This window comes from Falco rusticolus, chromosome 8 (assembly GCF_015220075.1).
Source record: "Falco rusticolus isolate bFalRus1 chromosome 8, bFalRus1.pri, whole genome shotgun sequence".
In the NCBI taxonomy this organism is placed as follows: Eukaryota; Metazoa; Chordata; class Aves; order Falconiformes; family Falconidae; genus Falco; species Falco rusticolus.
In genome coordinates this window covers 40,939,612-41,000,559 of record NC_051194.1, presented here as the reverse complement: position 1 = coordinate 41,000,559, position 60,948 = coordinate 40,939,612, and the positions used below count along the sequence as shown (strand labels likewise).

Genomic DNA, 60,948 nt, shown 5'->3' with positions numbered 1-60,948 from the left:
CTACTTATCAGTGGGTCTCGGAGCGGCGGTGCCCGCCGCACCCCCGGGGCGCCGCCGGGCCGGGCGGGGAGCGGGGCGGGGGGGCGGCGGCAGCCGCGGCTCTGCCTCCCTGCCTGCCTGCCGGGCCGGGGCCGGGGCCGGGGCCGGGCCGGGCCGGGCCGGGGGTGCGGATGGGTCAGCTAGGGGCGGGGGTCAGTGCGCTAGCGCGGAGGAGTTATTGTGCAAAAGGACGGCGGGGCCGGGCGGGCCGCGCCTAGCTGTGCGAGTAGAAGCCGTAGTAGCCGATGTCCTTGGCGCAGGTCTTTTCGCAGTCCCGCTGGGTGAGCACCTCGCTCTTGAGGGGCGAGGAGCTCTCGGACACTGGGGTGTCCGAGGGGGAGATTCGCCTCCTTTTGGCCTGCTCGTAAATCCCAGAATCGGTGGAGTCGATGGACTTAATGGACGACGGCGTCTCGATCCAGCTGGAGTCGGACAAATCTTTGGGCTTGGAGTCCTCGGCGCCCGGCAAGGGGGACCGCTCGGGGGCCAGGCTCTCCGCCTCCTCCCCCAGGTAGGGGTTGCCGGCGGCCATGCGCGCCGCCGCCGCGCTGTTGGGCCAGCAGGAGAGCACGGAGCCCGACTTGCTGCAGTACTGCGGGGGGCTGCGGGCTCCCCAGCCCGAGGGGTCGGCGTAGTAGCCCAGCGGCCGCCCTGCGCAGCCGGCCGCCTGCAGGGGCAGCGCCTTGACGCCGGCGGCCGCGTAGGAAAGCAGCGTGGCCGCGTTGCCGGCGAAGTCGGTGGCCGTGTCGTAGGCGGAGGCGGCGAAGTCGAGGCGGTTGTTGGCGGGGGCGACGAACCAGCGCTGCGGCGAGGGGGCCCCCGGGTCCTCGGCTTGCTGTGGGGAGAGCAGCCCGTTGGTGTGGGGCACGCTGCGGTCGGCGCCGGGCCCCGGGCCGGCTCCTGCGCCGGGGTGGAAGCGGGACTTGGCGTAGTTACTCACGAACTGGTCCTGGAGGAAGGAGCCGGCCATGGCGTAGCGGGCCCCGGGCACGATCTGCGAGCGGGGCGAGTCGTTGGGGGAAGGCGTCAGCCGGTCCATGTCGCAGCCCGTGTAGATCCTGCCCAAGAGAAGGGGAGAGAGCTGGGTGTCCGCCGCAGCCCGGCGCGGCACCCGGCCGGCCGCAGCCCCGGGGGGGTTCGGGCCGGGCCAGCGGCCGCCCCATGGCGCTGCTGCCTGCCCGGGGGCCCGCGCTCCGCTCCGGGCTCGGCCTCTGCCGAGAGCCTTAACGGGGGAGGAGGATGGGGGTCGGCACGGAGAGCGAATCTTTGGGGACCGGCTGGCCGTTCGCTGGCAGGGCCGAGCGAGGGCCTCCGCTCCGGGCCGAGCCCGGCCTCCCAACGGCACGACATCCCGCGCCGTGACACAGCGACCGGTCCCGCCATATGCGCAACAGGCAACCCGGTCATCTGCCGCGCACGGCGTGAATGGCAGACTGCGGAATTATATCGGCTGTTTAACACTTATTATTGGGAGTCACAGACGAACCATCAACATCTTACCGAGTTTAAATTAAGCTAATCTTTAAACACCTACTGTAGGAAATGTAAAACCAGACACATCCAGTGTTCCCTGCGTGGCCTATATATAATTCTCCCATGCTGGGCTGCAATTTGCGATTATAAAAACTTTAATGGATGAATAACTACTATCTGTATTTAATTCAGGCTAAAACTGTGCTTTAATTAACCCTCCACGCCTCCTGGAATTTCTTATCCAAAATAAACTTGGCCCTTAAACAAATTCAACGTGCTAGACAACATTGAAGCTTCCCCCTCCCCCCGTCTCCTTTCAAGTGACGCCCTATAAAGTTGGGGTTTTCCTATTAAAAAGAGAAAAGCACTTGCGGCTGGGGGCGAAGGCCACGTGGCCTTCCCAAAGGCCATGCATCCTCCTGGCAGAGCTACCAGGAGAGGGGGCAGGGGCGGCTGCCGCCCTCCGGGGCACCACGGGCCGCCGGCCCGGCTCCCCCGCCACGGCCGCCGCGACCTCCACCCGTCGAGGGGGACCGGGCACAGCACAACTCGCTCCCCGAGGAGGGCCGGTGCTCGGGCCCCGGCCCCTTTCGCACGATTTCAGGCCTCGGCGTCGTTTCCACCCCTGGGCCAAGATGCCGCTGCTGGGGGTGGCCGGGCCGCTGTCGGAGCCAAGGGGGGGCTTGAGCAGGGGCTGAAGCTACGCGCGAGCACAGCCGCTGCCGGCCGCAGTTTGCAGGGGAAGCAGCGGGTTTCCCCTCTGGAAACCGCAGTCCCGTCCCGCAGTCCGAAGCCCGCAGCGGGGCAGGAGGCGCTCTGAGGCCGCCCGCCCCCCCGGGCGTGGGGGCCGCCCTGTACCGCCACCCCACGCTGGTCCGGCCCGGCCCGGTCTGGGCAGGGGCAGGGGGCGCCGGGCCGGCCGTACCCCGGGCCGGGGGAAGCCGCAGCCGCCGACGCCTGCGGGCCGGTATGTCGCCGTTGGGCTCCCGAGGGCCGGTAGAGGCGGCGGGGGGTGTCGGGGGCTGTGCCCCCCACGGAGCCGCACTCGGGGCGGCACCAGCCGCAGCTTCCGCCGCCGGCCGGGTCCAACGGCCGCACCGGGGCGCAGGGGGCCAAGGCGGGGGGGGCAGCGGCCGCGCGGGGACAGACCGCGATCAAAACTTCGGAGGCTTTAAGCTCCACCCAGAAGGAAGAGCTGGGGGGGGGGAAATCCAGCCCCAGACAAGAAAGACAACGACGAAATTTTCCTGGGGACACGGGCTGCGCGGAGCCCGGGGTGACGCACACCCGGCGGGCTGCTGGGGGACCGAGCCCCGGCTGCTCGGGCGCTGCTCCGGGAGCCCTGGCGCGCAAGCAAGGGGGAAACTTGGAAAGGGGCGCAGGGGTATGGGCCAACAACAGAACGGCCGCAAGTGCCAAAGCGGGATGTGGGCTCAGGTGCGGGCAGCGCGGCCCCGGGTGCGGAGGTGGCCGCAGGCTGCGCAGAGCTGCGCGGAGCCAGCCGGAGGGCTCGGGAAAAGCCTGGCGTGCCACGGTTCGGTGTGAAATGCAGCCAGCCCGCACCCCAAGGCTTCCCTCTTTGACATGTGTGTGCAGCCGGCAGAAGGGTAACAAAAATGCTGTTTACTTACGTGTCATAATTGTCTCGGAAGCCTTTTGCGAAGGGGTTGTGGTCTATTTTCAGCTGTGTGATCTGGGGAAAGAGGACCAGAGCGCACGTTGTGAAAGCCTGGAAAACACACTCTGCTGCAGCCAACACGTTTCTAAAAGGATCAAGCTTTACTCTAGTCGATCAAATTGCCTTTAAAGCGTAAAAAATAAAGCTTTGCCATGCTCATAGACATCACGGTCTAATTTTAAGATTTACTTTATTGTTGTAAGGAGAGCGATAAGAATTAACATTTAACCCCAAGTTTTAAGGCGTGTTAGTAGTATTCCTGCTGCATGGGCATGAATACTGAAATCCAGAAATTAGGCAAATCGTACCGCAGAACGGTAGCTAAGAGTTTACATTTGCATCGAGCAAAATAATTAAAGCAGGAATGCAGAGTGAACATATGTCATTTGAAAGAGGGGGCACCAGTCTGTAGCAAAGCCAGACCACTCCGAAACGTAGCCAGGCATTAACGAGCTTTTAATTTGAGGAAGTTGCTCCGTCACCCCCGGCGCAATCAATGAGGTTGTTAATTGATCTTTGCAGACTTAAAGCTTAAGCTAACAGCTTAACGGCTAACCGAGCCGTTTCCGACTGGAAGACAAATGCCGCGGAGAAGCGCCCAGCTGCGGGCGGAGCGGCACCGCTGCCGGCGGGACTCCTGTCCGGCCCAGGGGGGCAGCGCCGCTGCGGGCGGGCGAGCGGCCGCCCGGGGGTCCCGGGGCACAGGCGCCGCGGGGAGGGCCAGGGGCACGACGGCTCAAAGCGGGGAGCCGGGGAGCCCCGTCCCCCGGCGCCGGAGAGCCGCGGGGGGCAGCGGGCCGGGCCGGCCTCGGCGGGATGCCCTGCAGGGAGCGCGGGCGGAATGAAGCGGGGAGCTCTTTACATCGGTGTTCTGGTAGGCGGTGACTGCTATGAACTGCGTCTCGGGGAAGGTGAAGGTCTGCACTCTGCCCGGCTGGTTGGTGTCCTCCGTCCCGTCTTCGTTCACCTCCACCACATGCAAGCGGGGCTGGTACTTGTGGAGGGACTGCAAAACCACCATCTGTCGGGCAGAGGAAAAGGAGGGAGGGGGCCGCGGGAAGAGGAGGAAATGAGAGCGAGAAGGACCGGTAGAGCGATGCCCGCGGGCTGCTGGGCTCGGCCGCCGGCTCCCCGGGACGGCTGCGGACGCCTCGGCCGCGGCGGGCGTCGTCGTCAGCCCGGGTAGCGCGCTCGGGGTCGGTGAGGCCCGTGGCAAAATAAACGGGAGGGCTTCCTCCACCCCCACCTCCCCTTTTATTTTCACCTAACGACACGATCTAAAAAAAAAACCAAACCAACCAACAAAAAAACCCTAAAAACGCGCCCTTTCGAAAAACGGCAGGATTTTGCCCGAAGCAATAAAAAAAAAAAGTCTGGCAGAGCGTCTGCGTCTCCCCCACTGACCTGCCCGTTGTTGTTTGATGCTCCTTTATTGTTTGTAAGTTTTAGTTTCCCAAAGGAGATTTCCTGGCGCATCCAGTGGGCTCCCGTGTTGGGGGAGTCGGGGTGCATGTACACCCGGTTGCCTAAGCAAAACAACAAAAAACACAACCACATCACAGTTCTCGCGTGTACCCCGGCTCTGCCACTGCGGCGGCACACGAGGTCGAAGGACCCCGTTAAGTCAGCGGTATGTCACTGGCGAAACTCCCCTCCTTTTAACCGAGAAACATTAAAACAGCGTTTTCCGAACGCCTTTTACTTTCTCCTTCCACCCTCCTTTTTTTTTTTTTTTTTTTTTTAAAAGCATCATTGGCCTGTTCTCCTTTAAGTCGCCAGAGCCAGTCCACAAAGGCTGTAATTAATCATTCTCACCTACATATGTGTCGGGAAAAGTGTTAATTGGAGGAACTTGCCTTGTACATTGGTGTCCGCCTTGCCGCAAGGAACCCATTTGCCTCCCTGAAATCTCCAGTGGTTGGGATCCGCCAAAATTACATCCACAAAAATATTGTAGTGAGCCGTGGGGTCGAGACCAGAAATATTAAAACTTAGGAAAGGGAACATTCGCCTATAAAAAAGGAAAGAAAAAAAAAAAGGAAAGAAGGAAAGCAAGCCACCGGCAGCGACAAGCACACGCGGGGGAACCAGCCCGTTGTGCTTCATCCTCGCGGCTCCCGGTAGCGAGAAATAAAAATCCAAAGGAACTCCCTCCCGGAACGCCGGGCTCTCCGCGGGGAAGGGACGAGGACCGCGGGCACGGGGACCCGCGGGGGGGCAGGGAGGGCTGCCCGGCGGCGACCGGCACGGCGGGGACCGGCACGGCGGGGACCGGCACCGCCGCTCCCGGTGCCCGGCGCAGGGGCCCCGGCGGCGGGCGGGCGACTCCCCCCGGGGCGGCGGAGGCTCCGGGCGGCTCCCCCGGCGGCTCAGCCCCGACCCGCGGCGCGGGTCCGCGCGGTGGCTTACCTCCCCTGCTTCGTGATGATCATCTCCGTCTGGTGCCGGTGAAATTTCAGCCAGAGTGGCCTGTTGCACAGGTAGACCTGAGCCTTGCCGGGAACTAGCCCCGGCTGGGTGGAGGAGAACTGGTAGAAAGGTGCCCCTTGGTAGGAATGGCCATACTGCTGGGGGTAAGGGTAGCCCGCCGTGGGGTAGCCTTGCGGAGAAGAGTTGGACAGGAGGCTGTTATAAGCTCCGTTGGTGATCACAGGATGGTGAGCCATGTAGCGGCTGGGGCTGGCGATGGAGAAGGCTGGGTGAGCAGGTCCATGCTGGCTGGGGTAAGGGAACATGGTACTAGGAGCAGAGGCAGCAGACTGGGGCTGGCTGGACTGAGAGAGCAGATAGCGATCTGCAGCAGATCCATCGAAACTGTGACGAAGCTCAGAGACCCCGTCCAAGACGGGAGAGAGTTTATTTCTCTGGACGTCCCCTGGTGTGTCCTTGGAGTCAGGAAAATTGTCTGTATCTGACTGATTCGTCATCCCCCTGGTAATTTTTTTCAAAGGTGAACTTCTCTCCAGGTTGTCAGTGGTCGAGATAATGGGATGATCATGCAAGGCAAGCTCAGATCCGCCTGCATGTGGGTAACTGCTGCTCACATTGAGAAATTTCTTGGAGAGCATGATAGAGGGAGAAAGACAATGCTCCAGCTGCATAGCTCTAGCACCACAGTAATAACCCTTCAGTCCCTGGATCTGAAAGGGCTCCTTAGTATCAGAAGCTAGACATCCTGGGACCCTCACTAGACAGAAAGCACTTCATCCACCAAATGCTTCCCAAACGTTTGATTTACTTTTTTTTTTTTTTTTTTTTTTTTTTCCTCCTTCCCTGGGAGAAGAGATTGGCCAATTGACACTATGCAGCAATCAGGAAAGACTCACTTTTGATCTTGCTGCTTGTGGAGAGGATGAAACGGCTTCTGCCATTGGTTAACCGCTGACAGTAATTTAATTAGATAGACATTAATTAGGATAATCACCTGGCTCCTGGTCGCGACGATCATGGCAAATTGAAGGAGATGATTTTATTGTGAGATAGAAGGAAGGCGAAGGGGGAAGGGAAGAGTGTGTTTGCTGTAAGAGCTCATTATTATGTGACCTTTCCAGCATCTTTTTTTTTGTTGTTTTTTTTTGTTTTTCCCCGACTACGGCTGGAAAATAAATCACAAACCCCGCGGTTCCCCAAATCCTGCGCGCGTGCCCCCCGCCTTTGTGTGTCAGGCTGGCGAGCGGGTGCGGGGGTCTCCGGGGCCGGGCGGCCGCTGCCCTCAGCTCACCCCCGCCAGCTGCCTCCCCCCGCACCCCCCCCTCCCCGCCCCCGGCCCCTGCGAGCGGCCCCCCCGGCGCAACGCCCCCACCTTCCCGCCCGCGCCTGCTCCGCGGGGGCAGCGCGTCCCCCGTCCCCGCTGGCAGCGCCCGCGCAGCATCTCCCTCAAGTTCTGAAATAACCATCAGCCCCGCAGCCGAGGCGCCCTAACGTACTGGCCGCGGTGCTCACGGGTTCTTCAGCAAATAAATATTTTATCCGGGACCCGAACGCCGGAGATCATCAGCCAAACGACGCGGCAGGCAGCCCCCCGCCCGGCCCCGGGCTCCCGGCCGCCCGCTGCCTTCCCCCGCGGCCCCGGTCCCGCGGGCGGCGCCGCCAGGGGACCGCGCGTTTGTCGGGCGCTCGGCACCAGCCGCGCCCGGCCCGGCGGCAGCGCTCGGCCCCGGGGCGGCGACGGGGGAGCCCCCACGGCGGAGCCGCAGCCGCAGCCCCAGCACCCTCTGCCCGCGGGCGGCTCCGCAAGAGCCGCGGCCCCGGCCGAGCCCCGGCGCAGAGCGGCGGCGGCCCGGTGCGCGCTGCCGGCGGGACCAGGCCCGCGCTCCGGGAGGGGAGGGGGCCGGGGGGGCTGCGGCCGCCGGCGGCCCGGGAGCGGGAAGGGACCGGCCGATGGACAGCGGGACCCACCGCGGCGCGAAGACGCGCCCGGGGACGCTCCTGCCGCCCCACCGCTGCCAAGCACCGGCCTCAACTCCCCTTCCCGGGCCGGCTGCTGAGTGCCTAAGAGCCCCGGGTTTCTGCCCGGGGAGAAGCCCTCCTGTCCCACCTTCCCAGCATTTCCCTGAGCAGTTCGGACTTCAGGTGTTTTACAGATCGTGTCTCTTTCCAGGCGACAGCAGCAGCCGGCTTCAAATCCCGCTGATGGCTAAGGCAGCCCGGACCAACACCTACCAAGCCCGAGACTGGCATTGCATAACCCCCTGAAGCCAGGCTGAAACTTTGCAAACTCAAATCCAGAAACGCCTAGAACCAGGGTGACTTGTCAGAAGCGTATTTCAAGGCTCCTAACTCCCATGGCCATGTATTTTGCTGTTGCTTAACCGTGGGCTAGTGCAGTTAGTTGGTGTTTCATAGAAGCCAGCATAGACAGGCTCCCTGCAAAGAAATTATTGTAGCAAAATAACCAATAAAGCAAAAAAGCAAGCACTTCATGGTTACACTCGCAGTCGGGTGGCACAGCGCACACAACTTTCCATACTACACCTTCTCCTTTCAGTGCTCAGGAAATAGTTTTGTTAGTATCGGTTCTAACTAATGTTTCCGACGCTCATTTCACGAGCGTGCTCGCCCTTACCTTTCTGTTCATTTCAAGCAGGGAAAGGGAATGGACTTATATAGGCAGGAGATGGGTTGAAATGCAGATAAACCCTGGGAAACGTTGCCCTGAATTACAGAGCTACACCCATATAGATGCAGAACTGCAATGAATTCAGTGGTACGCTGCCAATCACATGGAAGTGCTAATATATGCCAAAAATCTTCAGCGCACAACTCCTAAACTGGTATAATAGGGGGATATGCAATGGCAGGTGGTGTTACAGAATCGTTATAGAAAGGAGAGAGGTTTGCTAATACAATATGCCCGTCCTTCATGCTGACAGGTGACGAGGGGTCAAGCTGCTAATGAAGGTCTGCTCCATTGCGGCTGGAGGCTCAGAAGGTGGCTGCTTGAAAACCTCTTTCTTTCTCCAAGATGGTACAGGGGCTGCTGTTTTTCAGGTTACTGCATGCACACATTCTTCCAAATCCTCTGTGTAGCTCCTAAAGCACTGGACAAAAAAGAGGAAAGATGCCCCGAACGGCAGCCTTTTGATTATTCATGAAACATCTTAGTAAATGGAAAATTGTGCCTCCAAGTCAAACCGAGGAGTGGAGAGAAAGCAGGGTACCACAGCACAAGCTCATACTAAAGGAGATCTGCATCTCCAGCAGATTCCCTTCAGCTGCCCTCTGCAAGATGCGCATTTGTCAAAATTGATTTAGAATATGCAGGACTCACTGGTTTGTCTCCCTGTTTATCCCGGCCTTTCAGGCATGTATACACTGCAGCATTGCAATAGCTTCTCTCCTGTTCTGCAATGCCATGTTACCCACGACCTGCCAAACTATGCCTCCCTCGTGGTGTTCCACGTGTGTGTGGGAGTAGATAGCGGCAGGGATGCAGAGCCCTGCTGGCAGACGAGCCCCAGGGCAGGTTCCCCTCTGCGCTCCTGCCCCATCTCACCTGGGGGTGCACACGGACACCAGCGAGGGTGGCCCGAAGGCAGCCTTCCTCAACCACACACAGGTTTTCAGTGCCAATCGCCAGAAAGCACTTCCATTTAACTATGCGCAGGCAAATGTGGTTTGGTATGTCTCCATTTTCCCAGTATGATATTCTACTGCCTACTGTGGGGGCAGAGGGAAGGCCATAAGGAGGGCAGCTGCAAAAATCTGCATGCTTCCCTCTGAAGTAAGTGCTTGCTAAATATACTTTGAAAAAGAGTTATTCTAAAATAGTAAATTAAAAAGCCTAAATAAGAAATTCCCAACAAAAGAAAAACCTTTGAATGGTAATGAATAAGTAAACAGAAAATTACTGGGCACAAAGTGGAAAATAAGACAATTTTATGGGCTATTTCTTCACTAAGCAAGTAAGAAATAAAATAAATCTAAAAAATAATCTTCAGCAAAAAAAGATGGTGTCTAGTTTAAAATATTTGCCAGCCACAATTGTTGCCATTTAAAAAAATAAAAAACAGTAAACAAAATATTGTGACACAGAATGAGAACATTTCTGCCCAGACAAAAGAATCAAATCAGCCTAAGTACCATCCAATACTTAAAAACCAATCAAACAAAAAATTGCAACCAGCCCCCTGCTCAAAACCCAAAGTCACTCCCCAAACCCAGTTATTTGGTTTTGCCTGCTTAAAACCAAGCAGCCAACCCCCCTTGCCCTCCTGTGAGTGTTTCCCTCTCTAGTCAGTGGAAACAGTTTTAAACGTCATATTCCAGTTGGGACTCTTTCCATGTATTTATATATATGGACATCTCATGTACGTTCTCCTTCACAGGAGGGAGGGTTCATATAACCTAGAACAGCCTCTGTCACTTTAACGCTTATTCTCAGAATAGTGCTATTTATGACACCACTTGTGTGAGTTGTGTGATTCAGTTATCAGCATAACTGAATTCATTTTCTTAAGGTCAATTGTCTTCTGTGGATATTAGGGTCTGAATAGTATTGAAAGAGAGCTGGCAGAGGAATTTTCAGCATTTTGTTTTTTGTGCATCCTCAGAACTCAGCGCTACTACAATTTCTTATTTTATTTTTCATTTTTAATCTCAGTGAGAGTATCTGATAACCAATGGGAGCCATATTTCATTAGTTTTCGCTGTCCTAGCAATTAATATCTCAGTAGTTTTACAGTGGCTAGAAATAAACCTTTACCAGCACTCTTCCTGCACTGTTAATTCCCACCGTCCTTTCTCAAAAAAGACCTTCCAGAACGTAAGACATGTTTGTAAATGTATTTTTATTATGTTGCAACAATCAAAATATATATGTACTACTGATTTTTCCCCCAAATATTAAATGACAGTGTAATACATTTTTGCCCACATTGTGTTCTTGAATGCTTTGGAATCTGTAAAGACCCTGACATAAAGAAACTGAAGCAACTGCACAATTAGAGACTGAAAGGTGTTATAGTGCTGCACTTACACTGCAAATGAAGTCAGATGTCTCTGCTTAATCAAATATAGCCTCAACAGTCTCTGTATTGTGAGTATTAGAAACAATAAACAAATATACACAGAAAGCATCACAAACAGTAAATTGGTTATTTAAATACAACTGTATCCAACATAGCAGCTAAACACTGGACAATGTTTGAGGTCATCAGCACATCCACATGCTCTTCTAAATGACGTTTAGGGTCCTGAAATACAAAGGATGCCATGAGAGAAACACCTGAAACACCTCTCTGAAGGATTTAATTCACTTCTGATCTATTTAAGATGACTACAAGTTAAGGAACACAGGCCAGTAATGCTCCTAAATTTTCCATTCTAGCAAGACCTAGCAAATGAGAGAATTTTCATGAATAAGATTTTATGCTTTTTATTTTTATTGTATTTATCACTCAGTTAAGTTAAGGATAGGTTTAGGAAGTAAATTTCTGTCCAGCATCTGAACAGTAACCATGACAGCTGTGAGTTTTAAGGACAACACACAATATGTGGAATTTACTATACATCTCACTAAGGCCAATATTTTAATGTTGGTTTTGGTACATTTCAATTTGTTTTCAGATCTTTGTACAAATGTGTGTTCTAATCCTGTAAAGACTCAAGCATAATCTAAACGTCTTTGAATAGTTGTGTTGACTGCAAGAAAATTAGCATAGTTATACCCATTAAAAAAATGAAAAGAAAAAAAATGCACAATGCTGTGTTCAAATGTTCTGAAAAACTCAGTGTTCTGAAAATACACATCCCCACACACTATTACTCAATTAATATGAGCATTTGCATAGAACGATAAGATTATTTCTGGTTGAAAACCATACTTATGCACTTCTTCAGTTTCAGAATTGAGATTAACTAGTTAAACTCCAAATACTGCAAAATTACCAGGCACATTTAAAAAACACCTCTAAACTTTACTGTAGTAGTATTATAGCAGCCTTGTGTGTAAAGAAATAAAAATAAGGAAGACAACAATGTCTGGGAATTTTAACTTCTTAAAAAAAGAATTAGTCAAGATCTAATGAACCCATCTAAATTTACCTAAAATTGTAATAGAAAATCTGTGAGCTGTCCTTAAAGAACTCATTTTCAAAGATCATATAGTTCTCCAATATCCTCATCTGTTCCTAGCAAATTATGCAACCTAATAATGTAACATCCCTGTTGTAAGCTAAGCAGCTGTTTGTTTACAAAGCTTTTAATGTAAGTTGCATGCAAAATCCACATGGAAATTAACTGAACCATTTTGTAATTTTAAAGGAAACTTAATATTTTTATCAGGAAAAATAGGTTTGTTTTTTTCTTTAAGAACTGTATCAAAATAGATTTTTTTTATGTATACGTAATGATTTAAACAACTAGTAAAGCTCAAGTTCTGTTTGAGATGACATCAATAACCCTTAAAATACAACCCTACTTACACATTTTATTTCATATATATATTTATGTATGTGTAGGTGTGCATAAAGTCCATTGTTCTGAATGCTACAGAAACACCCGAGTGACTGAACAATAGTGCAGATGTGTTGTGACATAGCTGCTAGAAACTGACACATAAAAGCAATCCAGAATCCTTTGAATTCTTCTACTGCTACTAGCCATACAGTAAATACTGGTTCCTTAAGGACACAATGGACATTTTTAAAGCTGTTTCTTGTTCCCATTGCCCTTCTTGAATTTGAGCACAACCTCTTACAAACTTGCTTTGCTCTCTTCTCACTCACCAAAGCCCATTTCCTCAACCTTTATGTTCAGATCAAACACAGAAATAGTTTTTTGTGGAATCTTCAATAAAGACATCATATCCTGAACATTGCAAAGGAGTGGATGTTTTCAGTTTCAGCGATGGTCCTAAACTGTTTTCCTTCAACAGCAATACAAAGCAATGCAGCTTACTTGCATACGTGTGTATTGGAGGGTAAGCATTGCCAGTGTGTTCATGAACTGAGGATAGGGGTGAGCTGGCTCTTTAGCCATTGTATAAAGAACACTCCTACCTTTTTTCAAGTATTAATGTTCTTTAAAACTCTCCACAGTTTTGGCCTCTCTGACACAGCCTTGGATATCTTTATGCCTCTTCTTGAAAGCAGTTAAAAACAACAACAACACCCAAACAAACAAACAAAAGAACCTGAAAAAGGGAAAACTACCAAATCTTAACACTGCTCCTCAGCATGTAATACAAACATATGTGTAACACGACTTGCAGATATTCTGCTGATTACCTATAGTCAAAAGCCTTGTTCCTTACACAACAATCTTCAACAAAAATAAATTCACTATTGAAGTGTTGAGAATCTCTTGCAGATAGAACTAAAATCACCTACGCACATGTAAAAAAATTAATATTTAGAATGAACGAAGCATATAATTCCACCTCACTCTAATTCATCACACCTCACCTGCTTGCCAACATTTTTTATTGCCAGCTGTTCAGGTGTCATCTTATCTTCTTCTTCAACAGCCTGTGAAAGAAACACAGAAAAGGTCAGTGTTTCAGATTTCATTTACTTTTTCCCCAAGCCACAAGATTCTCAAAATAAAATTCTCTTTATAAAAAAAAAAAAAATCAAACAGCAACACATTTCAGAAAGTCAAAAGGAAAGGTACTTCAGCTTTTCAGCCGACGTGGTTTTAATTACTAAGTGTTCGTGCAGAAGATCAAGGCAAATACTCATGAATGGTTTTATTTTCTTATATTCACAAAACTGTTTTTAAGCAAAAATCTTAATTGAGCGGTATCAATAAAGATAGTTGAAGACAGCTGAACTAGTAAAGCAGAACCAAAAATAACATTACCTACACTGTTTCAACTGCTGGAGATTTCATCTCAAATTTTTATACTGTTTAAAGTCACTTATATTAATACATTTTAATAATCTTCTGTTGCCTTCAAACACAGTGTTTTATAAAGTAAATCCGCTAACTTAACTAGAGAAGGCAATACTGAATTTTGTTTTTAAGGACTTTAAGAAGTTAAAAAAATAGCACTCATCAAGTATGACTGACATACTTACTACTCACAATGCCTGTTGAGATCTAGTATTTATAAAAAATATTTCTAAGTTTAAGTGCCAGTATTAAAACTGTACAAATAACTTTGATTCTTCTTTCTTACAACACCGATAATAATTTATCTTAAAAGATCACTGAATTGGGCTCTAGAATGCATTCCAAATATTATCTAGCTACTGGAATAATACAGGTAAATAACGTTTTTTCTACTATACTGGTTAAGTAGTCCTTAACTGAAGGAATGAATAATACAATTAACTACGTATTTTGATCTACAGGAATCTTCTATTCTCTTCACGAAGTAAAAATACAAAATTGATGTGATTACTTGCATTTCAAAGCAAAACAACTAATTCAATGCTTTGCCAGACCAAGGTAAAAGTCATGTGGCAAAACCTGAAGACTAACAGGGAACTTTACATAGAAATGATATATAGTTGAGTCTCCACAAGGCCATCAGAGCCACACTTGTGTCTAATTTAACCAAATTCCAAGAAACTCTTCGCTGAAAACCGATTATACAAATCAAATAACCACCCAGGTCCAAAAGAGCTCCTGCAACAATTGTTCTGTTCTTATAGTCTAGGCCTTTACAAGCCATCCTGAATAAAGCTTGTGATAATTAACTTCTTACTTCTGAAATTAAGTAATGGATTTCTTCACTTTATAAACACAGCTACATATCATTACGGAATATAAATACCTTGTTATAATTCTTAGCTAATTCTAACATCTCCTTCACTACTGTTTCATTGAGTTTGCAATGTTCACTGTAGTCCTGCAGTGTCAAACCTTCCATCCAACTCTTCTTATGCAAATTTAGCAACATCTGCAAAACAAAACCTCTTTAGAGCATTTATTGTACAATATATTCATAATACTATGAAGATATCTTTGACATAAAAACAATATAGAATAGCAAGAATGTAATAAAAAAATATTGATCTTAATGATGCTTAAATACAGAAAATACAATAATTGACTATTTTGCTAAAGCAGACCACAGACTTTGCATAACTTTTTAAAGGTCAAACTTCTTGAACCCTAAATATGAAAATGAGGCATGTAAATCAGGGTCATATTTACTTTGACAGGAATATTTAGATTTTTCTTCTGTAATTTTTTCTTTTTGGTGTGGGTTAAGAATGCACAATTGCACTGTAAAGAGAGCTAACAGAAAGGTGAATATTTTAGTTGTCAAGTAAGGAATGGTTGAAGCTTCTGGTCTCTGAAGAAGCTGAAAAATATTTTAATGCTTGGATTTAATGTATGAAGTAGTTACTTAGGCTTCACTGACTACCCTAAACTGTATGCAAGCAGCTGCCGCAGTTGCGATGAAGTGAACTTCAAAAGCAACCAAAGCATGACTTGTGTGGTTGTCCTTGTACAAAGTAAACAGCCCTAAAAACAACGTGATAAAGTGATGCAGAGTTTTGATGGTGATAAACGTGGGGAGTATTAGAAATATCTGAAGTGTTCTTACTTGACATTCTGATGCAATTTTTGAGAGTGAAGGAATAGCTATGAAGACAATTTCCTGATTCTCATGAATAAAGAAAGTATAATTTGTGGATCTTCTGCACACTTGAGGGCCCTTTCAGCAAACAGTTTGAGCTTGCCTTCAATTTGCAAACATTCACTACAGACATCTTTGAGAACCCAGAATTGCTATCACCTGAGGAAAAGTGCCCATTTCATCCCATGCACAGCTTCCAAAGAAACCTGGCTTTGGAACACACAAACCGAGTTGAAAGTTTGTGTCATAATTTGTATTAACAAGATCTTAGTTACTGACAGAAGGAGTTGTAGGCAAACTGCATATGGACATTTTAGCTAGGCTATCTGGATTGTAAAATTACAGTTTGGTGTGATGGGCTCCTCATCTAATACATGAAGCACATACTGTTGTTAGTACAGATGGAGATAACAGATCACCACCACCATGAAGGGGGTTTGAGATACATATGAACCTGCCTTATGAAAGATGTGTGGAGATAGCTGCTGCCTCACAGATGAAAGTTTCCTTAAATTGGTCAAGATTATTCTCCTACTTGCAAAGGCAGTAACATACATATGTAAAACAGTTAAAGAAAATACATACTTGGACCTTCTGAAAAGACTACATTGACCACACTGTTATATTTGAATGGGAACAATAACCTCTGGAGGCTTCACAGACATGTCCTGAGAGAGGTGGTTTATGCTGAATTAGTTACTTTTCTCAGTAACAGTGAAGCCTTGAAAGTCTGATATCATCCTAAAAAGGGTTATGCATTTCACAAATTCTTTTCAATTCCCTGATTTGCATGTACATTCTTCCATTATTCAAAACTGTTCTTTTTAATTGCTTCTTCTAGCCCTCTAGAAGTCAAAATTACCATTTCATCATAAACTTCAACTCTGAGATCAATTTATAATCCTAACAAGGCCATGAACATACAGAGGTAAACTGACAAGACTATGGCTTTTCAAGAATTAACTTCTGTAGGTGATAAATAAGTCTTTTTCTTCTGTTTGTTTTTCCTGGTTGAGACTGACAAGCTAGAACTCACTTGTAACTGAGGAAGTCTGATACCAAAGAAACTGACAATATTTGAAGTCAGTAACGGAAACAGGATTTTTTTCTGTAAATGCAGGACACTGATATTCAGTGAAGTCCTGGGGAGCTCCATTCATACCAACTGGAAGAACCTTCTGTCAAAGTGATATAGCCGATAAAAACTTGAAATTCCTTGGTTATACAATTCCGTTTTGGGAAATGTGGTCTTCTAGCCTCAGGAATTCCATCTTGAGAAAATCTAGTCTAGGTGTATGTCTTTCAGCTTTATCACTGAAAACTTGAAACTTTGCACAAACCTGCTAAGTGCAGAGAACAGCATGAGGACTTTGCATAAAACATGTGGACAAAAATGTTGTCAAACTATTCATCTGAATATTAGAATGTCGGTTTGGAAGGTTTCACCATCATGAGTACACATCTAAGTACTTTCTGGAAGAGAATCTGTCTACTCCAGGAGAGTTACAACAACTACCGAAATTACCAGCAGTTGAAATGAGAATATTCTCACAAATCTTACATAGTTTGTATAGTGGTTTTTTCCCTCTGAACAAAAGCTAAAACAATTACCTTTTGTTCTAGTTCATTCTTCCTGTAGTTGATGGTAATGGAATAGTAATGTCTGTTTAGCCCATGAATTAGTGCCTGTAAAATTCAGGAAAAATTTTGCATAAAAATTACCCACCACTGAAACGAAGAAATATTAGAAAAGAAGAGTTCATTTAAATACAGCCATCTTAAAACATTACTTAAACAAAAGAAAAACACAAAGAAACAAACACACAGAGACTGTAAGTAAGTATCAATTAAATACACCTGTTGCTGTTTCTCTTTCAGTGTTCATTAACTGACAGTTATACTTTCTATTTCTAAACCACAGATGTTCTCACACAGTCACAACTTTCATGGGAAAAAGTGGTAACTGCCTGCAAACATTTGACCGATACATATGCACAAACATATTTCTCTCAAATCCTTCCTCTCTCAATAGATTTGCTTACCACTTCTATTAAAATATAAGGCTTTTTATGTTATTAAAAAAACCAGTGTTGGCTATTTATTTATTTACAACCACTGCTGCCATTCCCAAGTTCATTCTCTAAGGTACAATACAGACAGCAGCTGAAGCAGCGATTAAACATGTCAGATATTGGTTAGACTATGTGCATCAAAGCAACCTTGGATATTAAGCTAATTTTCTTTTTTAAGTTTAAATGGAAAAAAAAAAAAGTATTTCTCATTATAATTGCGTCCTTTGCAAATTTGTCCTTAAACTTCTATGTCACAATCTGATCGACTGAGATTAGGTTGACATCTATATGCGTGCATCTTCTCTTTTGCTCATGTGCATTACATTATTTTTGGTTTACATTTATGACTTAAAGGAGAGTTGGATTAATATTTGAGGGGTGTGTGGGGTTAAGAAAAATTCTATGATAAATTCTCATCACAACTAAAATTGTCTATTTTTCAAGTAAAAGTTTACATATGATGTATACATTTGGAAATGAGATATGATAAATCATATATAAAATATGCAGAATTGCTTGTAAATATTTCCTGTTTTAATCATTCCACCTATTTATGTTTAAATATATTCTTTAAAGCTACACAGAATGAATGTGTATTTGTATCTTATACAACTTAATTCCAAAATTATCTGTATGAAAGCTGAAAATGTTCTCATATATACATTTCAAACAGATTTATTCTGCAAATATACACAAAAATAAAAAACTACTTGAATGGTTACATTTACAAGAACCAGCCATTCAAGATAACCATTAATTGTGCCACATTGTAATTAAAATTGTAGAACATAGGTTTTACCATCAATAAAGTAATTTATGGTTGAAACTATTAGCAATAAGTAGCTTCCACTGCCATTTTCTTACCCCACTCAAAATGACTGCAGATCAGGTTGTGGGGTTTGTGTTTAAAGTTGCAGATATTTAGGGAGTTTTCTAAAGCTCCTAAAATTTGACAAATATCTTTGCCTTCCCCCACTATCCTCTCTCTTTCCTTTCCCCTTCCAAAGCCACTCTTTAAAAGAGCAGACAAATCTAAAAGGTAAACAACCATTTCACTTCAAACCTGAACAGTAATTGCAATTTAGCCACTGCAACAGGTTAAATTGAAACCCATAAAACAATTTAAAAGCAAAACTTGTTCTCTGTGCATTTTGTTCCCACAAGCTTTACAAATTAGATGCACAAAGAGCAAATAAAAAAAAGCTGTTGATAAGGGAACACAAGAAAAATCACCAAAAAAGGAATGAAGTCAAGCCACATACTACTATTATTCCTGAGATTTTAAGGAATGTCTTAAAGTTCTGCTTCTAGCCCAGCTGAAACCAATTATTAAGTTTGTTGCTAGCCTCAACTGGGTCAGAATTTTATTCACAAGCTTAGAATAAAAGCAAAACAATGCTGCAAGAGCCCTTTCAGTTTTAAGAACAGAGCATAATTTTAAACTATGATTTTTAGCTTAACAGCGACATTTGCAACAACTCACTGCCAGCTTGCAAAAAACTAACACAAACAAAAAATACCCACTCTAACATCAGAAACCCAAACCTCCCAAAACATGCCATGCTGTAGACCGTGATCTTAAAATAATGAAGTTGAACAATACTACAGAGGTTTACAAGGGAGGTCATTACAAATAGTCCAGAAAAGCTCTGTTAGAAAAGCCCTGAAACATGCAAGTATTGGCTTGCCTATATATCCAATCAAGAGTATTAGCTGCTTATTTCATATTCCCTTGTTACAGCCTCCAGTTTTTACTGATTCAAAAAATCAAAAGTAAACCACAACAACCTCCTGAAGCAGACCCTCTTTAATTGCCAGATTTCTTTGGCTAGCATTTTTATCACTAGTAAAGGGTTTCAATACATTAGTAATAAAAAACAACTGATCTTTTGAAAGATAGGGGTAGGGTGATCCAGTGACTCGCAAAGGACAGCTCTCTTACAGCAGAAGTTTAGCCCTTATTTCAGTTCTACTATGACTAGCATACAGTCTTTTTCTTGGATGTTTATCTAGAAAATACTACTTTTATTGTTCAAGAAATGGATCAAAAGAGCAGGAATCAGGCTTCACAGTTTCAAGTACACATGCCTTTTAGAATACATAGTAAGGGAAAAAAGTTTTCTGGAGAGAAAAAGGAAAAAACATTGAGGCAGAAGAATGACACAGATAAAAGCACTAATTACTCCAGAGGATACTTGTTTCAGGACAGAAGCTGTTTCTCAAAATAAAGGTTTGCTTCATCAAAGACCAACATTTTTGCTTTACTAGCACAAGTCAGCTTCAGAGATCAAACTGAACCCTTTGTTTCACAAATGCTTGCACAGAAATGTAAGACAACATACTCAAAAGAAACATTACAGTTGAAGCCAATGAAACATTTACCCATCGACTTTCCTACTCCACCATTTTATTCAGCAAATTACAGCATTATATAAAAATCAGAGATCAGTTATTTGAGACAGAATACAAGGTTAAATCTAGATTACATATTAAGCAAGAACTCACATAAGCATATAGTAGAAAGTCAAGATTATTAATAAAGATGGAACTTTTTCCATAATTTGCTTCAAAACAATTTATCTTTAGGAAAGGAGATATGTTAATAAGCAGCGTTTTTTTAATTGCAGTACTGATAACAGTACCTATCTTGCATCACATACTATGCCATCAATTGTCACTTTAAGTCTGTATTTCCATAAATCTGTACTTTAACCTTTGCGGTATATATTATACATGCATTCACACTTAGGTAGCTAATTTAGGGCTCAGTTTTAAACCCTTCACATATCTAACTCATTGATGAATCACATCAATTATAAATGCATACAGAAGCATGCTACAGAGAGAACAATAAACAATTTGTAGCTTACTGTGTTTAGGTACCTTTCCCAAAATTGCAATTGGGGATTGCAAAACCTTGCCATTTACAGGACTATCAACACTGGGTTTACCTGGATAGACGGCTTGTTTAAGTGACCCAGATTTGAAGTTGTTTGTCTTGGTTCGTGTCCCAAGACCATCATATTAGCATTGATCAATCTGAAGGCATCAATAACAACCTGTAAAAACAAGATGTCAAGTCAATTCTTTTTAGAAAATGCAACTAATACCACCAAGCAACAGCGGACAAGGCACAATCAAGTCTCATCTGGTTTTGGCCTTTATCCAGAAAATCATTTAATTATAATATTAATAAAAAAAAGCCTCCTGCTGGCTATGCTATCAGCTCACTACACTACCTTGTATTGTAAGGTGACACCAATTACTACCTTTTCTATGGAGCTCTAAGTTTTATATACATGATATCATCATATAACATTTTTTATGTACGCTTACCCTCAGCTTCAAAGGTATGCATATGTTTGTCACCTAAATCTTATCCCATCAAAATGAATGACAGAGAGAGACTAAAACTGAAAGTGAGCACAAGCTAAGGGACCAAGACTAAAGCCCAGTCCTGTCACATCAATTATACTACCACAATACTTGAAATGACAACAAAATTATAGCCAGCAAGGAACTTGCCCCATGTATTCCCTTCTAGTCAGATGCTTTTTGCTTCTTGTGACTACGAAAGGGTCTATAAACTGTCTGATGGATTAAAAAGTCCTTGTCAGTGTCATGCTCAAGAGTAAAAAATAGAGTAAAAGAAAACCAAGGTCATTTATGATTTAAAGGTACACGGTAGGTAGTATTCAGTGCTATTTCATTGCAAATAAAGTAAAAGAGTCACCGATTTTTAGTCTTTCCTGTGCTAAATTTCTCTACGAAAATGTTTGGAAATAAGATTTCACGACCTCATACAAACCTGTGTCGTCCCGTCCCGTTCCCCCCCCCCCCCAACACCTAGATGAGGTGAAGCAGAATGGAGAACATACCAACACCACGCTCAAACTCACTCTTACTGGGTACTCACCATTACAGAGTCATAACTGCAAGACAAGATTTCTCGTTTAGGCCCCAGTCTTTTACTTGGACCAGTGGACATACAGCCCGTGCATCCACAGAAGCAGAGCCAGGCATACTTTGCAGGCAGCTTGTCTGCATATGTTTGAAGTTATTCTATTTTATTAAACTAAATGGTTTAAATGTCCTTTTAACAGCTTTTCTAGTAATTTTTATTCTCTTCCTCTCCACACTACGGATTGCACAACAACAAATGCATTTATATGGCTTGTTTGGTATTTTGAGGAATCAGATCCGAACCAAATCTTTTATGTTGAACAACCAAGGAATCAACCACTGTCACAGAAAGGCTGAAGAGAAAGCAACATCCCAGTCTCCCACCTCGTTCTAGCATTTTCCTCTCCATTTACACAAATAATTAAATATATATGCAATTTCTTAGGAGTACAATATGAACATAGTGGTCATTCCTGTGGACATAAAATTAACTGGAAAGTACTTATAACAAAAAAAAAAACAAGCCAAGTGTAAACTGAAAAAGCCTAGTAACTTATCACCTGTTGTATTTACTATTGAGACCCAACTATTTCAGTCATGTTGAGTGACTCTGTGCCACTACGGGCCATTACCTGGACTCTCGGTTGACTGGCCAGACCCATCTACATAAGTTATGTCTTAAAACTGCGTGCAGAAAATGTTAAAAACCCCACTTCTTTATTAAAAATGCTAGGTTGTGACTCAAAGTGAGTTAGTTAACAGTGACAATTTTTTCTGAACAATAATAGGAACAAAACACAATTCAGACTTAATATGCAGAAACATGCCATCTGATACTAATGCTATAAAAAAAGGAACTGCATGTAAAAAACCTTAATTCTGAAAAAGATCGGGAATAGTTTGTATATATCCATACATTCTTTGTGGTAACATACAAAATTACTGTATTTTTTTCCTTTTTTATCACTATCAGATTTCTCCCCATCTCAAAACACTTGTGACAAGTTTTTTTATGTATCTCTCTGCATTCCATTTTAACCAGATGCTCTGATTTATGAACACCTGGAAATGCCTGACCATAACAAACAGGCAGTATAAATTAAAAAGTCAAGCAAAGCAAAAGAATTAGACAGCACAGGCTCTCCAGATACTAGCTAGGTAAGGAGAAAAAAAAATCCCAAGCAAATACAAATTTATCCGGAGGAGCAAGAAACATGAACTTGGCAGTAACTATAATCACAAGGAGCTGCTTTATAATGAACAGCCATGCTTCCAGATTCAAGTTTAAGTCAGAACTTTGCTATACAATGTTGAGCTTATCCAAATACAAATGGCAGTCCAGCATGTATTTGTTTTAGGACTTGAGTAATGTAAAATAAGAAGAAAACCCACAATAAAAAAACAATTAAACTTGGTTTTGATAATAAATTCAACATTTCAGTTGGTATTCTCAAGGTTATGTTTGGATAAATTTCACATTAAAATTTATCCATTGAGAACTAGCTGCTAAAATATTTCTGAGTGATACTGAGTATTACTCTACCATCTTAATTCTGACCAGAAGTTAATTTTCTTTACGTTTCAGGATTTCCTTCACTTTACCTGTGCAGGAAAGGAATGTCTTCTCTATCTGTTCTCCTGAAGGAATGAAATGCAAGTATTTCCTAAATGGAACAAATACCAATCTAATAGAAAGTGGTATGAAATATTAAGTTCACAAATATTATGCTTTTAAAAGGAATAAAATTGCAATTTCTACAATCTCAGAGAGGTACAAAAAGTATGCGTGTGCATATTTCTCATCTCAGTTGCACTGTGACGACGAATGGTAACTAAATACTTTAACTACACTAAGATTAAAGGAATTTACTGCCATCACTATAGCAACCATCTTAAAGAAACTAACATACTCAACAACCTGGAGGCTAAATTTAGATCTAATACGCAATAAAAACATAAATACAACAATAAATCCTACATATTCATTTCTATGAAATATAATTGCTTTTTTCACACCGAGCACAAATCAGTCCCTCCTTTAGAGGATTATATCAAAATAAATAGACTCATTAATGTCCAGTGTACTAATGAGCAATGGGTGAAGTAGGTGTTAATTATGCCACAGTAAGATTCAATAAAAAGCCCTGGTGAGCACTTGGAGGTGTGTACAAGCTGAAGTCTCCTCTCTACGTTTGTGTATTTTGAAGTACAGCATGATGCAATCAGATGACAGCAACATGGTCACCCCGTATTCTATGACAGAAACTTTAGACACAGCATTTTGAACAAAGAACCTCTAAAGATTAATTAAAAGCAGCACAAAACCCCACACTCAGTTACTTAGATTTTTGTTGTAAGCATTCAGTATTTCTCATCCCAGAATTTTAAGCTTTCATTGTACTTAAATTACCTAATGCAGTATGCACTGGTTTAGCAAAAACTAGTTTCCAAGCTTTCTGCTAAATTCTCTTTCTGTAAAGACATAAAAAAGTTAAAACAGAAGTCAATGCATTGGCCTATTTTCCAGAAATACAAAGGCAGAATATTTTTTTTGACTGCACTTCCATAGTGCAACTCTTTAACCACTCTGACCATTTAATTTTTCCCAGTATAAGTGTCTTCAGACTTCTCAGAGGTCATTTCAACAGCAGACAGCTTATAACAAAACCATTAGCAGTTTGGCTAGCTTAAGGAAACCTCTTACTTTCCTTTTTTGTTTATTATCACTGCATGAATCTGCAGCATATGAGAGTTTATAATTTCTCAGGCTTGTTAAATTCATGTTAAAGGTCTGTTTTCTTGTTGAATAAATTTTGTTCATATAATGCTGCCTATTTCATATACTGAGTCTTTAATAGCACCTTTGGTCTATGCGCAACTCACAGATCAAAACAGAGGACTAAAATAGGGGTTGATGATGCTATTTACATGTGTGATTCCTGCTGTCTTCTTGTTAGTAGCTTTAATATAATAGAAGACCTTGTCTGTTTTGTAATTAACACATCTTTACTGGAGAGATATTTGGAAGTGATTGCTGTGAATATACTGGTTAGTAAAATAAACACAATCACACACCACTTTCTGTTATCAGACAAATTTGTGAATTGTACACATTATACTCCAGATCAACAAACTGTGATATAACAGCCAAGTAGAAGACACATTTATATAACCCTTTATTTTTCTGAAAATATGTATTCAATCTGACCTTGCAAATATAATTAGCTTGTGGGATGTGTGGATTTCAGTACCATGGATGCTTTACTAATTGCAGCTCTTGGAAATAGATACTAAATATTTGGAAGCTGCCAATACAAAATAAAAACTGCATCTTTTTGTACATCTGTCTTAGCTTCAAAAAGCATAATAATCTTAAAAACAATAACTATACAGCATTTTTAAAGCATTTTCCTGGGGTCAACAACCCACAGTTGAGCCTGCATAATGTATCTCTAGAAACAAAATTTACAATTATCTTCAGTGTGCTTAATACATTTGAGAAAAGCTATAATTAATATGATTCATAGTAATTCACAATCTGAGAGAAGCACTGGACTCCTCAATTGCTAACTACATAAAAATCGGGCCTTTCATAATCTGCATAGTTAGTAAAAATAATGGCTTGATGAAAATGTAGGATCCTTAGTAGCCAGACTTATTTTAGCTTCTTCTGAGAGTGTGAATGCCATTGTATCTTTTACCACTTTTTCTAACACAATCTTTGTAACTCTGTGGGTATTTTTTACAAAAACATCAACAAAAAAATTAAGAGAATGTCCAGGATACTTTACACACTTTATTCTTAAATCCTTCCCATATTAAATCTATAAGCAATACTGAAAGAAACAGTTCTGTTTTGCAAAACCCACTATATTTTAATGGTAAACTTCAGTTAGAAATAACTCAGCCTTTTTTGTTTAAATTAAAAACATTTGTAACATCAATATTTTTTCCAGTGAAGAATCTATGGCATACGGTGACTATCTTTAAAAATGTATTGTGTCCTTGGAATTCAAATAGTGATGTATTGTTTATGCCATATGTTTATGAACAAACATACCAGTGCTTAAAGACAACTCTGTGAAGGATATAATGTGGTTATGCCAGGTGTGGAAAAAGAAGTAATGTCCCATCTAAAATCTCTTTTATCACCTGCAACTGACCTGTTATCAACTGCTTAGTTTGTTTCTAGATGCTTTAAAAATGAAATGGAACATGTGACCCGAGAAGTGCAGCTCAGGTTTATGACCATTTCGTTATTTATGCTGCCATGCACGGTTAGACAACTACAAGTGAAGAACATCTTCTGTCCCCTGCAAGCCCACAACATAAAAAATTCAAAGAAATCTTACTTTTTATGCCATTTCCAATGAAAAGCACTAAGAACTGAAACTGACTCATGCCAAATGCATATCACTGAATTGCCGTGATTGTGAGTTTGAAGTTTGCAACATGGAAATTATTTATAAAATGTCAATTTTAGCTCTAGAAAATATATTCCTAGGAGTATGTGCATTTTCCTTCTCTATCCTTAGAGAATTGCTTACTTGCGGTCAAATCCACAGTACAACTTGAACATCCATACTGGGAGGGGAGAGAACTACAGCATAATACATTTATTTTGACAAGTGAGGGCACGCATCCATAACTCCCAAATAGCAAACCCACAAGTTTTAAAGCTATATGCCTTAATGAAGATAAATGGACTATTCTACATCTACCATGGAAAAAAGGAAATTAAACATTTAATACTTTTCAACAAAAAGTCTTTTTGGAACTTTTGTTATTTAAGGGAAGGGCATGAACTGAAGTAACCTATGTAAATGGTTTAGTACATAAACATACATCACTTAAATCAGCGCAAGTTCAAAAGACGTTGCATAACAAATTTGAGAAGCCAGCATTAACAGATTTGTCATCCCATTTAAAAAAAAGTAAAATACACAAATTATGTTATTCTGAATATATGCAACTACTCTAAAAAATGCTGGGTTTTAAACAAAACAGTGATATACTGGCAATAATAGAACAGTTCAATAAACTGTAGTTTATGTCTAGGTTTAGAAAAACACATCCTGAACTAAAAACACAGAGTAACCTACACGGTAGTGCAGATGCAATAATCTCTTACAAATATGATTCTTCAGGAAAAAGTACATCAATCTTTATTGAATCAACAGTAATCAAGCCCACCACAAACACATCTACTTTCTTATTCTCCAAATCAGGCTTCTATCAAAACTCAGTTCTTGCCCAGATCAAATTAGGGGGTTTTTCGTCTTTGACATGCAGGTTACTGCACCAAACGCTCTGTTCAGTCAATGTTAAGAAATACCACAGTACTGTAAGAGTATCGGAATGTACTAGACATTATACAAAATGTACACAAATGTACCCTTGAATTTCAAACAGAATTACACATTGTGAAGTTATCTCCTGTATTTTAGAATTTTTCCCATTACAATAGAAAAGTGTTAGCAAGGCCAGTTCTAACAATGAAAGTTGTTCCTGGTATAAAAGATCCTGACATAAAATTGTAGGTATCACATGTTTTAAACCACATTTTCTTGTAAAATATTATCTTCCTAACAGTTCACAATGAAAACACCTGTCTCCAAAGCAGCAGTGACAATATAGCCAATTTACTGTTTTGTTTAGTTGTTTTTAATTAATACTTTCAAGCTGTACCCTAACGACAGTTGAATTCACTTGTATCTAGAGAAGATTTATTAAGGTAAAGGTTATTAAGACAAATACATGAAGCAGGGAGGGGGAGCTGGGTATATAAAGAACATCTTGTTAGATAGCTCCAATCTACTTAAAGTTCTCACAAACTTAATTCTTAATGGGGCTAATTTAGATTTCAAATTTCAGGCATTACAGTAGCGTCTCCACACATCTCATTTAAAAGGATTGCTTTTTTTCTGCCTTCTTAAAAAACAGTCACCATCTCCTAAATCCTGTGGTTGATTCAAACAAACAAGCAAAAAGGACAGCTTCAAAGGAAAAATAATACCACTCTGACAAAAGAGTGGAGGTCTGAAAACATGCAATCTTTCAGAAAACTAGTGTAAGACTTATGTTCATCTCAAGAAAATTTTTGAGGCTAGATGGTAATTCCAACATTCAGAAGGGTAACTGTTAAATCTCTGTCTGCTTTTGGCTTCACTCTTTTAAACTATCACGTAATTACCAAGTCATAAACCCATCCACATCCACATTTGTCTTGATAAGTTGGAAAGATTTGCAATACAAAAACTGTCTCAGAAAAGGAGTTCAGCTGTCTTTCTCCACGTAAGTCACTAGACTCAGTGTATGTATAGAAAATTTAATCTAAATTAGAATGCAGAAGCAGCAGATGAGATCAAAACTATTTGCAAATCACTATTCTCATGATCAGCACTCAACAAAATGCCATCTATTTCTCTGAAGAGTTAAAACCTGAAATCAGGTATTAACAAAACCATATTACTCATATAAATATCTAATTACACACAGGTTGTCACCAAGATTTAGAAGTACCAGCAGGCAAAAAAAAAAAGAGGAAGAGGAGTGTTTTATGGAAGAGGTCACCAGAACAGGTCATCCAGCAAATGAAAAACAAAGCTCTGTTCAACTATATGATCCATTAATTTTGCAGTATCATATTGTCCTATGCCTACATACATTTTGTCCATTATGAAAAATGGACAAAATCTCATTAGCAAAATAAGAATTAAAAACATGCTGGAATACTACAAAATTACAAAGTATAGTATTTGAGCCACCACACTTTAATGACAGGTGTAGAATGCTTTATCATTCTAAATAGAAATGTGAACATTTAAAAATAACTATTTTTCTTTGTTAACAGCTCAAAAGGACTTTGAGACTTTCACCTTGCTCAGGATGACCTTGGCTTTGGACAGACACAACCCTGCTATATAACTTCAGCAGCAACTCAGCTCAGCTCTCTATTTGTACAAGGAGGATAATACCAGCATCTTTCTCTCTCTCTGTCTCCAGATAATAGCTATTTTAGGACAAATAGTATTTACCCCAGCCCACCCACCCCCAAACATACAGTATAACTCAGGGGTCCTCAAACTACAGCCCACAGGCCGGATACGGCCCCCCAGGGTCCTCAATCCGTCCCCCGGTATTCACAGAACCCCCCACTGGGGGTTGCGGGGGGAAACCGAGCAGCCGCAGATGACTGCCTGCCACTGCATCTGTGTGCCGGCCCCCTGTTTAAAAAGTTTGAGGCCGCCTGGTATAACTGCTTCTCTTTGGGACTTCTAAGAACATGATTAAGATTTTTTTCCCCACACTTTAAAAACGAGTAAAAGAACAAATGATAAAGTTCACCACATTTGTTACTTCTTTTAGAATAAAATTCTAAAGATTTCATAAATCGAACACAAGAAAGCAATTTACGACTTCCACTGAAAAGAAACTGCTTGAACAAAATGGTTTTAGACTACAAGCCCTCATTCTGGCTACTCTTTGAAGTATCAAACCTTCCAATTCCAGAAAAGGTTACTTGGACCACAGAACAAAGTTCTTCAATGATGTATGTGGCAGGAGTAATTAAATGAAATGGGGAGCTGCTGACTGTACACAAGAGGAAAAAAATAACCGTCAACCAACCGGCAAGAATAATAAAGTATTGGAACAGGAATGCCCATGAGGTTGTTGCATCTCAAGACTCAAGTGGACAAAACCCTAAGCAAGCTGGTCTGAACCCAATGCTGACGCTGTGCTCTGCACACAGTTGAACTAGGCGATCTCCTGAGGCCATTTACAACTGGAATTTTTTTGACTTACCTGGCTACTCGAATGAACATGTTTTTTTCCTCCTTGTACTCTTTGAATCAGATTAAGATAAGGATATAATACCATAGCAAAAACCTCCTTCATGAAGGTGGCGGGATATGGTTTAAGCACAAGATTAGGATGCATATCGTATTTGTTTTTATCTGTCAGGAAGTGATTAACATGCAAAGTAGAATTTATAAAAAGTTATTGCAAAGACAAGTCTTTTTCTCAGCAAACAATGAAAACAAAAGATTTTTGTCATAAACCAACAGATCTTCCTACAAATACTTCTGACAGTGCCATGCTAGGAAGAATTATGATATAACAACATGAAATTTTGCTGTGTGAATGAATAAGAGATTTTGCTACATATCCTACTAAACACCACAGGCACCAACAAACTTCTAAGATGTACAAAATGGACTTCTGACAATTTTGGATATTTTACTGATCCTTATTATATATATCCAATTATTAATCAAGGGAAACCAATGAACTGCCTCAGAAACACCATTTTAAATGGTGAATTTATTATAATAAAAATTTAAAGTTTAGAACAAGTCAAAAAGGAAAACAGCATTTTTTCCTTGATTTAATATATACGAGTGCAACACAGCAAGTTAATGCTTGTGAAGTTAAAGATACTATGTTACAATGGGTTTAGTGTAGTTATCTTTTCCTTAAGAGGTGAGGAACAGCTGCTAAGTTAAGGTCCAAAAAAAATTTTATTTTTAACATTTGGCAAAGGTATACAGTTCTCTGTGGAGCCATTTCAAAATATATGTTGGAAATAAATATGAAATGTCAATATTTAGCTTTATTCCAGATCTTTAATGAAATTACTGCTTCCGTGGACTAGTCTAAATATATATTACAACTCCCATTGCACAGACTGGAAAACTGGAGGGGGTAAAAGAAAGGTTTATTACTAAGTAATAAACTTACAAGATGAAGCAACAACTAGCCAAGTTGCTCCACTGGCCATATTTCAGCATGTTTACTTTGACTTCATTCACAGAAAAGCCAAAACAAAACCTTTTCTCTCTGGGTTCTGATAACATTAACCTTCAGTTAAAATTCACTGATCTGTTGGGGGGTTTGTTTTACAGGCAGCCAGAACATTATGAGCCTAAAAATCGCTATATACGGTACAGAGTCATGAGAAAGCATACGGCATGTGCAAGAATATGTATGTAAAGTAATAAGATCAGTATTTAGAATTACTTGTCCTTCATGTGCCCTACTATATTTATAATATCCCAGTCCTAAAATGGTCGTTAAAGCAGTTGGCATTTAATCCACAGATCTATATGAGAGTTTTATTTTAAATAAGGATTTTATATGGCTTTTTATTTTTCCTCATTGGCTTTAAGAAGACATTATTATTTTTTTTAAACTGGTGAGAATTATATGTGTTCTTATCTTTAAATCGCAATTATACTTCCCCATTCAATTAGGTGTTTGGAACATGTGTATCCAGATGAGGCCAGCTAACAAAGAAGTTAACAAGTTTTTGCTTACTACCAGTGACAGGGCAAAGTGCTTTTTAATGCTTTAGCTAGCCCAGGTGAACCTAAGCCTCCTCATCAGGATTCATTTCAACTTCCTGACACAAGAAAATAACCTCTGCCCCAGTTGTTCTTCACTAGCACAACCATGACTGCTTCACCGCCTATAAGCCACAGCAATTTGTATGGGCACAGACCCACCCTGAGGCAGGTTGAAAATTAGCTAATGTGTTATTTTGGACTTTGTTGTTAAATACATCTAATCTCAGTCTAAACACACCACATTAAAATCTTCTATGCCACATGTTCACTACAATTTTTTGCCAGACAGTTATGCTAGTAAAAAGGTATAATGCATAATGATCTTGGACGCACATTACTACATACACAAGCAGAAGCCCACCAGTACACTGGCCGTTACATCAGCAAAATTACCTCTACAAGTAGTTCTTTTGCTGGTGCTGAGAAAAAGCAAGCTCCCTGAAACAGGCTTAGCTTAAGCTGTCTAACATAGGAAGAGGCACTGGACACCATACTAAGACAGCCATGCACGTGAAGCAGTCAAAGCTCACCTAAGAAATCCCCCTGAGCTCTAATACGTCTGTTCTCAGTTCATCTAAAATCAAAATGCCTTTTAATACAAGTGATCTTGCCAACCAGGATCATAACAATCACACACATTCCATAGCCCAATCTCATCCTCAAAGACAATAACTTAATTAGAAGTGGAATTCAGAATTCGGGGGATTCTTTCTATTTCTAAGCTTTTAAGAATGCACTTGCCAGAAACATGACAGATGTAAACTTTTTTTTAATGTGAAACTTGAGAATGTAATTTAATCTGACTGTAGCAGCTAGACATGTATGAAAAACAAACATTACAAGACTTCCAGTGATCTCAAGTACTGGCAGCAATGCCATAAGAAGAGCTGTAATTGACAAATGTTTAGATGGACAAAAATTTATTCACATTCAAAATAAATATGCCAAAGATTATTTTCTTGAAGAGAACAAAGACCCTCAAAGATGACATCTGTGTCAAACAACAGCCGCAAAAATAATATTATTTTTTTTAAAAAAAAAAGGCACTTAGTGAGCAAGCATGGTATAACAGTAGTGTAATTTACTGGGAGGCTTTTCTCCTTAACAGATTTAATTGCTAGTGAGGTCTCTGTTAATTACTAGTATAGCCTACAAAATTGTATTTTGACAAAATAAAAAGAATCCTATTTCAACATTTCTATTGGAGTGGGAAAAAAAGAAATAGCAAAAAGAGAAAGTTCTAGAAAAAATAAGTCAGGAGTAATGAAATATTCTACTGCATCATTTCCCCCCCCAAAAAAAACTACCTAGATTTTCTTCTACTCTTTATGCAATTTAAAAGAGAGCAAAATTGATTCAGATGTCTAATAGCTGCCTAACAATCAGAACCTATTAATTTTTCAATTGCCTGTCACATAAACAAATTTGCTATAAAATCAGAATTAAAAAAAAAAAACCAACAACTGAAAACGCAACTGTGGCTTCAGAATATTCTATTATGAAATTAAGGGAACCCTTCGTGGAATTGCTTGGTTGCTTTATTACGATCTGTCTAACAGGATATAGGATACAACAGCTTTACAGAAGATGAACACTTACTTTTTAAATATTTATAAATTTACATTAATATCATCCATATATACCATGACGCATTTCAATAATTATTCTACAATACAATGGGAGTGCATGCTCAAACAAAACACCTCAGCAGTATTTTAAAGCAGTAAACCACCTAGCCAATTTCTGTACGTTCTGTAGTTTTTCTAATCCACTCTCCCTGTGGTTGAGCAAAATCGAATTGCCTCTCACATTTGCAGACAGCTCTGTGAAGGTGATAATAGAGCTGCTCCCTGCTGTCATGAGGCAGGAAATAGGAAAATGGCATATGGGGCTAGAAAGAAATAAAAAGAGAACTAAACAAGAACAAAAGAGATTTCAACAAAGGACAACTATAACCCAATATGCTTTGCAAGTTAATCTCCTTTCATAATCATTTAACATACTTAATCATTTATCTGCACCCTTCTCAAACTCAAACGCTTAATACCAAGTCTTCTGTAAAGTTTTATTGCCCAAAACATTTGGAATAGAAATGATACTAAAAGCCATCATATGCAACGCCTATAAATCAATGCCTTCTCAGTTAGTACCCACGTTAAGGGGCTGAACCTATTCCAATCTGTTAGTAATTGATCTTAGATTTTGTGGCTAAAATGTAATATCTGAAACAATGTATACTTGGATTATTAGTTGCCAACATGTTGAGTGACACCTGAATAGCAGAATATTAAGGGAGGATTATGATTGGTTAAGTGTACTGACAATATCAAAGACTTCCAGCCTGTTTAAGGACTACTGATGCAAGATGCAGAACAAACTAAAAATGATCTTTTTGTTTCCGATGAGAATTTTAAAATTTATTTCTTAATGCAGAATGGGCCTCCAGAAATGAAGAACTTACAGATATTTACAGTGCTTCTACAATAAATCTTACGAAGTACCTAAAAAAAAAAAAAAGGAAGCCTACTATACCTTTCCTTTTACACTCTGAATGGGATCCACCACCACAGCAACAGCTCTTTCTGATAAGGCTTCAAAGCTCTGCTGAGTATTGATATCTACACCAGACAACCAACAGCCAAAGCCAGGGTGACTGTGATACCAACCAACTACCATCTCAGGTCTGAAACAAAGAGGACATTGAGATTTTATGTTAAAAATAAAAACACGTAACGCAAGAAGAAATAGTAATGTATCAGGGCATAAATTAGGATGAGCTGTGAAAAAAACACCATCAGAAATATTTAAATTGCTCACCATAGTATGGTGAAAACATGGACATGAATAAATGCGACAAAAGAGGGCTATCATTAAGGGATGCACATTAGCAGTGGTAGATCATGCTTTCAGTTTTTCACCCTGTTACCACACCTTCCCTGAACCAGTTTTTACCCTTTCAGCACTTGAGTAAATATCTACTCTTTAACTCCTTTGGCGTCGAGGGTTGAATTTTCACGGCAGAAAGTCCATTTCAGATATGGACAACGGGAACCAACAGTGGGAAAGGATTAAATATCAATTAAACCAGCAGCAGAACTAGGAACTCAGTCAAAAAGCAATTTGCACTATTCTGTTCAGCTGCTGAGCCTTTTGCTAACATTAATTTTGAAGTTTTTCCCACAGTAAAAGAATTTGAGCAAGCAGATGACAACTGTTGAGAGGTAGGAGTGAAATAAATTTTTTTTTAAATACTAGGATCTTTTACAAAATTTTTTTCCCTTTCTTTTCATTAAAATTGCTCATAAATAAGCTACAAATTTATACATTTTTTAAAATTAAAAGAAACCAAAGAATGAATCTTTTAAGCAGGTACTGTCTAGTAACTGCCTATACTAAATAGAGCAGCATTCCAATTTTTCTGTGCAATGATCAAAGCTGCAAGTTTAATGTGACAATCTCCTGACAAATGAAATGCATGAGGTGGACTGAATTAAATGCTATGCTACTCACCTGATTTCTGGGCCAATTTTTTCTTTTTAAGCTTTATTAATAGCCCCTAGATCACTAGTTCTGCGGAAAGCCAGCTGCTTCTTCTAAACAACATACAGGGAGTACTTGTTACTGTCGGCCCTCTTTAGGGTGACTTACCTTCCCGTCTGTTTCAGCATATCCAACATTTTTGCTTGAAATACAGGATCAACTGCCTCCACACTGACACCCTGATGAGAACAGACAAAAACCGTCGTAGTTGTACATAAAGCAATATTATTTTTTAACTTCTTACTTCCCACAAACAAAAATTAAGCTCTGTTTAAAAGGGCAACCCAACTATTTTAGAACTACTTGACAGAACACCTTTAAATGTATAATACAATTTTTATAAATGTATTTCAATATGATTTTTAAAATGCTGAAATAAGTTTCTGAATTGCTATTTAAGCTAGCTTTACTATGACTAAATACGATTAAATAGGCATAGGAATTCATCTTTTCCTCCTCTTTTTGTTCTGCAAACTCTGGTCTGTTGTTTCTCACAAGTTCAGCTCTACAAGTTTTATCCAAGATAAGTATCACATACTGGCTTTTTGCAGATTCTACTTCTACTATGCACACGCACAGAATAAACTCAGGACAAAAGAATTAAATTATTTCATTGATGTGCAGCTCTGAGCTAGAAAGGGATCTGCGCTGATTTTGAGAACAATATTCCATTCAAGCTGCACAAAAAAAGCATCATAAATTCCAATTATACCCATTGGCTCATCATCTCTTTAAAATATCTCTTCATAACATGAATATTCTTAGTCAAAATTAAAATACACACTTTTTTTTCACATCACAAAAACATCATTTAAGAGACATGCCACCGTTAAGATCTGTCAAAGAGAGCAAGTTTGAAGTATATCTATAGCACCATCACAATTGAGGGCATGATACACTCATCAAATTTTTTTACATTTTGAAACCTTCCCCTGGCTCACAGTAAATGAGTTCTTGAAAGTTATCAATTTATGTAAGTCTTGTAAGTGATGTTTTACCAATATATACTTACGTAAAAACATAACATCTCCATATATTCATATACACACTTACATACTAGTGTTTGCTAACAAAATAAAACAAAAAATCTTTTTAACTTTTTTTTTTTCACTGAAACCCTTAAATCCATTAGAGATGTTTGAATTATACCTAGTAGGTTATACCTTAAGATTGCATAAACGAGGTAAAGCAGGAAAACCTTTTAAATAATGTTTACCATAAGGAAAAAAAACAAACCAGCACACAAAATTATCAAGGTCTAGGTGCAAAGAACTCACCGTTCCCGACTGTGGCATTGCAAAAACATCGATCACTCTCACAGTGTAATCATCAACAAATTCCCCGAGCATCAGACCCATAACTTCCATTGGGACACCAGCACGACCATGCTTCAACATCTGGAATTAAGACCAAATGACACTGTATGTTTGAGGTTCAAGTTTGACCTGGGATAGTTCTTTCAGCCTTTGTCGATCTATAAATAATTTGCAACTTGCAGCACTTTTGGAAACGGTAAGGAACTATAAAATGGTAAAAATGAAGCCAAAACCAGAGGAGTAATTAAAATAAGTTTCTTACTCTAAGCGTTCCAAATAGTAGCAATTTATTTTAAAAATTTGTCTGACCAGCACGAGTCATAAACTTTGGATAGGTGCCAGATGCTCTATTCTCCAGCACTATACACAGATGCAGTATACACAGAACACTTACTTTCAGCAGTGCAAGGGAAGAGATATAAACCTGTTCTGCTGTATCGACCGCAGGAGCATCTGTTGGTGGCCCCTATGAAAAGAATAAATAGTTATTTTCTCTACCATTGTTATTCTGCTGTTTCTAAACATTTTCTTTTGTTTTTCACATTACAAAACTTACAGAAAAATGCATATATAATTGTGACTTTGTGTTAGATGCAGTTCTTATAAACAAACAAACAAAAAAAGCAAACCAAAACACTTCTTTACAGCACCTTCCTTCACTAAACTACTCTGTAATACAAGTCACCTAGCCATCACCCCCTGTCTACCCCACCCACCTCAAAACCATACCAATCTAAAGAGCAATCTTACCAGAATCAGTCAAATAAAAAACTGGCAGGTAGTGCACTGGGTACTAACCTGCTACAAGACATGCAGGCTAAGAGTCAGGTAAGTTCCCATTAGTCAGCCTTGCTGCAATGCTAACCTTCGTCAGCTGTAAAATACGGCCAGTTCTCCAATTAACTATGTGTTTCTTGCAGTGGTGTGAATGTAAATGCTGCTGGGCTAGCATGATTAACTGGCACCAACACAAACAGCAATTTCCCTTTGCTTCATCAGCTTTCAGCTAAAGAGGACTTGCAGATAAAGGCTATGGGAGTACTTTGCAGATACACTGGTACAGTGAGAGAAAAAACGGACCTCCGATCCCTAGGTGGAAAAGCTGTGAACAAAATACTTTGCTCTTTGCCTTATGAGTAGTTATTCAAAAATTAGCACAACTGTCCCAGGTGTGAATGATTGGTTGAAACAGGTTCTGTGTACAGTTGAAAATGAAAAACACAGGAGGCAGCAGCTTAAACATCCCTTTCTCGAGGAACAAGAGACATATTGCTCTTACATACAGAATTCTGTATCAGCATACCTTATTACAGCCAATTAACAGTACAATCATTACTTTATTACCAAATTGTATACAACAAATTTCCACTGAAAAGACAAAAGGTTACTGCACTAAGTGATGTATACTCAGAAGGACAACAAAGCAACCCTGGAATACGATAAAAAAAGATACCCCACATTAAGTTGAGAGGGAAAAAATGGTCCCTTTACACAAACATTTTGTATATTCAGAACTTTGATTCTACAGTTGTAAGCAAAATCGGGCAAAGAAAGAAAAATCTTGAGTAAATTCTTAGTTTTTCTATTTAGAGTGGTAAAATTCAGTACAACATGCATCCACATGACATCAAACAAAGACATACCAATTGACACAAGCCATCACCTCCTGAAGATAAAACCAGGAACTTAAGTAATCAGCACGTTGAATTTGAATAGTAACTGTCCTTTCTGCATACTTTTACATTTACACACACAAAAACATCATCTAGTCTTCAGAACACTTTAAAGACAGTAAGAAAATCCAGCTGAGGTTTTTTTCCCCCAATGTCAATGAATTCCTTCTCTATTAGCTCCAGAATCAATCTTCGTATTTTAAATTCAATCTTTTTATTTTGAAACTCACATACATGCACAGATCTGTGTCAACCACAGCTGCTTCCTAACACCCTGAAAACTTTATTTCCAACTCTGATACTGCTGACCATCACCTCTTGGTATTTGTTGTCCCTCACTTTACTACTCATTGCTAATTCTTCTGTCACTTTGGCCTTCCCATCAGCAATCTTCCAGCAGGTTTAACTTTTCACCTTCCATAACATTCTTGCTGAATGTCCATTTTTCATCAATCGCACCTCTTCATCAAGTATTTCCCTGACTAGCCACAGCCCAACAGTGAGATGGTCCAGTGGAGAAGTGTTACCCCTACACTTAAGATGAAAACTCTACGAGCAGTTCTTCAGAACATTTCACAAACCAGATGCACAGAGCACCTGAATCACTTACTCCAAATTTACTACAACTAAATTGTATGACAAAGTGTCAAATGTCCAATCATTTTCTGATACTGTTACTATGTTTTTTTAATCCATAAACATGTTAAGTTTACCTTCTTAACTGTATCTCTCCTGCTTTAAGTCTATTCTAAATAATCTTCTTTATACTTAGAAATCTTAATAGTTTGGAAAGCACAAATACTTGTATTTCCACTTAATCACTGCTAAAAATAAAGCACAGATGAGTTGGGTTTTAATTAAAAAAACTTCTTAGTTTGATAACAACCCACTTCTCCATACATAAAGCTCTCTTTCAATTTACGACCAGTTCTAGACCAGAGAGGGTCTATAGTGAAGTAGAAGTACACACACAGTAACCTGCTTCAGAAAGAACCATAGCATCCACGCTGTTACCACCATACATATTCTACATTTGCCCCACATTTTGTTTAACATTTCACTGTAAGCAAGCATCCCACTACACTGCTCAGTATTTTTTAAAATAAAGAATAGCATTAAAAAAAATAATCTCCCCCAAATTAGCATAAGTAGTTCTGTGATTTCTGGCAGGCTAATGTTGATGTTTCATTGAGACTAGCTTCTCAAAAATCAGGAGCTTGAACTGGAGTTTATTCCACAGATTATGGTATGGCTCCTGAATAGGCTCTCCTACATGGAATCTCCAACATCCATTAAGATGGCAGATCGCAGTGACACCCTGCCTGCAGCCAACACTTTTATCACATCTCTGTCCCCCATGTAGACACCTATGTTCACAACTTGTAAGTTTATTCTTCATTAACCTTTCCCATTTTACAATCAGTCAGTAGATTCAACACTTACAGGGAGGGACAAACAGAATTACATTTTGTTTCTCTAACAATGCAACTAAATTACCTTTAGTTTAAGCAAAAGTAGGAACTAAAGCAGGGTGTTACCCTACCGTACTCATTGCTAATCTTTCCTTTTATTATTTCTATATTTCTTGGAGCTTTCAAATGCTCGTTTACCTTTATGACGGTCCAGAAGATGGAATATTTAATATTATACTTTATCAATCTCTTAGGCATTCTATAAGATAAAGCAGTCTCTGTTTTCAAAACTTATATTAAAGTTCTCCTTGCCAGCTGCCAGGACCCATAGCCAACAAGTCATTTTCATTGTTTCATAGGAAATGTTAATTCAGAAAGGAATGCTTCATTGGTGTAAACCAACTTGCTTAGCATCTTTTTTTTTTAAAGCCAAAGTATTCACCGTGAATAATTTTGCATACTAAATGCAAGTTTAAATATATATGTATGACTACACTAGAGCATTAGAAGATACTAGCTGCAAACTTCATTGTTTAAGCACATGCCCGAGACAGTAAAAATATTAAAGATTATCTTTAACTTTTAACACAGTTTAATCAATTTACCTGAACTCTTAAATACTAGCAAATGGCAGTAAACAATGCAAATATAGCGTAGGTTTATTAATTCTCAGTCTTCCTATAAAATACAGCACATACTAAGTATCTCCTCAGTCACGGATACTTCTTCCATGAAGATCTCACCATCTCCTATCAGTCTGCTCTGTTCTCCTTATAGGTTATAATTACTAGCTAAATTATGAGAAAAAGAAACAAGTCATTGCACTGTACCAATTATGTGTATTAATTCTCATGCTAAAATTCCTTCCTTTGTTTTGAACATGGATTAGAATGAACTGCTCAAGAGTTCTGAAATTATTCTGATGTACCAATTCAGGAGTTTTGAGGAGAAAAGGATCCATAAGTCAAAGCCTGTCCAGAATCTACATCCACAACTGATTTAGGTTCATGTTATTTTTCTACCAGAGATAAAATACTATAAAATACTATTAAAATATACTATAAAATACTATAGGCACACACTTATCTTTCTACAGAAAACTATAAACTCAAAGTTTACCAAATCCTTAACCTAAAACTTTTGAAGATTTAACAGGTAAAACCAACAGAATAAATCTTGTGTCTTCCAAGTAGTTTACTTGGCAACTTTATACAACACCATTTGAAAAAAGACATTGGGAAAGTGGACCCAGTTTACCTCCATCTCTGACCACCTCCTTTTTCATAAATGACAGACAACTTAACAGAGCCTTGCAGTGGCAGCCGCAGCTCCTGCGTGCTAGTTACACAGTATGTGGGAGCTATGGGGTTACATGTTTGGGGATTTCTTTGGCCTGTTTCTGCTAGTCTTCCACAGAACTTTATGCATTTCTTTCATGAAGCAAAGAGGAAGAAAGACTTTATTAGCTAATCTCTACATGGAGGCAAAGTATTTTACACTGACCCTCCACAGCATGTGCTATTATCACTGTTCATAAACTTCAGTGCCTGCCAACTTTAACAAAGGAGCACCATCCTCATGAAGCAGAGTACCAAATTAAATTAACTGGTGTCAGAAACCCAAAGAAGAAAGCATTTGTATCTGCAATGCAAAAGATATGCTGGTATTTTTGGTTACATTATGGTATTCAAAGAAGGTCAGACAGTTCTCCCACTGCACAGAGGTTTCTAAGACTGTCCATCTTGCTGCCGAGCAGTGAATACTGCCTCCGTTCTGCCTGCCCACGGCTTTATTGAATCATTTCTTAGGGAACTGGAGAAAAATGGGATTGGGAAACTGAACATTTTTTCCCAAACATTCCTGCGTAAGCGGGATCCAGTAGTCATGAACATTCAAAAACTGTTCTAAAAAATACTGTTATTGTGCTACTTCCTGAAAACTGACATTTCATCTGAATCAACTATACATGCTGTCAGTCAGTGAAATGAGCTGCCTCATGGCCAGCCATCTCGTAATAACCCAACCACTTTTTTTGTTTTGAATGGCTGAATCTCTATTTCATTAATCGAGAAAATTAAGTTACCATTATTAAAATACATTTTTTTTGCTTGATTTTTTTCAGTAAGACTTGTAGTAGAAAAATCCCATTCAAGTTATGAACGGAAGAAAACATTGTGATATTAAATTATGCATGATATTACTTCTGTTGCAGTTAGAGAGATGATCCAAGATACAAAGCAGCCCTTTACCTGGGCAGCCCTTGTTGACGAAGTGTTAAAGGCATTTGCCATTCTAACAGGATAAAAACTAACACCTTGAAGTGTTATCTACTCAGGCCTTTTAGCAAATTTGTTAACACTTTTAGGTATATTACTCCACCTTTCTCTTAGTGTGAACTGGTATCAATTATTTAGCCAATTTTATTATGTTATTAAAATACCTGCTGATTAAATGTGAACTAAAGTGTCATTTTAGAGCACTGCTCTTCATTTGTACTATTTTACATTTATTCAAATACGTATAGAAAGTGGACTCGACTAATTTCACAAGCAACTGAGAAATATTCCACAAATGGATACACTTTTATTGTTTAAATGGATCTTAAACACTGCTCTGGTGTCAGGCTTATAACACAAAACATGATTTTTGAAATCATAGCTGTTTCAACAAAGAAACTCAGTTTTGCAGTAGCAACTGTAATAAAAAAAGGCAATGAACTAAAGTGTGGTAGAGCAAATCTTAGCTTTATTGCACCAAACAACGTATTTCTGTATAAAAGATAAGTGCTACAATCATTACCACTTTTCATTTTTGCAATTGAAATAATTTAAATGGGAACATAGGACACACAAGCAAACACTGATTGCAATAGTGTTTATTTCTTTCCCAGTAAGGTAAGAAAGAACCTTTTAATAGTTTAATTTTGTGAGTATTAAACAACTAGTGTGAAAAACAAGCTGCATGTAAACTATTTCTACTGCCTCTGCTTCAATGACTAGCTGAGGCAACCTGTTATAGGAGGTGTTAATTGGCAATAGGAGTACAAGTCAGAAGCATGTTCCCCATCGTCCTAACCCAGCAAGGCTAGGTCATTAAAGTGGAAATGAATTCTTTCATGCCGACTTAACCCTTTCAGTACATATTTTCAGCTGTTGTGTTTAAAGACAATTGAGAAAGATTAACTAAAAAGAACAAGACAGAAAACACTTGCATTATTTTTTATTTTTAAAATGTATTCCCCTCCCTTTTTCTTCCCTTCTCTACCTCCTCCAAAACAGCACTTTAGATAATCAACACATTTACGGGGGGGGGGGGGGGGGGGGGGGGGGGGGCAGGGGAGAAAGGCAAATGGGGTATAAATGCAACGACAGTCATTGCAATATAATAATTTACAATACTATAGGACATTTAGAAAGATCAGGCACTTAAAGGGAGCTTAAAAATACTACTTTGTGGAGACAAATCCAACAGCATATAGCTTGGTGAGAGGGGGAAAAAAAATTACAGAATACAACCTGCAGAGAGGACACAAACTCAAGCAAGTGTGCAGAGGTGCTGGTGATTATAAAAAGACCTTACAAGTTCAGAGTACCACTGCTCTCCTCTACTTACCCTTTGTCAGTAAGTGGTATAACCTGATAATATATTGACATAAAGAATAGAAGATTTCTTAGATCGGCACAGTGCTTTTTACACATTGCCAAGGCTAAAAACAAAACAAAATTGTGACTGTGGAGCAATTTTTCCTGTGCTGAAACGATACACTCATGGAAAACACCAACTCTTATTTCATCAGTGGGAGTGGGAAAGGGAGTAAGCCATATTCCCAGATCTCAATGGTTCTAGCAACATGGTAATGACAAGCACCAGAAGCCATGTATTGCATTTTCCACAGTACAGGAAGTTAATGTGATCAGTCATGACAGAGAAAATCATGCAGTTCATTAAAAAAATTGAAAAAAATCACAGATTTCATAAAAAGGGAAAAATATTACTTTGCACTGTGAATCACACACTAATTAGTAGCAATTTGAAATTTTATTGCAGTTTTCAAGCCAGTGCACATACAATTTTACAGTTAGCTCCACATCAACAGGATTATATTTTGAAGCTAGCATTATGTCTAAACAGTTTATACGTTTAAGCCCATTTTTATACCAATTATAATCAAGCATACATAACAGACCACAAAATACCATAAGTCTCAACAAACAGCCTAGATTTCTGAAAGGATCACATTGTCTTGTTACACCATATGTCAGATGAAATAAAAATTGTAGTAATATGTTTAGTCTCAGACTCCAAAATGGAGTAAGGCTACTAGGGAAACATTATGGCATCAATTCCTACTTTAAATTAAAAGTATCTGCAAAAAAACCCTCAACAGGCTACATAAAAACCTGCCTCAGTACATTTTACAAAATCCTGTCTCCTAAAAAAAGTTTATCCAGGTTCACATTTACAACAGAACTCCACAAACAGTAATATAGATGGACATGAAATAAATAACATTTCCCATCTCCTCTCCTTTTCAAAAACCAAAATTACAGAACACAGAATTTTGCATGGCTTTGAGTAGTTGGTTAAATGGGTTGGGAACACCAGTTGGCAAACAACTCTTCAGTGAAGAGTCAAAACTTCACTACTTACCATTTTTGTTTCTTTAGGTTTTTTGTTTCTGTGGGTTTCGGGTTTTTTTAAGTTAAGCAGAACTTCAAACAAAAATAATCTCTAGTTCACTGGGAGACTCTGAAGAGAACCTGGCCAGAATTTAGTTGAACAAAGAAAAAAAAGAAAGAAAGGAAACCACCAAAGTTTAGCTTATGTTTCCACCCTATCCATCTGTTGGCAATCTCTTTTGCACTAACAGTTCATGGAAGAGGTATAGTAACCTACTAATGTGGGCATATGCACAATGCCTCATACACCTGTAGAATGTAACATTTTGCTCACCTTAAAATTTTGAAAATTTGGGGCAATTAGGTCTTTTACAAAAAAAAAAAAGCACTCCTGTTTTCCAATACTACCATTGAAAACCATTCTTCAAGACTGAGACTTAAAACTTACTAAGAAAAAAAAAGTATTTACCAAGATTTGGCATCAAATGATGCTAGTTGCATTTATTTTACGGTTAGATAAGCTTAATTTTACTACAATGTACTTCACAGAAAGACATTCTACTTGTCTAATTTGTATTAGAAATAAGTATTTATTACCCAATATCAACATGCATTCATGATATAAAATTATGTGCATCAAGATGATATATGTAATTTGCAATAGTCACGACTTTCTGCAGCATTCCAAACAACTGCTGCATGAAACAGCCACTTAAGTTTAATCTTTCCTGGTTCTAGTGCTTCCTCTCTCTTTACCCCATACAATCCACAAATTCATTGAGACACAAAAAAGCAACAGAAAGTACGCTGCATCACTGCAGTTAATATTCCTTATTATCAAGCATAAGGACAATCTGGACTAGATGACTTTTAAAGGTCCCTTCCAACCCAAACAATTCTATGATTCTGTGACAGCGTTACAGTGAGCAAAAAGCCGTAAGATCAGGGACATAAAACAAATCCTCAGTAACATCAGACATGTTTTTGAAAAGAACTACTATTTTTCACAACCTCAAGCTACTGGAAAAAAAGAAATACAACGGTCAGTTTCACCCCAGAATGAAGCCAGGAATAGATAACAGGTTATTCCCATCACCATTACAGAAGGTATTGGGATTTATAAATGAGAGCCTCAAAGCAGATAATGAGTTGGCATTTGTAGATTTTGTCTGCCTCCAGAAGTCTTGCTCTAATGCAGATTTTTAATTACCTTATTCTAGACACAGTTCTGCCAAGAGAGCAAGGTAGCCTTCAGCAGGTGCTGTCTGAGGTCACCCTAAAGTACACCCTGTGCAGCAGAGCAGTTAAGGGAATTACTCAATATGTGAAAGAATGCACTGGGTTCTATAGGTAGATAGGTCTCTGTTGTGACGAGCTGGTCCTCTGAACCCAAGCAGGTGAACTGGGAGACTCAGTGGCAGTATGTAGGAAGGTTTGTTGTCCTAACACTCTGAAGAAACGAACGAAAAAAAACCCCACAACAGCAGCGCCCGCCCCCCGCAAGAACACAACTTCAAACTTTCAGGAAAATCTGAAGGGGACTATTCTACACAGCAGGAAGAACACAGAGGCCTTTGTTCAAAGGTGCTGCATAGTAGCCCTGCAACTTCATACTCAATAGCATGGGATTTCAGAAAGAAGAAACAATTTCCAAGAGAAATAAACCAATCGCTGTAAGGGGAGGCTGTCTCCTGCTTACAGAAAGGATCATTACAAGTGAAGAGGTGTAATGCAGAAGGCACAAAGATGTCTGCTCTTGTTTAGTCTTTTTTCCCCCCTGTTCTTCCTCATTATGGCTACACTCATTTCCTTGTCCAAGCTCCTTTGTCTCTTCTGGGGAAAGTTGGCTGGACTACACTGGCAATTAAATTGAGAAGAGAGAAGCTAATTGCCTAATTATTAGAAATAAGGAAGTTTAAGATCCGAGGCCAAGAGGAGGCTGCTAAAAATGGTCTCCAGAGTTTATAGGAAAACAGTGTATCAAAGGAAACTGATAATGTCCTTATCAGGGGCAGGTTATTTTTAGTTTTATGTTTGTTTTCGATTAATACCTAAGATATGACTGTAGCACAGCCCACCTTACTTTAAAGCAGCTTTTAGAACACAGTGCATACTTTGTGTTATAAGTACAATCACATGACAATTTCTAGCATGTTTCTCCCTCCATCTCCCATTAGCACTTTTGGATATAAATCACATTACAATCACTCAACTGTGTTTCAAATGTAGGAAAACTATACCCAGCCTCTAGCAACTCCCAACAACTTTCAAATAAGCCTGTGCTACCCATGGAGCTATCACCATCTCCAGCGTAAGCAGGCCCAGGCCATACTGGTGCCCTATATTTGATATGAAGCCATCAGCTGAACAGTCCTGTATTAAAACACCAACCAATGCCGTAAAATACTTATCCCAGACAATGAAAGTAAACAAGCACAATTTACCATATCTAAGGTGGTTTTTGCTTCTTAAAACAAAATCATCTATTTTGGCTATATAAAGTGACACAGACTTTCTACAGGAGATAACTCAGGCAATAAATAAAGTCTTTTGAACTTTTTATGGGAGCTGATGTTGGATGTTTTCAATGGATGAAAAATGTCACTGAGAAAGTTTTTCTGCTCTTTAAATGGGTTGATAGCCTCTGGGGGGAAAGTAGAACTGGAATAACCCACCTAAATTGTACACCATCTTACCTACTGGGAGGTATATTGGAATTTTAGAAATACTAGCATTCTCAGTACTTGAGAACTTTGCTGGAAAATGTCTCAGAACAAAGAGCACAAAAATTATGCACAATTTTAAGGAGCTAAAATTCAGATTTATTCTCCTGGCAGAGTATTCTCAAAAGGAGCATCTGAAGCTTCAAATACGCATGAGAAGCTAACAATAGTGTATCACCAGACTTCCAGCCACATAAAGCATATACATCAGGAGACACAGGAAGGAAAAAGTCATGCAGGTGCAACAGACACCAAGATACCAAAACACTCCACAGCCTTCCAAAGGAAAAAGCACTTCCATTGCGTTAAACAACACATTTGCACCCTTCAAACTAAAACCCAGCCAGTTTCAAGAATCAATTAACCAAAACAATTTTCAATAAGATTTTACAGTATTGGGTTTTTTTTCTGGTTGTTTTTGGGGTTGGGTTTGGTTTTTTGGGGTTTTTTTGGGGGGGAGGGGGGTGGGGGTGGGTGGGTCATGGTGGTGGTAGTGGATAAAGGTGTGTGTCTGGGTTTGTTTTGTTTTTGAGGGGTTTTGTTGAGGTTTGTTTTGGTTTTTTACATAGGGAATCCTCGGATGTAGATTAGCCAGCTAGAACATCTACTTCAAGGGACCCCTCAGCTTAATGAAGTAACTCAACAAAACTTGCATTTAATTGTTAGTTGGGAATGATCTATACTGAACCTGACCCTTCTTATTCTGAAGCCCCACAGAATACTGAGCCAGTAGTGCTCTTTAATAACCATCCTGGCTAGATCAACAGATGAAACAGAACTTTGGATCAGTGGCAGGTCTCTCAAGTTCCCACAGTGCCATAGATTTAGTAAATGGGATCAGCTTGTTCTAAAAACCCATGATAATATGAGGGAAAAAGGTTCCACAACATCAAGCAGTGCAATGCTTGAAACCTCATAATCAAAGTGACAGTTTTCAAGTGCCATTTACAATGCCCTAATCTGGAAACATCCCAGCTAACCCATCTGATCAACTATTTCACAGATGGAAGCACTTGATGGCTAATTGGCAAGTCCATTATTCAAATAAAATAGTTTTCTGCATTTGTATTTTCTATATTCCAAGTCAAGGTGTAAATACTCCTTTTAAGACACAGGTCACTTCTCTGTCTCTCCATCCCTTCCCATTTGGATTTTTTTTCTCCTTCCCCTCTGCCATCAAATATGTTAATTCAGAAATACAGGATCAGTTCTATTTTCCATTTATTGCACTAGAACAGTTGTCTGCACCAACACAGCAATGTAAATGAACATTTAAAAAATCCATCAAGCAATGAAAAATTATTTCAACACCATTTTAAAAGCATCATTATTTCACTGCTTCCTATCACATCTGGATTCAGAAAAATAAGACAGGATGTGTTAGCATGGACAAGAACTCATACAGCTTTGATTACTGTTCTGGAAGTGCTGGGGAGAGAGCTCTGCTAAAAAAGCATTTAATTTGCTCACATTCTTAAATAGTATCCAGTAGGATTGCCTAATAGAGGCATATGTGGAACCGAGTTCACTAGCAAACAATAGTTCAGCATACAAAATGAAGAGGAGTGTTGCTCCAAATTCCTGCCTGCCACAAAAGTAGAATGCTTTTACGCACCTCACAAAGCCTGTTATGTTGTCTGCAGCAAATGTACAATGCAAAATGAAGTACTAAATCACTAGTGAAATTCTGCGGCAGGCAGTATTCCAGGGGGGTGAACAGGGAGAGATGGACAAGAATGAACCAGGAAAGCTACTAACTAGAAAAATCCAACACAACAAGGGGCAGGAGGAGGAAGAGAGGAGACCACACAAGAGAAGAAAAACCAGAGCATTGACAAAATCCAAACTCCTATGAACTACAGAAGGGAAATTAAAATAATACACATTTTGAGACATCACAACACTTTCAAACTATAACCGTTCCCCTGCATCTTTTTTTTTTTAAAAAAAAAATCTTCAGTCTCTCATTCTTCCTTATGTGTATACCATAAGAGCAGAAATTCAAATGCCTACTATATCAGGCATGTAAGACAAATGATTTCCGCATGAAGCAGTGTTGCAAAGAAGGTCTTATTTACAGTATCAAGGTCAAAACTAAACACAGGTACCTTCCCATACAAACAATACAAACTTAATGACCAAGTTCATGGCCAGAAAATACTGTGCACGGCTTACGCGATGCCAAAAGCTATCAGATCCTCTTCCTCCTCTCCTGTCCACCTGCTGCCCAGGAAGACAGTCCTTTTCCTCTCTTTTAGTTTTAGATAGACAAAGGCTCAAAATTTGAGCCACAGGTCACTGGAGGGAATTTTTATTGTTGAAATATTAAAGATCAACTCCTTAAAGAGTTCATTAGCCATATGAAGACAGGCTTAACGTCAATGGAATTTAGCACTGACCACCTCTGACAATTCAACATTGAAGGCCAATCAGCCACTCAGCAGCATGCTGATGGAGCAAGCAGTAAGAAAAGTGAAGAAACACAAATTCACTGAAAGCAGTTTTCAAGTGGAATACAAGACACCAAAAGACTTGAAATTAAAATTGTAAAAACATGAATCCAAAGAGGACTTGGGACAACACATTTGAGTTTGGAAATTAAGAACATAAACAAGATAATGATCAGAAGAGGTGGTTTTACCAAGGGGAAAGAGCAGAGTAACTGCTGTTGAAGAAGCCAAGGCAAGCCAATGAGAAAGAATTCCATGGCAGAGATCCAACAGGAACTCATTTGCTGTTACTTGAACATAACATTACAGAATGATCAGGGTTGGAAGGGACCTCTGGAGACCACCTAGTCCAACCCCCTGATAAAGCAAGTTCACCTGCAGCAGGCTGCAGATTTGTGTCCAGGCAGGTTTTGAGCGTCTCCAGAGCAGGAGACTCCACAGCCTCTCTGGGCAGCCTGTTCCAGTGCTCTGTCACCCCTGAGGTAAAGAAGTTCTTCCTCATATCCAGATGGAACGGTGTCCACTTCCTCTTGTCCTGTTGCTTGGCACCACTGGAAAGAGCCTGGCCCCATGCTCCTGACACTAGCCCTTAAGATGCTTGTTTACATTGATAAGATCCCCTCTCATCTTCTCTTCTCCAGACTGAACAGGCCCAGCTCCCTCAGCCTTTCCTCAGCAGGGAGATGCTCCAGCCCCCTAATCATCTTCGTAGCCCTCTGCTGATGTTAAATCAGACAGACTGTTAGCAGACCTTATGTGATGCAGTCCTCTTACTAAACAAACCCTTAGCTACAGGAAAAAAAAATCCCCACATTCTGTTATAAAATTTTGAAAATGCTTCTCTTTTTCTACAAGACTATAGACAGATGATTCTTATGTTAGCAAGAATGACTCATTCAACAGATGTTTTTATTATGTTCAACCTTAAACGTAAAACCTCCAAAGACAGAACAACTGTAACACAGCAATATGAAAAGTAAAAAGCTTTGTGCAGTTGGTTAAAACACTCTAGTTCAAACAAATGGCAATAACTTTGTTTACTTTCCAGTGGGACAGAGTATGTCCAAGAAACACCCAACTTCCTCCTTCTACCTCAAAGCCATCTGATTCACTCTGGAATATCCCTCACACTCCATTATCAACCAATCGATATCCAGAACAAAGTGATCTTTCAAGGCCCATTGTAACACCGTATGTTAGGGAACATAAAATTACTCTTTTTGAAAAGCCTTCCTATTGATTCATTAAACCAAAAGGCTACAAAAGTAGTCAAGATATCCAATGCAAGCAGCAACTTGCATAAAGAGCAATTCAGTTTTCTGCCTTTTTTTTAAATCCAACACATATTCATCAATTCATTTAAGAGACAATTCCATATTTAAACAAACACAAAGCAGCTTTGCAGGCCAAAGCTGCCAGAGAAGTTCAGCAAGCTGCTTCTGAATGTTATGTTCTATTGTCTGCCACAATTTTCTAGCAAGCTTTAAGTTAAAGCTGAGAAATTCAGAAAGCAGAGAGAGTTAACTGTAAATTTGAAAAACAGCTTTGATATGCGTCAAGTTCAGAGAGGACTAAGAAGTGAAAGCTTGAGTGATTAGACTGCGCAGATGTTAAAAAATGAAGAGTCATGAAGCAGGCTGGCAGCTCAGGGGAAGAAGAGAAATAACTGTTTAAGAAAGTGAAACTAAAAATAACTGAGGGCTGCTTGAAGATTCACTAAGAGAGCGTGAATAGAATTTTAGCTATAAAAAGGAAAAAAATCATACACCAAAAGTTACAGCTTATTTGGCAAAACACCTAGAGGCTGTAAATCAGCCTGGAATATTTCACCAAATGCTTCAGTATTAAACCACTCCTTTCTCAGTAATACTGGACGCAAGCACACTACAACGAACTAAAGGAAGCTGTGTGTTTAGCAACTTCAGTCGTCCCAGAAGCAAACTTGCACACCTCATGAAGCCCGAGACAAACAGAACTTGTTTCTCCAGAAGAACAAGAGTCTGGATTCTCAATTTAGAACAGAGCCCCAGAGACAGATGAGGAAAGCAGAGAAAGGCCAGCTACTGCAGCCAGCCAAGACTGCAAAGGAAATTACACTGGAGCCATTTCCTTAAGGAAATAATCCTTCCTACAAGCCTCAGACAAAGAAGTTCCCAATTATTTTTTCCCCCCTTGTGTCCACAGTAATCAGCACAATGTAGTAAGATCAGCTTGGTTTTATTTTTGAAGACTGCTGGCCACACCACTTGGCCAAGGAAAAAAGCACTAGGATTTGCTCTAGTGGTAGGAGAGGCCATACAATGTGTGTAGGTCTCCCACTGCAACAGGACAGCTACCAGGGAGGCCTTTTTGCTGTGAGCAGAGTTACAGAAGTGAGGACAACAGTGAACATGAGAAAGCAAAATACACAATTACAGGTGCTAGAACTACCTGCAAGTGACAAATTCAACTCAACTACCTCCTGAAATTTACATATACTTCAGGACCTTATAATGTCCTTTGCAATGTGATCCAAGGACTGGAACATTTCATTTATGAAGGAGCAGGTGGGTACGCTCACCCATTTAGAGCAATCTCCATGTTCTGAAAACTCGTATTATTCAAAATTGATTTTTGGATTTTATTCTGTGTTTCCGTTGCTTTTCAATCCAAACCTTAAAATGTTCAGACACCAAATGAAAAGTTTCTAAACATTCTGTAAACTCAGTGGCAACACAAGAGTTCATATTGACAACAAACAGTCAGGCTGCAACAATGATTTGCATAAACTTATATAGCATCTCTAGAATCAGAGATTATTACTATGAACTCTCTTTTTTGATGCTGTTTTTAACTATAATAAAAGGAATATTCTAGAACTGTTTAATATTAAAGAGAAGATACTGACAAGTTATATACATACTAACCTGTCCCAGCCCAGGCATACCTCCTCCAAGTCGCAGAAGTCTATCCATTATTTCTAGGAAAACAGAAACAAAAGGAAAAATGTTCCCAAGCTCTGAAGTGTTTACTCAATTGCTATCTATATAATTCACCTTCAGTCACTCAGTATGTCAAAAATATTGGTGGTAATTACAACACAACATCAGACTTCCTGTTAATTAACACCACATATTAATTCAAGAAGCTGTCTTCCATGCTAATTAACAGACTTTGTTTTATTGCTTTGGTTTTGGGTTATCCCCATTTCTGAAGATGAGCACTCTTGTCAAACTTTTCAAAACTTTCCTATCATTCAATTAACTGGGAGATTTTTGTTGCCCAAGAACAGCACCTACATCCAGGAAGCGACTAAAACTTATTAGGTATACAATGAAGTTTACTCCAATTTGTTTAAAAAGTATCAATAAAAATGTGAAAGTAAGGATTTTAGCATCCTCATTAGTAAGTTCTGCGCTAATTAACTTACTGCTTGTCAGTTATCATCAAAACTACATGTGAAAGACACTGAGCAGATTATGGATCTCTGAATTAGCATCAAAAGCTTTTTTTTAATGAACTCATTATACTAAAAGAAATACTGTAAAGTAAACACTTAATGTGTATATACTTAGAACACTAGTGACAGTACAGGCATTTAATACATTTCCAGTGTTGCGTGTGCCATTGCTTCAGTGCAAGATTCTTCCAATCAATGTAACCCTTTACTTGAAAAAAAAAAAGCCAAGCAAACAAAACACACCAAGCCAAAAACAAAACTACAAAAAAACCACAAAAAATTAAAACTTAAAAAAACAAAACCTCAAAAGTTTTCTATCTTCTAACTTTCAAAGGAGTGATCTCCAGGAATAATTGTTAAGGTGCCCAAATAAAAAAGATTACACTGATGTTTATCTGCAGTTTATTCACTTTCTTTTGTTGAAAAGCAATCTACTAATTAACTGTGGATAGCTAAGTAAGGTTCTGTCCCAGCTGTAACAGACTTTTATCTTGCTTGCTTGGTTTTTTTCAGTGTCTTAGCTTTATTTTATCACTGAGATTTGTTGTATAAACAAAAACTACTGAATATTACCTTTTACAAAGCAAATCAAGCAATTTCCAAGGCTTACAGAAATTAGTAAGTTTTCATGACTTATTTGTGAAATAGAAGATACAAAGTAAAACATTCGAAACCATGATCTTAATTGCACAAGCTTTAATACAACAACAAAGCCTGTTCAGGTGATATAAGAGCAATTGAGAACAGCAAGTAATGGTATTTCCAAAATACATTCATCCTCCAAATGGATGTTAGATTACACATAAGAGAATTATTTACATAATTTCAATAGACTGCATTAACAATACTAATTCAAGAACCTTCTTTTAAAATTAATTATGAAAAGATATTTGAATTTATAATGAAAAATAAATCTGTTTTGTACATTAAAAATAAAAAAGCCTTTATGTTGACGGTGAACATCTCATTCCTTCTGAAATGTGCTAATATTTTTACTGCCTAGATACTAACAAGCTTTATTTCAGTTTAAGTTTAAAACAAAGAGTTTAAGCCTCCTGTTAACACACAAAGAGGCAGCACTTGAACCTACCACTAGACAAGATTATCTAACACCTTTTTTGATCGTGCATGGAATTTCACTTATTTCAAGCAACAATATCCAAGACATGCATCAACAACACTTGCTCTATTTGCTTATTTCACTTCCCTAGTTTAATACACTAGCAAACTATTAGCTTCATTTGATTCACTCCCTTGATTTTATAGAACATGCAAAACCAACAACTGCAGTTTCAACTAACAGTACTTTCTTAAAGCTACTTTGGCACTATATGAAATAAAAAGGAGTTTATTAAAGGGTCAGTGGTTATGCTTTTCTTTTCAGACAGTCATTGAAACCAAGCCTCTATTACAGGCAAAAGCTGCACACAAAGTGTACATACTTTTCTATTCTGCACTACAATAAATTCCAAATTAAGTTGTAGGATTTCCATGGAAAGGTTAAGTTGCTGTTTAAAGCTATTATGTAAGCACATGGTAAATGGCTTCAACAAAACAGTCACGAGCACAAATTAATGCCAACTACATTTCATTTTACCCTCTGTGGTAGATACTCCTCCATTGAAACCCGCAATGAATCATCTTTCATGACATTAATGAGGGCTGAAGAGTAGCTGAAAAGTAGACTTAAACTACTAAAATTATGATTTTAATCAATCATGGTTGTACATCTATTTTAAGAAACTCTTAGTCTCTACAACTGGTAACCATAAAACTGGTCTTTCCTACAACTGCATCAACTTCCATAAGCTTACGAAGTGTATTACCTATGTACATTTAAGAAATAACATTGAATAATGAATCTTACACCTATTTACATTTCACTTTAGCAAGTGAAAAGCAATAGTTATTCCTAGTTCATTAATATTTTATTCACATAATTTATTCCAGTTTCTAACCCAACAGAATAGTACATCACTTACAGAAGCATATTTTGCTGGTTTATATTTGGATTAGACTAATTAGTTACACAAACTATTTATCAGCATAACTTTCCAGGTTTTGAAACGACAAAATCTCATTGTCTTACAGAACTGGAGGGATGTAACATTTCCTACCTAACAACCGCAGACAAGTCACTGACCTGAACATGTTCAGATTCTCAAGACAGTAAGCAGAACAGAGCGGAATTTCTCCCAAAAAACAGTCTAGATGCGCTGTAAATTTTTTCACTAGCTCTGTGGCTTGACTCTGGTTAGAGTTTTGGCAATTAATGCTTTTCTTTCTTATTTGTAACTGAAGGCGTTTTAGTAGGTTATAGTATATTTAGATCTAAACATATTTGTTTACTCTCTATAAGCATCTGAAGAATTTCGTTTAGCTATGCAAATTAAAACAAATTTTAATTTTTGTTAATCCACTGTGCCCAAATATTATTTCAACCATAAATCCCATTTATGAAATAATGCTTTTGTAAACCTTAAAACATCTTGAGCAAAACTTTTAGACCTTAATTAAGATAACTTTAGCATTTACAAATAAAGCAAATACACATTTCTAACCTGGTGGTCTGCAAGAGGCGATCACAGAACAAACTCAGCAGCCGCTCTCACTTTTTCACTATAAAGATGATGCCAGTAGGTCTCTTTCCTATAGAAGGAAATAGAAAGGAGGCAAAAGGCAAAAAAAACCACCAGTAAAATTTAGAAACAGTAGCACATGTAAAAAGAAGGGTTACATCAAGGACCTACAAGTGGACAAAGTACCACTGAAGAATAACCCAAAGCATGCCTGCGTTTGTTTTTTTGCTGCTTGTACCATATAACGCCTAGAAGTGGTACATGCCATGTCTTGCCTAGGTATCTGTAACACTGAAAAATTTTCCAAGTTCGTCAAAATTACATGGAAGAGTAAGGTACTTCAATAACCTGTTCTTGATAAATAATAAATGGTCCTTTATTACTATTTTAGAAGATTCTGTCATAGCTAAAATGACCTAAGCACAAAGGTGAAGAGCAGTCTGCAGGTATAGATAGTTTTCCTGTTATTTCTGCAAGAGCAGTTGGCATGACTGGGAAAGTCACAGAGGCCTTTAGGTTTACCTGAATTCAGGCTGAGAAAGGCTGTGTCGTATTCAGTTTAGGAGTTAAAAGTCATGTTCTCCTCCCAGAGAACACTGCCCACTAATTGCATCACTCAATCATTTGTAGTGAGTGCAGTGTTTTAAAACAGATCTGTGGCCATGATTTGATAAGATGTTTTTTTCGATGTCAATGTTAACATAAGGAGCTGTGGGGAAGCTGCTGCTGCTGCTTACCAACTTGATGCTGCTTTCTCAGTACTGCCAGGACAGCCATTTGTGCAGCCTTGCAGTAAACTGATAGGCTAACAAAACCATTGGGTTTAACCCTGTTCACTTCTCAAAGGGTTCACACAGCATCTCAGAAACAGTTCTCTTGGCAAAACAGAAAAAGGTCTTGGGAGAGCTGATTGCTTCTAATGCTAACCTCGACTCCAGAAGGCATTTATTTTAAGTCACTCTTTAGGCTAAAGCTGCCCAAAGAAGGTCTTTGGGGTTTGGGGTTGGTTTTTTGGTTTTGTGTTGTTTAGCAACTGAGGTAACTTAACGAGGCTGTTCTAAACCATATCTCAAGAAGTACAAGAGGAAAGGAAGATGTGTTAAACTTCCTAGAAAGTTAAGAGGATAGAGAACAAGTCAGAGTTTCTCAGTGCTGACACGCTGCGGTGGATTTCCACTAACAAGTCAGAAAACAAGTTCCTGCATTTCTGCCAGCTTTGCACAAGGAAACAATCCAGGAGAGATCAGATGAGACAGGACCACAACAGCCAGCAGTTACGTTAGCACAGGCTGCAATAGAACTGCAACCAGCTCACAAGTGGGCTCCAGAGTTACAACCCAATTCGCTTTTAGTCAGCTGGCCACCCAAGGATCTTGCATTCTCTTCCTCACTCCTTACAAGGTCATTGAAGAAAACAGATCTCTGTGAGCTTGGTCAGTTCCCTGGAGGAAGCACACAACATGGTAACCTATAGTTGAGAATTTTTCCCCTCTGCTGCAAAGTGCAAAAGGCTAGTTTTGATTACACACTTACCTGTTGTTTTCTCCCCTACATACAGAGACACACACAAAACCGAAAGAAAAGTAAACAAACGGTCCACAATAAATCTCTCCTCCTTTCCTTCCAAAGTCAGTGAAATGTATTTTGATAGTATTTCCTTCTGTCTGCAAGGAAGAGTTAACAGTCTCCATTTAAACTTAATCTTTAAGGAAGCGAACACACATATCAAATAGTTCCATACCAGAAAATTACAGAAGGCCATTTATAATCATCATAAACTTGCATTTTGGTGCACTGCATTTGCATGACATGCACTCATCATTGAGATCAATGCGGTCACTGATGGCTTAAGAAAAAAAGAAGTTAAGTAGCTTCTTTGCTTGTGTATGTCCATGATTAAAACACCTCAGCTAAAAAATCTTGGTCACAGGATGGTATTTTAAAAACGTGAACTTCCATTATTGTAATTTTCTTTTAACTGTCTTGGTCTCAAAAAAAAAAATTGTGGTCAATAATAATGCAGTGGAAGTATACACACAGTATCTCAAACCTGATCTGAAACCCAAAATATCTTAACCTATGTCTAATATTTGTTCATAATACTACTGCTAGGTAACTGTAATAATTGGCAAGAGTTGCCCATTTGGAAAGCTCCGGTTCACCATGCAGTTGTTGGTTGCTACTTTCAAGTCACTTAAATGTGGACTTAAATGCTGACTTTTAATAATGAAAACATTTTTCTTCAGGTAATATAGGCATGAAATTATATAAATGCATTATGCACAAATATATATATACACACACACTGGTACAAACCAATAGCTACTGTGCTTATACTTGGCATGTTTCAGCATGTATTTTGAAATCAACTTGAAACACAGTTTTAAATTACTGTGCCTCTTTGCATGAGACTCACGAGTTTCACACTACAGTGCACTATTTTTATCTAGCATTATCGCTCCATGATGCAATCCCTCAACGAAAGAGGGTTCTCCTGGGTTAACAACTTTTGAGTTAGGAAGAAAAAAAATTTAAAAATCAAAATTAGCTTCAACATACATGGAAGAGAAAGCACTGGCTACTAAACTGCCCTATTACTGGAGAGAGTATCAGGCTAGACTCGGGTGACAGCAATTTACTCCACACTTTGCAATTTGTACACTGAGTGACCATGCAAATCATTCCATCTTTGATAACTCAGTTCCTCCACCTGAGACTGCATACTAAGCTTTGTATAAGAACTTCCAGTTCTCTTGTTGAGAAGTTCCATGGGGAGCAGACAGATTAACTATTTTATTAACAGCAACTAAGTAAGTGGTGTAAGGTTTTTGCTGCCACTACAACAATTTCAACTTCACTAGGGATGATAAACAGCTACGAAGGTAAATTAATTGAGAAATTGCATCTTGCAGACCAACACCATTTCACAGAGGCAAACAAAAACTCACTGCAGGTAAAGTCACCAGACACCGAATTAAAAGAAATCTGCACCAGAACAGAGACTTCACATGTGACAGTGTCAGGGGGGATTCTATCTTCCTATATGTTTTGTGTGAAAAGAGAACGAAAATAATTACCATCAGTTTTCAGTAATCTGTTCATTAAAGCTAAAGGTTAACCATACCATGAATGAATGTAGTTTCAGTGGTGCAAGTCCAGAGCTACATATGACTATTTTGCTTCCATAATGTGCTCAGCTCTGTCAACCCCATGTTTCTGCACCACCTAGACCTGAGCTGGGCTAGAAGGTATGCAGGTTAGCTTCTTGGATGCCGATTTCCAGCCCAGCAAACCTGGAGCTACTGAAGTAACCCAGACCCAAGCAAACTACTCTAAAGCTACTTAAGTGCATTCATACCAAACTTACAGATAAGAGAATATTCATTAACAAATCATACCACCACTGAAGTCCACAAAATAGTAATGAGCTTCTCTAGAATCTGTGGAAGGGCGAGCAGGCACACAACTGTTGTGGAACTGTCCACTGCAATCAGCTCCAGCAAGTACTCATCACATTGGTTTTCTATTTAACATATCCTAACTACCTGCCCTTTCCCATCACCCTAGATGTTTAGGAGATAGTAGTTGCTACTACTACAATAATGCCTGCCAGGATTGAATCACTTCCAAGAAAGTTTACAAACTATTATTTTTGTATTATTTAATGTTAATTTTGAAGCACGCTTTTAACTTCTCATTTTCTTACCCACAGAAAATTAATATACCCGATGTCTCATGTAATAACAGCTGACAGAACACAATTTTCCCATTAAGTTATGGACAAAACCTAGTTGCTCGAACTCACACTACAGAGGCAATTCATCTGCAAGCCCATTTCTGGATTTCTTCACAAATACAGGTCTCTTCCTTGCTTCCGTAACACAGGCTTATGGACAGTGCTCTCCTCAGCAGAGCCTTCTTCCTCGAGCACTCCCTATATTCCAAACATACCGTACACCTTGGACTGACAGAGGGTGGAAGCTTTACCATTAATACAAACCCAACAGGCCCTTCAGCTTGCCTAGTACCTTTACAGCTACACACAGCTTTCAGTTGGCTGGCGTACGAGGTTTTTTTAGAAAGTCCGTCTCCATCCCGGTCGTTTTCCCGGTCCCGGTTTCCCGAGCGTAGCGGAAAGGCTCACAGCTGCGGGGCCGGGCTGGCCATACAGCAGCGCTGCCGGCTGCCTGCCCGGGACCGGCGGCACCACCTCCCCCGGGAGAGCGGCGCGCCAGCCGGCTACACACCGGGCACGGCGCTGTCACCTGTGATTACCGCTTCTTTTCTACTGAGTCCTGCTTGGTCTTTCCCGTCACAGATTAAAGATCCCTTCTCCCTGGCGCACCCCCAGCCAGCTCTGCCCGCGCTCCCCCGCCACCACTCCAGCGGCCCGCAGCCGGGGCCGGCCGCAACGCCGCGCTCCGCAGGCTGCGGCGCTACCACCGCCGGGTCCCCGCGGTGGGACACGGGCTGCGGCCGCCCCCGGCCACTGCGCACCCGCCCGCCCCGCCTGCCGCCACGGAGGGGAAACACGGCGGCCGTTCCGGACAGGCAGGGAGGCCGGAGCGCCGCGGGCCCGTGAAGCGTCGAGGCCCGGGCGGCCCGCTCCGGCCGCAGGGCCCACGCCCGCGCCGCTCCCCGGGCCCGGCCGCCTCGTTCCGCCCGGGCACGGCCCCGCCGCCGCTCCAAAGCGCCCAAACTTTCTTCGGAGGCAAGCAGCACAAACGCGGGCGGGCACCGCCAACTCCGCGGCGCCCAGCGCGCTCCCCGTTTAGGCCGGTGCCCCGCAGAGAGAAAACCACCCCCCCGGGGCCACCAGACCCAGCCCGGCCCCGCCGCCCGCCTCCCCCCCTTCCGGCGCTCGGGCCCGCTCCCCGCGGGCCCCAACGCCAACGCCGCCGCACAGAGGCCGCACAGAGGCCGCCCCGTGCCGCAGCGAAGCCCCCAGGAGCCGCGCCGTGCCCCCGAGGGCCCCCGTGAGAAGGCCACGCGCCCCGCCCGGCCCTCACCTCCGCGCGGAGCCCTCCCCGGCCGCGCCGCCTCGGCCCGGGCCACCGTGAATCAGCCGGATTTCATTCAAACCGAGTCCGCCCCAGCCTCCGCGAGGACTTCCCGGTTCAAAGGGCACGCGGCAGGGGCTTCCGGTCCCGCGGCCCGGGGAGGGGGGGCCGGGAGCCATGGCAACGGCGCGCGCCGCTGGCAGGCCCGCGCTGGGCGCTTGAGCAGCTGCGGCCGTTAAACCGGCCCATGCCCCGCCGGGCCGCCTCAGGAGCCGGGGCTGAGCGGGGAAGCCTCTCCCGGGCGGCGGCGGGCGCGTAGGCCGCGGTTGGCCCCGGCGCTCCTCGGCGCTCCTACGCAGGCCAGCCCGAGGGACAGCGAGGATAGCGGGCGAGTTGCGGCCGGCTCGGGCCTGCGGCCGTGGAAGAACCTGGCGGCAGCAGCAAGAGGCCTGAGGAGCCCCTGAGGCGGCAGGATGCTGCGGTCGCACCCGCGTTGTCCTTTGTACTTGCTGGATTGGGCACTAGCAAATCCATAGCTGTTTACTGTTGCTTGGAGCCCTTGGGAGCAGAGACCCTCAGAGGGATGAGTTCTCTGGCACTGAGTAGAAGGTGGCATGTGCCGCGCTGAAGTGCTCAAACTGCTTTGCCCTAAAGTGCTGTGGGTTAAATTTGTCCGGAGCTCGGAATCAAACTGCAGCCAAACAGCACCTGTGCTCAAATAACTAGACAATAGAATGGCAGAGGAACCTGCAATGTGTCATCAAATCAATAAAAGAATGTAATAGGACTAGTACCACATGTACTCCTCTCAAAAACAGTATTGCAGAAAATGAGAGGATTTAGAGAAGGGTAATAAGAATGGTCATGTGCATAAAAACAGCATAAGCAAAAGAAGATGAATAGGAGATAATCAGATAAAAGCATGCATACTGATGAATGATGTAGAGAAGCAAACTGGAATTTCTATTATCCTTATGTTAACACAGGAGCAAAAATTAATTTGTAAATTGCAAGAAAATACAAGGCCAAGGAAATACTTTTCCAGACAATATGTGAACTTGTGGAACTCAGTCCCTCAAGAACTTATTAAGGCTAAAACAATACAATTCTTAGAAGTTCATTTATTATCTAGTTACTGAAATACTACAGATGTTTTAGAAAGCATTGGATAGCTTAAGAACCTAAACCCCCAATTTATTAGGACTGTATATAAAGTTTCCACCATGAATGTCCAAGAAGAGCATTGTGGTTTGGTTTTGGAAGCTTCTTTAAGGATTGAGAATGTAGTGTTAAGAGATGGTCAGCATTTTCTGCTCCTGGACAACTACATGGAAGCAGGTGAAAAGGTACTATGTTATAAATTACACTAGAATAACCTCACATAGATCCAGTCACCTCTTTAATGACACTTTAGCAGACTTGGAAGTGTCAGGTTTTTGTACCACTGCACCCACAGCCAAATTATTCAGAAAAAAGAGTAGAGGAGGTGTATGGGGGGGGGGGGGGGGGGGAGTCTGTGTGTGTCTGTGTTTTTATCTATGTATGTTTATCTCATACAAAAGAAAACATGCACCCTGCTTCAAACAGGCTGTTAATGATCTTTCTTGCTTTATCCTGGCAAAACTTAGCTCCTACAGTCTTGAGACTTTAT

The 60,948-nt window shown here is 40.7% G+C and overlaps 2 protein-coding genes across 3 annotated transcripts; both read right to left on the bottom strand.

Moving 5' to 3' along the window:
* Positions 1 to 253: 253 nt before the first annotated feature.
* On the bottom strand, positions 254 to 6,291 carry TBR1 (T-box brain transcription factor 1). Its single transcript, XM_037398232.1, has 6 exons — positions 5,600 to 6,291; positions 5,047 to 5,201; positions 4,595 to 4,716; positions 4,053 to 4,211; positions 3,144 to 3,205; positions 254 to 1,097 (listed from the first exon to the last, which is right to left on the bottom strand). The coding sequence occupies exons 1-6, from the start codon at positions 6,289 to 6,291 to the stop codon at positions 254 to 256; spliced, it is 2,034 nt and encodes a 677-aa protein (XP_037254129.1).
* Positions 6,292 to 10,460: 4,169 nt separating this feature from the next.
* Positions 10,461 to 59,432, bottom strand: PSMD14 (proteasome 26S subunit, non-ATPase 14). Of its 2 annotated transcripts, XM_037396877.1 has the most exons (12): positions 59,307 to 59,432; positions 54,280 to 54,367; positions 51,186 to 51,238; positions 35,797 to 35,868; positions 35,364 to 35,483; positions 34,195 to 34,265; positions 33,079 to 33,229; positions 20,248 to 20,355; positions 16,836 to 16,910; positions 14,412 to 14,537; positions 13,096 to 13,158; positions 10,461 to 10,884 (listed from the first exon to the last, which is right to left on the bottom strand). In XM_037396877.1, exons 3-12 carry the CDS (start codon positions 51,231 to 51,233, stop codon positions 10,786 to 10,788), a joined length of 933 nt encoding a protein of 310 aa, XP_037252774.1. In that variant the 5' UTR covers positions 51,234 to 51,238; positions 54,280 to 54,367; positions 59,307 to 59,432; the 3' UTR covers positions 10,461 to 10,785. The 2 variants fall into 2 exon arrangements, with proteins under 2 accessions (XP_037252774.1, XP_037252775.1); XM_037396878.1 differs by lacking the exons at positions 54,280 to 54,367; positions 59,307 to 59,432 and having other exon boundaries at positions 51,186 to 51,240.
* Positions 59,433 to 60,948: the final 1,516 nt, after the last annotated feature.

Coding starts and splice junctions, on each gene's coding strand:
- TBR1 (XM_037398232.1), bottom strand. CDS start 6,291: ATGCAGCTGGAGCATTGTCTTTCTCCCTCTATCATGCTCTCCAAGAAA. Junction 4,717..5,046: donor GGCGGACACCAATGTACAAG/GCAAGTTCCTCC, acceptor TGTTTTGCTTAG/GCAACCGGGTGTACATGCAC. Junction 1,098..3,143: donor TTCCGAGACAATTATGACAC/GTAAGTAAACAG, acceptor TCTCTTGGGCAG/GATCTACACGGGCTGCGACA.
- PSMD14 (XM_037396877.1), bottom strand. CDS start 51,233: ATGGATAGACTTCTGCGACTTGGAGGAGGTATGCCTGGGCTGGGACAG. Junction 14,538..16,835: donor AGAATGAACTAGAACAAAAG/GTAATTGTTTTA, acceptor TTTGTTTTGCAG/ATGTTGCTAAATTTGCATAA. Junction 10,885..13,095: donor TAAAAAATGTTGGCAAGCAG/GTGAGGTGTGAT, acceptor TTTGTATTTCAG/GACCCTAAACGTCATTTAGA.